This window comes from Muscardinus avellanarius (assembly GCF_963383645.1).
Source record: "Muscardinus avellanarius genome assembly, chromosome: 12".
Classification (NCBI taxonomy): Eukaryota; Metazoa; Chordata; class Mammalia; order Rodentia; family Gliridae; genus Muscardinus; species Muscardinus avellanarius.
Genome location: NC_137798.1, coordinates 20,177,641 through 20,249,729, shown reverse-complemented (window position 1 = coordinate 20,249,729; position 72,089 = coordinate 20,177,641). Strand labels below are relative to the sequence as shown.

The window sequence follows — 72,089 nt, the reverse complement described above, 5'->3', positions numbered from 1 at the left end:
TAGCGGGAACCCTTCAGCCACAACATTCATAACAGGAAAGAAAGAGATTAGGAGGACCTTAACAGCTATCACTACCAAAGACCCAGCTGCCACCACACTGATGGCCACTGAAGAGCCCAGGACTCTTTCTCAACACCTACTTCAATGGATAGAATAATGTGGAAGCTATACTACCATGCTCCCATAGCTATACTACTCTGTCTCCAGTTTTATACCACCAGACAGTGCACTATCATCTCCAGAAAGCAAGTATTTCCCCCACTGAAACCAGTATATATATATATATATATATATATATATATATATATATATATATATTTTTTTTTTTTTTTTTTTTTTTTGGTGGCACTGGGGGTGGAACCCAGAGGCTTTCTACCTCTGGGCTAAACTCCCAGACCTTTTGTATATTTTATTTGGAAACAGGGTCTCACTAAGTTGCTGAAAGCCTCACTAAGTAGCTGAGGCTGGCTTAGAACCCGTGTTATCCTCCTGTCTCAGCCTCCCAAGCGTGGGGATTACAAGCGTGCGCCACCACGCCCGGCCCCAGCATGTATTCTGGAAGTGGTAACTGCTCCAATAAAAGCACAGAAATTGACTTAAGAAATAAAAAACCAATAAAGCAGGCCCCCACCAAAACAACACAAAAATTTCCCAGTGATTGACCCCTAAGAAATGAAGATCTATGAGTATCAGGCAAAAGATTCACAATAAATTTTCTTTGAAGCTCAGATAACTTCAGTATACAGATCAATAATTCAAAAAAATAGAAAAGCAATAGCTAGCACAATGAGAAATTTCATTGCATGGTTATATCTATCATTTAAAATTCCCCCAAAGTATATTAAGGGACTAACAACATGAAAAGGATATAAATTACAATATCAAAAACAAAATGTGAGCCGGGCGTGGTGGTGCACACTTGTAATCCCAGCATTTGGGAGGCTGAGACAGGAGGATGTGGTTTGTGGACAGCCTCAGCTACTTAGTGAGGCCCTTTGCAACTCAGTGAGACCCTGTTTCAAAATAAAGAATAAAAAATAGGGCTAGGGGTGTAGCTCGGAGGTAGAATGCCTCTGGATTCTATCCCCAGTACCACACACACACACACACACACACACACACACACACACACACACAATGTGAGAAGTGGTGAAGCAAAGCACAATTTTAAAGAAAATCACAGTTAAGAATTTATCCACTAAAGGTGGGGTTAAAACTGTAAAAATGTTTTGAAATAGAAACCAAAATAAAAAACGAGAGGTGGCTATTTTTTATTATATAAAATAAACTAAAGCCAGGCAGAATGACACATGTCTATAAATCCAAGTACTCGGGAGTCTGAGGCATGATACTCACAGATTCAAGGCCAGTCTGAAAAACTTAATGAGACATTGATTAAAATACAATAACAAGAAATGGAAATACAGCTCATTGGTAAAGTACTTGCCAAGCTGGGTTTAATCCCCAATACCATAAAGTAAAACAAATACTTTAATTCAAAAATCATTCAAAGCTGAGCATGATGGCACACTCTTGTAATCTCAGTACTTGGAGGCTGAGACAAGAGGATCACAGACTTGCAGCTGACCTCGGCTCTTTAGTAAGGCCCTCCACAACTTAATAAGACTCTGTTTCAAAATAAAGAATAAAAATATATAGAGAGAGCTGGGGGTATAGCTCAAAGGTAGACTGTTTCCGGGTTCAATCCCCAGTATTGGGGGAGAACCCTATTCAAAGAGACTAAGAGGTTATTATGTAATGATAAAGGGTCAACTCATCATGATAACTGTGAATGTATATGCATACAGCACTGAAGAAAATACTTTGAAAGAATAAAAAGTAAGTTTATAACAATAAATACCAACATTGAAAAAAAGAAAGTTCTCAAACAACCTAATGTAACACATAAAAGGAACTAGAAAAGCAAGAACTGTGTTAAACTAAAAAAAAGAAGAAATAAAATTAAAAATCATAGCAGAGATAAATGAAACACAGGCCAGATAGATAATAGAAATAGCCACGCTGGGCATGGTGGCACACTCTTGTAATCCCTGCACTTGGGAGGCGGAGACAGGAGCAATGAAGCATGACTAAGTTCAAAATCACATGTGAATTTAGGAACTAAAATAGAAACTTTTAGAAAGCATAGAGTTTGCTGGGCGTGGTGGTGCACACTTGTAATCCCAGCATTCAGGAGGCTGAGACTGGAGGATGACAGTTCACAGGCAGCCTCAGTTACTTAGGGCCTCTGCAACTTTCTGAGACCCTGTTTCAAAATTAAAAATAAAAAATAGGGCAAGGGTTGTAGATCAAAGGTCAAATGCCCCTGGGTTCCATCCCCAAACCCAGGAAGAGAAAGAAAGAAAGAAAGAAAGAAAGAAAGAAAGAAAGAAAGAAAGAAAGAAAGAAAGAAAGAAAGAAAGAAAGAAAGAAGAAGAAAGGAAGGAAGGAAGGAAGGAAGGAAGGAAGGAAGGAAGGAAGGAAGGAAGGAGCTAACATGAATTATGAAAGACATGGCTATCATAGAGACTTAAATAAGGCAGGAGCAGAGAAGAAATAGGTATTAGAAAAGAACTCCCTAGATATTTTTATCATCATTATTTATTTATTTACTTATTTATTTTTATACAAGGGATTCAACACAGGGGTATTATACTTCTAAGCTATACCTCCAGCCCTATTTTATTTATTTTTGAAACAGGATTTTACTAAGTTTCTGAGTCTTATTAAGTTTCTGAATGGTGAGAGACCACATACAGAAAGAGGTCCTGATGAGTAAAAGAGCACCAAGGAAGCCCAAAGCCAAGCCACATCACAGCTGATGTGCAAGATATGCGAGTCAGGCCATGTTAAGGGACTTATGGCAGGCCAGCTACAGTTTTAGGGGGTAGTTTCAGTGGTGATATTCCCAGGGAAAATAACATTCATGGAGTTGCCATCTGGAGAAGAACAAACAACAGCTTTAGTCACAGAGGTTCCTTATATAGGGTTCTGGGCAAAACGAGGCACATCCACCCTGGCAAAATGTGTACATGTGTATTACAGTTTGATTAGTCATACTTACATAATTGTGTACACATCCGCAACTGCATTAGTGTGCCCACATTCTCAACTGCATGAGATGTGCATGCGCATTTGTGGCTATAAGAGACATATGCACATTTGCAGCTGTCTGGGATCACATCTTCACTGCTGGCCTGCACTTCCTTTGGGTCCCATACTCTATCCTCTACAGTGTAGAAGTTCACTATGTGATCCAGAAAGCATTACATTATTCCCAATAAAGGATGCTACAAGTGGCTAATAGTCCTCTACCCACATAGGTGAGGATAGTCAACACCCAGCTCCAGAAGAAGATCAGTGACTTTCACCAGGTTGTACATGAGTTTTCCTGTAAGACAAATGACCTGTATCTCCTCATCCATCTCCTCCAAGGCTTTCTATACCTGCTGCTTATAATCTTCTACATGAAGAAGAGCACGTGTCCACCTTGGGCAGTAGTGAGCATACCTAATGTCATTCTATTCTGCAAAACCACATTCTGTGTTAGGGTGGTATTGTCTATTTAAACAAAAAGAACTTAATGGGACATATTTAAATCTTTGATAACATGTAAGGCTAAAGCTTCTACCTATAGTTCATATATCATACCACCCCCTGAAACAAACATTCCAACATAATTCTTGGGGCAGTCATCCTGAGTTTTGACTGATCATGATTGGTTCACCTGTTATATACAAAAAGGTGCTATGCTTATAAGCACTACATGTTTCCCCATTAACCAGCCCCACTCATCCTCTATAGCATATCCAAATGAGGGGGGATTATTATAGTTTTGGTGCAACAAATCCTCTATTACACAGTGTCATTCATTTCATTCTGAGATGCTATGGTTCCAGGTTCATAAGATAGTTCATTTGCCTGCAATAAAGAGTGATGATTAGCCATTAGCTGTGGCTGCCTCCACGGGTAACTCAGTGCAAACTCAGCAACGAGAGATTTTTTGCAGCCTTGAAAAGGTATTTACCAAGAAAGCAGGTTATTTCCTGCCATTATCCTGGATAATAGGACAGTTTAGAAAGAGAGACCATCCAAGGTAAGTTCTTCTCTTCCAGAACATTACAGGTGACATGCTCTTGTGAGAGAATGATGGCTGGAATAGTGGCCGCTCCAGGATAATGTTACCACACCAAAGCTTCCTAGGTAGGGGGCAAGGGTTAGGAACATCCTCCACAGTATACAGTGGAGCAGTCATGTACAGGTTTATGACCTGCATACCTTTCAAGATTACACCTTCAGCCACTGGGGAAAATGTGACCTGTACCAGGCAATGTCAAGCAGATCTTCAAAGGTCCAGTTTTAACTGAGTGTTTTGTCCCAGCCTCCATGGCTCCAGGAGTGCAACCCAGAGCTATCGAGACACCTGCGCACTCCAAGGCCACTCCTAGACATCTTGACACACCAGGGCTAAAAGCTTAGGTGCAGAGTGAGAGGGCTCCTTCTCCCACCTCTGGTTGCAACTGGCGTCCCTTAGAGCTTCTTGTTGCCTTCAGTGTGTGGTGTCCTGCCAATACCTTACCTAAGAGAGAGCCTGCACACTGTGGCTAGGTATCTTATTTAAAATCATTACTGCCGAGGACTTCCGGGAAGATGGCGACCGAGAAAAGCGGGGCTTAAGAGCCCCGCTAACAACCAATCTCCATGACCACAAAATCAGCGCCTTTCATAGCCAGAAAACACCATCACCAGAGGGGAAAAAAAAATCACCAGGCTCCAGAGAGAGAGCTGACTGAGAACAGAGCTCAGAGCCACAGAGGAGATACACAAGCCTCACGCCCGAGGACGTGGCAGCAGCGCCATACTGCTGGCAGCAGCGGCAAATTCACCGGACAGCTACAGCAAGCCGTGGTGAGCCGCTGCAGAACATCCAGGCAGGTTTCTCACCGCAAGTAAAATCTAAAGCTCCCAGTGGCTGAGCTCAGCACACGCTGCAGGGATTCAGAGTGGAAATCAAAACCAAGAAGAAATACGCCAGCCTCACGGCCGAGGGCGTAGCAGCGGTGCCATATATACACCGGCAGCAGCAGCACCGAATTCACCGAATCCAGTACAGCTACATCTGCGTACTCAAGAACAGTGAGTCAAATTGCGGGCCACAGAGGAGAAATCCCAGTACTGTACTCCCTGGGACTTGACCCAGTGGGGGAGTGGCAGTGGCAGAGATATCACACCGTAGGAGAACGTGCAACCGGGCACCCCCCACAGTCTAAAGCAGCCTCTATTGACTCTCTGGGTCGGAGACTCTGTGATACAACCCAGTAAAGGAGTAGTGGGGTCTGAGATACTACTGACTCGAGATCCAGAACACCTTAAGTGAAGTCATAGTGACCCAAGGGAAGAACCCAGAGAAGGCACAAACTTCCGAAATCATGGGAAAGAGGAATAATACTGGAGAAATGAATGCCCACAACCCCACAACATCAGAACCCGATAAAACAGAAAATCAGAGATTTCTAGAAGATCAAATCAGGAAAATAACTATAGAAATAATAGAGGTACTTCGAAAAGAACTCAGAGAGAGCCAAAAAGAGATAAAGGATGCAATTAATGAAGTAAAGGCCTCAATTCAAAGCACAAACAACCGATTAAACCACATGGAGAACAGAATCTTGCTCTTAGAAGATGATCATTCCAAAAATGAACACATAGTTTCTAATCTAGAAAAAAATATCCGACAGCAGGAATCTGACATTGAAGAAATATGGGCCCATTTTAAGAGAGCTAACCTAAGAATAATTGGAATAGAGGAGGGAAAAGAAGGTGAAACCAAAGGGATCAACAATCTCTTCAAGGAAGTAATAGCAGAAAATTTTCCAAACATAGAGCAAGAGGTCGATACACAGGTCCAGGAAACTTATGGAACTCCCTTTAGACAGGATCGGAGAAGAGGATCCCCACGCCACATTATTGTTAAAATGACCAATGTGGAAGCCAAGCAGAGAATCTTAAAGGCAACAAAAACAAAGGGCTAAGTGACATTCAGAGGCAAACCAATTAGAATCACTCCAGACTTCCCAAACCAAGTCATGAGAGCCAGAAGGGCTTGGAGTAACATATTCCAAACTCTGAAAGAAAACAACTTCCAGCCAAAAATTTCCTACCCAGCAAAACTTTCTATCAAATTAGATGGAGAAATAAGAAGCTTCCATGACAAACAGAAACTGAAGGAATTTATGTCTTCAAAACCAGCGCTAGAGAAAATACTCAAAGAGATTAACTACAAAGAAGAAATAGGTAACACACACCAGAACCAGAGAAACAAGATTTTCCATCCAACAGTCAACTAAGATTGGTTATCTGTGGAGATTCATTACTTATGTTAGTCTTTTACCTATCTCTAAAGGGTATTGTTTGCCTTTATTGTTGTTAATTTTTAGGATTTCTTTTTTTTTTTTAATTAATTTATTTTTTTAAATTGGTGCATTGTAGTCATATATCAATCACATTGGAGTACAAGACTTGAGAGGATATACAAGCACACATCATCCAATTAGCCCTCCTCCAGCCACCGTCCCATTCCCTCCCCCTCCCTCCATCCCACACTTCTTTGGTGATTTACTTTGATATATTTGTTTATGTACCTCCTGCATTTTAAAGAGGCTCCGTCCTCCAGTATTACATACCCTCTGATTGATCACATTAGTTGCTTCACTATAGGGCCCTTTCTATAGCTCAACCTCTTCCTGTTTCCCTTTTCCTCCTAGTTATTGCTGATTAAGAGAAGCGTCTGATTTATATTTTCTGCGATATTTCTCTGTGCATGCTGCGTTGCAAGTACCAATCCCACTCTTGATGGTCCCAGTAGTGGCCTGGCTACTCAGTGGACTGATCCAGACCTCGCTGGCTCACGCAGCGGCCTTGCCTCATGGGAGGACCCAGTTCTGGTCTCGCTGGCCCCTGAACCGGTCAAACCCCTAAGCTAGCTTTGGTCCCAACCTTGGAGGCCGCAGGAGTGAACTTGCCTCACGCCAGGCTCCGATGCTGGCCATTGGCCCCTGCACCGGTCTAACCCCTTGGCAGGATTCCAATCCCGGCCTCGGAGGCCCCAACACTGGTAATGCCTCACGGCAGGCTCCGATGCCGGCCTCACTGGCCCCAGCACCGGCCTAACCCCTTGACAGGCTCTTAAACTGGCCTCAGAGGCCCCAGTACCGGCCTTGCCTCACGGCAGGCTCCGATGCCGGCCTCGCTGGCCCCAGCAGCGGCCTAACCCCTCGGCAGGCTCCGATCCCAGCCTCGGAGGCCCCAGCACTGGTCATGCCTCAAGGCAGGCTCCGATGCCGGCCTCGCTGGCCCCAGCACCGGCCTAACCCCTTGGCAGGCTCTTATCCTGGCCTCGGAGGCCCCAGTACTGGCCTTGCCTCATGGCAGGCTCCGATGCCGGCCTCGCTGGCCCCAGCACCGGCGTAACCCCTCGGCATGCTCCGATCCCGGCCTCGGAGGCCCCAGCACTGGTCATGCCTCACGGCAGGCTCCGATGCCGGCCTCGTTGGCCCCAGCACCGGCCTAACTCCTCGGCAAGCTCTTATCCTGGCCTCGGAGGCCCCAGTACCGGCCTTGCCTCAAGGCAGGCTCCGATGCCGGCCTCGCTGGCCCCAGCAGCGGCCTAACCCCTCGGCAGGCTCCGATCCCGGCCTCGGAGGCCCCTACACTGGTCATGCCTCAAGGAAGGCTCCGATGCCGGCCTCGCTGGCCCCAGCACCGGCCTAACCCCTCGGCAGGCTCTTATCCTGGCCTCGGAGGCCCCAGTACTGGCCTTGCCTCACGGCAGGCTCCGATGCCGGCCTCGCTGGCCCCAGCACCGGCCTAACCCCTCGGCAGGCTCTTGTCCTGGCCTCGGAGGCCCCAGTACCGGCCTTGCCTCAAGGCAGGCTCCGATGCCGGCCTCGCTGGCCCCAGCAGCGGCCTAACCCCTCGGCAGGCTCCGATCCCGGCCTCGGAGGCCCCAGCACTGGTCATGCCTCAAGGAAGGCTCCGATGCCGGCCTCGCTGGCCCCAGCACCGGCCTAACCCCTTGGCAGGCTCTTATCCTGGCCTCGGAGGCCCCAGTACTGGCCTTGCCTCACGGCAGGCTCCGATGCCGGCCTCGCTGGCCCCAGCACCGGCCTAGCCCCTTGGCAGGCTCTTATCCTGGCCTCGGAGGCCCCAGTACCGGCCTTGCCTCACGGCAGGCTCCGATGCCGGCCTCGCTGGCCCCAGCACCGGCCTAACCCCTCGGCATGCTCCGATCCCGGCCTCGGAGGCCCCAGCACTGGTCATGCCTCACGGCAGGCTCCGCTGCCGGCCTCGTTGGCCCCAGCACCGGCCTAACCCCTCGGCAAGCTCTTATCCTGGCCTCGGAGGCCCCAGTACCGGCCTTGCCTCACGGCAGGCTCCGATGCCGGCCTCGCTGGCCCCAGCACCGACCTAACCCCTCGGCAGGCTCTTATCCTGGCCTCGAGGCCCCAGTACCGGCCTTGCCTCAAGGCAGGCTCCGATGCCGGCCTCGCTGGCCCCAGCACCGGCCTAACCCCTTGGCAGGCTCTTATCCTGGCCTCGGAGGCCCCAGTACTGACCTTGCCTCACGGCAGGCTCCGATGCCGGCCTCGCTGGACCCAGCACCAGCCTAACCCCTCGGCATGCTCCGATCCCGGCCTCGGAGGCCCCAGCACTGGTCATGCCTCACGGCAGGCTCCGATGCCGGCCTCGTTGGCCCCAGCACCGGCCTAACCCCTCGGCAAGCTCTTATCCTGGCCTCGGAGGCCCCAGTACTGGCCTTGCCTCACGGCAGGCTCCGATGCCGGCCTCGCTGGCCCCAGCACCAGCCTAACCCCTCGGCAGGCTCTTGTCCTGGCCTCGGAGGCCCCAGTACCGGCCTTGCCTCACAGCAGGCTCCGATGCCGGCCTCGCTGGCCCCAGCAGCGGCCTAACCCCTCGGCAGGCTCCGATCCCGGCCTCGGAGGCCCCAGCACTGGTCATGCCTCAAGGCAGGCTCCGATGCCGGCCTCGCTGGCCCCAGCACCGGCCTAACCCCTTGGCAGGCTCTTATCCTGGCCTCGGAGGCCCCAGTACTAGCCTTGCCTCACGGCAGGCTCCGATGCCGGCCTCGCTGGCCCCAGCACCGGCCTAACCCCTCGGCATGCTCCGATCCTGGCCTCGGAGGCCCCAGCACTGGTCATGCCTCACGGCAGGCTCCGCTGCCGGCCTCGTTGGCCCCAGCACCGGCCTAACCCCTCGGCAAGCTCTTATCCTGGCCTCGGAGGCCCCAGTACCGGCCTTGCCTCACGGCAGGCTCCGATGCCGGCCTCGCTGGCCCCAGCACCGGCCTAACCCCTCAGCAGGCTCTTATCCTGGCCTAGAGGCCCCAGTACCGGCCTTGCCTCAAGGCAGGCTCCGATGCCGGCCTCACTGGCCCCAGCACTGGCCTAACCCCTCGGCAGGCTCTTATCCAGGCCTCGGAGGCCCCAGTACCGGCCTTGCCTCACGGCAGGCTCCGATGCCGGCCTCGCTGGCTCCAGCACCGGCCTAACCCCTCGGCAGGCTCTTATCCTGGCCTAGAGGCCCCAGTACCGGCCTTGCCTCAAGGCAGGCTCCGATGCCGGCCTCACTGGCCCCAGCACTGGCCTAACCCCTCGGCAGGCTCTTATCCAGGCCTCGGAGGCCCCAGTACCGGCCTTGCCTCACGGCAGGCTCCGATGCCGGCCTCGCTGGCCCCAGCAGCGGCCTAACCCCTCGGCAGGCTCCGATCCCAGCCTCGGAGGCCCCAGCACTGGTCATGCCTCAAGGCAGGCTCCGATGCCGGCCTCGCTGGCCCCAGCACCGGCCTAGCCCCTTGGCAGGCTCTTATCCTGGCCTCGGAGGCCCCAGTACCGGCCTTGCCTCACGGCAGGCTCCGATGCCGGCCTCGCTGGCCCCAGCACCGGCCTAACCCCTCGGCATGCTCCGATCCCGGCCTCGGAGGCCCCAGCACTGGTCATGCCTCACGGCAGGCTCTGCTGCCGGCCTCGTTGGCCCCAGCACCGGCCTAACCCCTCGGCAAGCTCTTATCCTGGCCTCGGAGGCCCCAGTACCGGCCGTGCCTCACGGCAGGCTCCGATGCCGGCCTCGCTGGCCCCAGCACCGGCCTAACCCCTCGGCAGGCTCTTATCCTGGCCTCGAGGCCCCAGTACCGGCCTTGCCTCAAGGCAGGCTCCGATGCCGGCCTCGCTGGCCCCAGCACCGGCCTAACCCCTCAGCAGGCTCTTATCCTGGCCTCGGAGGCCCCAGTACCGGCCTTGCCTCACGGCAGGCTCCGATGCCGGCCTCACTGGCCCCAGCAGCGGCCTAACCCCTCGGCAGGCTCCGATCCCGGCCTCAGAGGCCCCAGTACCGGCCTTGCCTCAAGGCAGGCTCCGATGCCGGCCTCGCTGGCCCCAGCAGCGGCCTAACCCCTCGGCAGGCTCCGATCCCGGCCTCGGAGGCCCCAGCACTGGTCATGCCTCAAGGCAGGCTCCGATGCCGGCCTCGCTGGCCCCAGCACCGGCCTAACCCCTCAGCAGGCTCTTATCCTGGCCTCGGAGGCCCCAGCACCGGCCTAACCCCTCGGCAGGCTCTTATCCTGGCCTCGGAGGCCCAAGTACCGGCCTTGCCTCATGGCAGGCTCTGATGCCAGCCTCGCTGGCCCCAGCACCGGCCTAACCCCTCAGCAGGCTCCGGTCCCATCCTCGGGGGCCCCAACACTGGCCTTGCCTCACGGCAGGCTCCGATGCCGGCCTCGCTGACCCCAGCATCGGCCTAACCCCTCAGCATGTTCCGGACCCGACCTCGGAGGCCCTAGCACAAGCCTTGCATCATGGCAGGCTCCAATGCCGGCCTCGCTGGCCCCAGCATCGGTCTAACCCCTCTGCAGGTTACAATCCCGCCACGGAGGCCTCAGTAGTGGCCCTGCCTCACAGCAAGCTCCGATGTCGGCCACTGGCCCCGGCGCCCGCCTAACCCCTCAGCAGGTTCCGATCACTGTCTCTGTGGTTAGTATTTCAAAGGTTCCAGTTGTAATGTATCAGATCTCTGCCTCCCCCGAATATTGGCCACTGGCATTGCCACTGCCTCCACCGTTTCAAATCCTTCCCAGGCTCTTTTTCCACTCTGAATGTTGTCCAGTGTTCCTAAGCATGCGTGATGGTAGCATTCGACATTTGGTGTAATTTCTCCAAAAAAATAAAGTTGGTAAGATCCGGTTTCTGCTTCTCCTGAATACAAGTCTCTACCACCATTGCGAAGAACTCTTTCAACACCGCATTTCTCCTTGGTCTCCGCTAAACTCTCTCCTTATATGTGATGTCTGAGATTCTTAACAATATAGAGAAATAGCAGTCCTCTTTCACGGCGAATTTTTCCATAAGTTCCAGTGCATTTAGATAAGTTTTGTCTGCATCTCCAGTGTCCTGGCATCCATAACGGCTTTCTTACCACCTCTCCGATATTTTTCTTTATCTTTTTCTGTTCTGGGCCCGGTTTCTCCAGGGGTCTGGCGTGCTACTCGCAGTTCGGCCGGGACCCAGAGTCCCGCGATCCGGGCCCCAGCTGGCGTGCCCTGTGCTAGACCCCCGCCCAGAACCCAGCGTCTTACTGGGCCTTGTTTCTCCAGGGGTCTGGCGTGCTACTCGCAGTTCGGCCTGGGGCCCAGAGTCCCGTGACCCGGGCCCCATCTGGCGTGCCCAGCCCGCGACCCCTGCCCAGAACCCAGCGTCTTACTGGGTCTGGTTTCTCCAGGGGTCTGGCGTGCTACGCGCAGTTCGGCAGGGGCCCAGAGTCCCGCGACCCGGGCCCCATCTGGCGTGCCCAGCCCGCGACCCCCGCCCAGAACCCAGCGTCTTACTGGGTCCGGTTTCTCCAGGGGTCTGGCGTGCTACGCGCAGTTCGGCAGGGGCCCAGAGTCCCGCGACCCGGGCCCCATTAGGCGTGCCCCGCCCGCGACCCCCGCCCAGAACCCAGCGTCTTACTGGGCCTGGTTTCTCCAGGGGTCTGGCGTGCTACGCGCAGTTCGGCCCGGGGCCCAGGGTCCCGCAACCCAGGCCCCGGCTTTTGTGCGCCGCGCGCGACCCCTGCCCAGAACCCAGCGTCTTACTGGGCCTGGTTTCTCCAGGGATCTGGTGTGCTACGCGCAGTTCGGCAGGGGCCCAGAGTCCCGCGACCCGGGCCCCATTAGGCGTGCCCAGCCCGCGACCCCAGCCCAGAACCCAGTGTCTTACTTGGCCTGGTTTCTCCAGGGGTCTGGCGTGCTATGCGCAGTTCGGTCTGGGGCCCAGAGTCCCGCGACCCGGGCCCCATCTGGCGTGCCCAGCCCGCGACCCCTGCCCAGAACCCAGCGTCTTACTGGGTCTGGTTTCTCCAGGGGTCTGGCGTGCTACGCGCAGTTCGGCAGGGGCCCAGAGTCCCGCGACCCGGGCCCCATCTGGCGTGCCCAGCCCGCGACCCCCGCCCAGAACCCAGCGTCTTACTGGGTCCGGTTTCTCCAGGGGTCTGGCGTGCTACGCGCAGTTCGGCAGGGGCCCAGAGTCCCGCGACCCGGGCCCCATTAGGCGTGCCCCGCCCCAATTTTTAGGATTTCTAGTTGGAATATTAATATACCTTCAGATATAGCATTTGGAAATATTTTATCCCATTCTATTAGTAACTGTTAACTCTGTTTACATTGTCTTTGGATATACAATATTTTTTTAAGGAGTTTGTATTCTCTTCTTTTGCCTGTGCCATTGAAATCATATCCAAGAAATCACTGCCAATTTCAATGTTGTGAGGTTTTATGACCCAGATTTTCTACTAAAAGTTTATAGTCTTAAGATTTATATTTAGGTCTTTTATCTATTTTGAGTTAATATTTGTATATGGGATTAGGTAAGGGTCCAACTTTATTCTTTTCCATGTAATTATTATGTTTCAGCAATATTTAGTTAAAAGATTATTATTTCCACCACCAAATGTTCGTGGAAACCTTGTCAAAAATAACTTGACAATATAGGGAAGAATTTAGCTCTAGGCTTTTATTTAACTCCAATGGTTTATATATCTGCCTTTAGAACAGTACTACACTGTTTCAATTATTGTAGCTTTATATGGTTTGAAATCAGAAAATATATATCTTCTAGCTTTGTTCTTTTTCAAGATCCATATTCCATATTAGGATAGATTTTTTTCTGAAAAATAAATATATAAATATATGATAGTTTCACCTAAAAACAATAGAAAAAAATATTCTCTGGTAAGAAAGAAAGTAAAAGGAAATATTGAAATGTTATCTTTAAGTCATCAAAAGCTTGGTATCAGACAAATGAAACTGTTATGTAAGATTATCATTTTTAATTTTGGATAAATTGCTATAATACTAGATGTCAACCACTAAGCCAAGCATGGGAGGGAGGGATGGGGAGAGGAAGGGGTGGGGATTGGGTGGGGCTGACTGGGTGATGTGTGCATGTATGTCTACAAAAGTTTGTATTCCACTATGATTTATGAATACAGTGCACCAATAAAAAGAATTCTGTTGGGAAATAAGTAAATAAATAAATAAATAAATAAATAAATAAATAAATAAAAATAAAAAATAAAAAAAAACAAAATCATTACTGCTACTGGCACTTGTGCCTGCCACCTCTTCCAATGGCAGGGGGTAGGGGGAGGCCTTTAGTTTCACTTTTAGGAGTCCATTAAAAGCACTCTATCATTCTGGCTGCTTGGGGCTGGTAGGGAACATGCAAGTGCCAATGTAAATCATTGTCCTTAGCCCAGTTTTGTACCTCTTGGCCTGTAAAATGAGGACCTTTGTCACTTACCACTACCAAGGGCTGACCTGGACTGCTGGTAATTGTTCAAGGGTGGGTGACTACAGTATGTCCCCTGATCAGCCTGTGCTACAAAGTAGGCAAAACCCAAACCAGTGGCCACAATAGTCAGAATATACCAGAGTCTCTTATTCATCTGTATTATACCAGTATAGTCAACCTGCCATTCCTGGAAGCATTGAGTACCTCCATGACCATGTCCCATGGTTGAAGCAATGCTGTGTTTCTATGAATGGTGTTCTGTACACCAAGGATACTGCCATACATAACCTTGTGTTGAGCCCAGGTAATAGCCAATTCGCATTCCTGGGCTGCAAGCCCCATGGTATGGGTGCCTACTTGTTTTAACTTCTTGTGCAATCATGGTTCTACAAACAAGGACTCTAGGAATAGTTGGAAAGCCTGAACTTTCACTAAAGCAGCAGCAGTAACAATACCAGAGACCTGCCAAGCCCTATGCCCCAGAACATAACAATATATAGTAGCTCCTTCCTGGAAGCCCCATTTCCACAGTTCCTCCCATATTTTGGCCCAACAAATTGATAGTGCCCAAGCAACCAATCATGTGTTTTTAATCAGGGAAGCCACAAAGTTATTCCATGATAGACTGCCCAGGTTGTTTTTTTTTTTTTTTTTGTACAAAAATGCAAGGGCTTAGTCTCCTTAATAAGAACTAACCAGATTGCTTGGAGCTCAACCCACTGGCTAAAGTGTCTGGCACTGGCCTCATAATAAAATATTTCTGTGGCATGCTGTAAGGTCACAGCTGCTCATGTGAGAAGTTGCTCATGGCAAGAGTCATCAGTATACCAGAATTCAGGGAGTTGATGAGACAACTCCCAAGAATTTGACAGAATACCCAGTTGCCTTCACTTTGTCATCATTGATAGCCTACCCCTATATCTGGAGAGTGGCTTGGAGACCGTATCCCCCTGCTTTTAACTCTATAAGAGAATCAGAGGTTAGTATAACATCATCAATACAGTGATACAACCATACAGCCTCAGACTTCCACTAAGAGACTAAATCCTCTCTCACAGTGTGGAGGTATGTACCTCATTCTGTCAACTATGCCAATTGTCAAGGGCCCTATCAGGGCCAGCTGTGGTTGTAGGGGAGGTATAGGTGACAAGATCCAGTGAAAAGAATGGGTGAAGAGTGGCCATCTGGAGGAGAACAAACAGCAGCTTTATTCACAGACCCATCCTATATAGAGAGTTTTAGGCAAAATGGGACATGTACACACCAGCATGACATGTGCATGTGTGTTACAGTTTGCTTAATCATATTTACATAACTATGTACACATCTGCAGCCGACAATATACTCCCGCATCTTTGGCTCACAGGGTCATATCTTCACCACTAGTCTGTACTTCCTCTGGGTCCCTACAAGCCATTTTAGATAATTTGTGCCAGGTTTATTTCTGCCCAGTCATAAACAACAATCATAAGCAACAATGGTATCAAAATATTATTGTTTTTTGCCTCTTAGTTATAGGGTGATCTTCTTGGAGTTATAAATAATTGAAATATAAATAGGCTGCAATATTAGGATTCTACTGTAGCAAAACCCCCAAATATGTCATTGACTTGGGACAGACAAAAGCTGGAAGGCAAGTGAAAGCATGGTTGGCAGGGCCTGAGGAGCAGTGAGGTCATTACTATTGAAAAGTGGAAAGGAGTAGGCTATCTTATATTGCAATTAAATATTAGGCAATGTTGTCAACTCATTAACAGCATAGACTCTAATAGAAAAGTAGCTGTGACAAAGCCCATCTTCCTCCCTTCACCTCTATCATTCATCTTCCGTCATCTTCTGGTGTACCTCTAAATTAACTGGACATAAATTTGAATGAAAGTTTACCTGATTGTGTATTATTTCACAAGATTAAAGATAATTCTTTTCACCTTTATGTTACATAGAGTAATGCCATAATTTATATTTAATTTAATTTAATTTTTGTACTGGGGGTTGATCCTAGAGGGCATTCTACCTCCAAGCTATATTCCAACCACCACTCTTTTTGTTTTGAAAACAGGATCTCCAAGTTGCTGAGGATTTTGCTGAGACTGACTTCAAACCTGCAATTCTCCTTTCTTAACTCTCAAGTACAGGGATTACAGGTGTGCATCACCATGTCCAGCTCCATGTTTCATTTTAATGAACAGGGTAAACCAAATAAGTAGTTTTTATAATTAAATAATTTATTTGTTATAATATTCTTTAATTGTCAAGCAGAAAAGAACACATGAACCACATATTCAATATCCCTCTTACACTACTAGATCAGTCTTTCAGACAAAAGATCAATAAAGATGCTTCAGACCTAAAGAACACCATAAACCAAATGGATCTACTAGACATATACAGAATATTCCACCCAACTACAATCATGGTGCTACAAACAAGGACTCTAGGAATAGTTGAAAAGCCTGAACTTTCACTAAAGCACTGGCCTTGCCTCATGGCAGGCTCTGATCCCGGCCTCTCTGGCTCCGGCTCTGGCCTTACTGCTCAGCATGCTCCAATCCCGGCCTGAAGTAGGAACTCTTATACATTGTTGGTGGGATTGCAAATTAGTGTAGCCACTTTGGATATCAATGTGGAAGGTCCTTAAAACAATAGAAATGAACTATCGTATAGCCCAACTCTACCACTCCTGGGTATCTACCCAAAGGAATTGATTACAGATCACCATCATAATACATACATATCTATGTTTATAGTAGCACAATTCATAATAGCCAAATTATGGAATCAATATAGGTATCCATTAACAGATGAATGAATTATAAATTTGTAGAGTCGGGCATGGTGGTGCACACTTGTAATCCCCATGCTTGGGAAGTGGAGACAGGAGGATCACACAGGTTCGAAGCCAGCCTTGCTGGCTTAAGAGACCCTGATTCCAAATAAAAATATAAAAATATGTCTAGGAATGTAGCCTGGAGGTAGAAGGACTTCCAGGAAACCCAGCACCATCAAATAAATAAATAAATAAATTTGTAAAATATAAACACAATAGAATTCTCCTCAGCCATAAAGAACAAAATTGAGAGGAGCCAGGCATGGTGGTGCACGCTTATAATCCCAGCATTTGGGAGGCTGAGACCAGAGGATGGCGGTTTGCAGACAGTCTCAGCTACTTAGTGAGGCCCTCTACAATTCAGTGAGACCCTGTTTCAAAATAAAGAATAAAAAAATTGTGCAGGGGGTGTGTAGCTCGGAGGTCAAATGCCTCTGAGTTCCATTCCCAGACCCGCAAAAAAAAAAAAATTGCATAATTTGCAGGGAAATAGATGAAACGAAAGAACTTTATGCTAAGTGAGATTATTAAGTCACAAAAAATGAAAGGTCAGATGTTTTCCCTTATATGTGAAGCTAGGGAGAAATTGAGATACAGGGGATATTCTAGACAAAGGAGGAGAAACCCTATTTGACTGATTGAGGGGGCCTATGGGAGGGAGATAGGAAGGAGGGAGACTCTGGAGAAAACACTTCAATGTACATGATGGCAATACAGAAATTTATCAGTGTCAATCAAAATGTCATGCACAGGGAGAGTGAGGGAGCAAGGCTGGAGTTGGGGGGCTCACCAAGTGTTATGTGCATGCATGTCTCTATCACTCTGAACTTCATCATGATGTATGATTGCAATACACCAATAAAAATAAATAACTATCAATACAAAGTTCACAATAGATGACTTATTTTATTTGAGAAGACAAACTCATAGAGGTACTGGTCTGAAAGACATCATGAGGGTTTTTTAAAGAAAATTATTTCTGAAAAATCTATATTAAGTATAATATATTCACTCTATCTTTTTCTTTTCTACCAAAAATATGCAGAAAATAACATTATTACTGTCTTAGTCTCACTATTTAACTTCTTATATAAGACTAATGACTTCTCATCACATGTGTAAATTATACTCTTCCTAGTTTACTACTCTATGCGTAATTTACATGTACCATTCCATTATCACTCTCATAAAATACTAAATACTAGTGTGATACTTGCATGCCTATGTTTATAGAAGTACAATTCACAGTAGCCAAATTATGAAATCAGTTTAGGTATCTATCAACAAATGAATGGATAAAGAAAATGTGGAATATATACACAATGAAATTTTTAATCAACCATAAAGAAGAGCAAAATTATGTCATTGGTAGAAAAAGGGGAGGAACTGGAGAGTGTCATGTTAAATGAACAAGACTCAGGAAGTTATATGTAAAATGTAGAGAGAAAAAGTAAAAACAAAAAAGGATTTTATGAATAATATAAAGGAGACCAGTATAGTAGAGGAAGGTAATCAGGGGGAGGGAAAAGGGGAAGTGAGGAGGAGTCAGTTGGGAATGAGATTGATCAGTGTGTTATATGCATGTGAAAATATGCCATTAATGAAACTTATTGTTTTGTATAATTATTATGCACCAAAAATTAAAAATATTAACAGGACCAACTCTTTTCTCTGATTGCTTCTAGTTTACATTCCACTAATTCCCACTTGGTAGTATGCTACAGGATTAAAGTAGTTATGAATACCCAAAGCGCATTCTCTATTGCATCATAAATTAGAAGTGCATACTTCATTTGCATGTTTTAATGTGAGATCACATATGTAAGGAAAACTGTTCAAAAGATCCATTAATTTTCATCCTATAGAAGGAGGAGAATAGACACTTATTGAAGAATAGCACTGAATTTCTAGTAAGATTTTTTTTTATTTTAAAGAAATAGAAGAGGAGACTTCCGGGAAGATGGCGACCGAGAAAAGCGGGGCTTAAGAGTCCCGCTAACAACCAATCTCCATTACCACAAAAAGAGCGCCTTTCATAGCCAGAAAACACCATCACCAGAAAAACAAAAAAACCACCAGGCTCCAGAGAGAAAGCGGACTGAGAACAGAGCTCAGGGCCACAGAGGAGACACACGCGCCCAAGGACGCGGCAGCAGCGCCATACTGCCGGCGGCAGCGGCGAACTCAGCGGCCGGCTACAGCAAGCCGAGGTGAGCCGATGCGGAACAGCCAGGCGGGATCTTTCGGCGCAGACAGCATTTAAAGCTCCCAGTGGCTGAGCTCAGCACACGCTGCAGGGATTCAGAGTAGAAATCAAAACCAGAGAAGAAAAAATACGCCAGCCTCATGGCCGAGGGCGTGGCAGAGGCGCCATATTGCCACCGGCGGCGGCAGCAGCAGTGAATTCACCGAGTCCAGTACAGCTACATCTGCGTACTCAAGAACAGTGAGTCAAATTGCGGGCCACAGAGGAGAAATCGCAGTATTGTGCCTCCTGGGACTTGACCCAGTGAGGGAGTGGTGGTGGCAGAGATATCACACCATAGGAGAGCGTGCAACCTGGCACCCCCCGTAGTTTAAAGCAGCCTCTATCGACTCCCTGGGTCGGAGACTCTGTGATACAACCCAGTAAAGGAGTAGTAGGGTCTGAGATAATACAGACTCGAGATCCAGAGCACCTTAAGTGAAGCCATAGTGACCCAAGGGAAGAACCCAGAGAAGGCACAAACCTCCGAAATCATGGGAAAGAGGAATAACACTGAAGTAATGAATGTGCACAACCCCACAACATCAGAACCTGATAAAACAGAAAATCAGAGATTTCTAGAAGATCAAATCAGGAAAATAACTGTAGAAATAATAGAGGTGCTTCGAAAAGAACTCAGAGAGAGCCAAAAAGAGATAAAGGATGCAATTAATGAAGTAAAGGCCTCAATTCAAAGCACAAACAACCGATTAGACCACATGGAGAACAGAATCTCGCTCTTAGAAGATGAGCAATCCAAAAATGAATGCATAGTTTCTAATCTAGAAAAAGATATCCAACAGCAGGAATCTGACATTGAAGAAATATGGGCCCATCTTAAGAGAGCTAACCTAAGAATAATTGGAATAGAGGAGGGAAAAGAAAGTGATACCAAAGGGATCAACAATCTCTTCAAGGAAGTAATAGCAGAAAATTTTCCAAATATAGAGCAAGAGGTTGATACACAGATCCAGGAAACTTATAGAACTCCCTTTAGACAGGATCCGAGAAGAGGATCCCCACGCCATATAATTGTCAAAATGACCAATGTGGAAGCCAAGCAGAGAATCTTAAAGGCAACAAAAACAAAGGGCCAAGTGACATTCAGAGGCAAACCAATTAGAATCACTCCAGACTTCCCAAACCAAGTCATGAGAGCCAGAAGGGCTTGGAGTAACATATTCCAAACTCTGAAAGAAAACAACTTCCAGCCAAAAATTTCCTATCCAGCAAAACTTTCTATCAAATTAGATGGAGAAATAAGAAGCTTCCATGACAAACAGAAACTAAAGGAATTTATGTCTTCAAAACCAGCGCTAGAGAAAATACTCAAAGAGATTAACTACAAAGAAGAAATAGGTAACACTCACCAGAACCAGAGAAACAAGAGTTTCCATCCAGCAGACAACTAAGATTGGTTATCTGTGGAGATTCATTATTTATGTTAGTCTTTTACCTATCTCTAAATTGTATTGTTTGCCTTTATTGTTGTTAATTTTTAGGATTTCTAGTTGGAATATTAATATATCTTCAGATATAGCATTTGGAAATATTTTATCCAATTCTATTAGTAACTTTTAACTCTGTTTACATTGTCTTTGGATATACAATATTTTCTTTTATTTTTTAGGGAGTTTGTATCCCCTTTTGTTGCCTGTGCCATTGAAATCATATCCAAGAAATCACTGCCAATTTCAGTGTTGTGAGGTTTTATGACCCAGATTTTCTCCTAAAAGTTTATAGTCTTAAGATTTATATTTAGGTCTTTTATCTATTTTGAGTTAATACTTGTATATGGGATTAGGTAAGGGTCCAATTTTATTCTTTTCCATGTAATTATTATTTTTCAACAATATTTAGTTAAAAGAGTATTATTTCTACCACCAAATCTTCGTGGAAACCTTGTCAAAAATAACTTGACAATATAGGGAAGAATTTAGCTCTAGGCTTGTATTTAACTCCAATGGTCTATATATCTGCCTTTAGAACAGTACTACACTGTTTCAATTATTGTAGCTTTATATGGTTTGAAATCAGAAAATATACATCTTCTAGCTTTGTTTTTGCTTCGAGATTGTTTTGGGTATCTAGAGTCCATATTCCATATCAGGATAGATTTTTTTCTGAAAAATAAATATATGATAGTTTCACCTAAAAAAAAGAAAAAAATATTCTCTGGTAAGAAAGAAAGCAAAAAGAAATATTGAAATGTTATCTTTAAGTCATCAAAAGCTTGGTATCAGACAAATGAAACTGTTATGTGAGATTATCATTTTTAATTTTGGATAAATTGCTATAATACTAGATGTCAACCACTAAGCCAAGCATGGGAGGGAGGGATGGGGAGAGAATGGGGTGGGGATCGGGTGGGGGCTGACTGGGCGATGTGTGCATGTATGTCTACAAAAGTTTGTATCCCACTATGATGTATGAATACAGTGCACCAATAAAATAAAATTAAAAAAAAAAACTTTATATGATAAAAAAAAAAAAAAAAAAAAAATAAAGAAATAGAAGAAATGGAAATATATATTCATCTGGGATAACTGCTGTCTTGAGATTCATGAGCACAGAATAATGCTTAGAAAAGAGTAAAGGTGAGCTCTAGATTCAGTTCTTTAGCACTTTCTACCTTGCCCTTCCCTCAGATAAATCTTCTGTTGACTCTAATGCCCAGCATTATTTGAAAATCTAAAACTTTTAATTCCAATATTATAAAACAGTGAAAATACCAATAGTTTTAGGATATTCGTCATCTGAATTTTAATTTGGATATAACAAAAATTACTAAACCTTCCCATTGTCCAACATAATCCAAAGGTAAAGTAGATGCAAAGATCAGACAACACAATAAGTCAGAAATTTTAGGCTAAAATTTTATTGATCTTACAGTTTTGGAAGCCACCTGATACCACACTCAGCTGACAGAAGCCCTTGCCCATATATGAGATATGGCAATATAAGGCTTCTACTTACAGATCATAAAATAAAAATTACTTTATTTTCAAATTCTAAATAATTAGCTAAAAAAAACCATTGCAAAGGTCCTGAAATTAATCCCAGGGAAATGACAGACTGTGTAATAATGAAAAAACATTTATTTATCATGTTTTACTATAATTTATCTAATCACTGAATTATTTCACTATTAGTTCATTTAATCAGACATGATTACCTACTAATCATATTATTTAACTTTGATATTCTCTCTACTCTGTGGAGAGAAAAATGAATATATTCTCTTTAAATAGAAAAAATACAAATTATAAAAGACTAAATGATTTGCCTACATTATATGGTGACAACTACAGATATAAGATAGTAATTTATCAAGGTAGAATAATTCTCAAAGATACACATTAGAACAAAAATCAAGTCAGATTGTTTGTTTTAAGGTAACGTAGGCAAAATGTGATACAGAATGTGAAGCAGCTACTGAGTGTGGTTCAGAAAGTAAATCTGAAAGAGTATATTATTTGGGAGAAAAGGCTCCACCCTGAAGAGCAAGGTAAGCATATCCAGTCTGTAAAGTCCATGGAATATAATACTTAACACCTCTGTGTTCAGTTATCTTAGAATAGATAAACAATCTGTCACTTTGGACTCAATGAGGATGGGCATTGAATTTAATGAGTGACATGTAGAGAACAGAGTGAAAGTTCTAAAAACTGAAAAAATGTGGGCAAATGAGAAAAAGGAGAAAGAATAATAAAGGAAGCAAAAGGGGAAGAAACAAGGGCTTGGGGAGATAAATTGTAAAAAAAAATTAAAAGCAAATGTTAAATAGTATAAAAAAAAAGGAAGGCAGAATTGGACGTGGTAGCACATGCTTGTAATCCCAGTACTTGGGAAGCTGAGACAGGAAGATCAAAGGTTCTAGATGGCCTCAGATACTTAGTGAGATCCTCATTAATGTAACAATATTTCTTTTTCAAAATAAAAAATGCCCCTGAGTTCAATCCCCAGTAACACACACACACACACACACACACACACACACACACACACACACGCACGTGAGGGGGGGAAGAGAGAGAGAGAGAGAAAGAGAAAGAGAAGTAGCAAGAAGAGAATGGAGAAAGATGAGAAATAAGAAAGAAGCAGAAGGAAATGAATAGGTTATGATGAGGGAGGGAACTGTTGGAGAAGATCATGTTCCCAGCCCCAGCGACAGTAGTCAATCTGACAGCTTCCTGAAATGTATATCTTTCTCTGAATAGAAGGTGTAGAAATTAGACAGAAGAGGGCGGGAAGCAGAGCAAAGATATTAAGTGGTATGGAATCCAATCTGCTTGGTGACAGGGAATAGAGAGGGATGCAAGACTAATTCTCAGGTGCATCCAGTGTCTTGGAATGATGCAAATGATGAAGCATGAGATGATTAACCATAGGTGGCTACTGGATGCACAAAATGTAATAATAGGAGGAGTAGCGTCAGATTTACATTGCTGAGAACACATTTGCAGGCAGAATGATGTATGAATGTGGAGGCCAATTGTGTGTAAGTGAGTAAAGAGGAGGGAACTTCTAAGCTAATTTAAATGATACCAAAACATTTTTTCCTATTTCAATTTGCTTAGACTCATTATGTGTGTGCAAATGCATATGTTTATAGTCATTTGTATATAAAAATATGTATTTCTGTGTTTTATGTGCTTGCTCTATAACATTTGGGAATTAGTTAAAATACTACTAATTGCAGAAGATAAATGTTGGTATATTTCATACTAGGTGTGCTATAAAGTGCAACATATTGTCTAAATTTCCCATGAGTTCCTTATGGACTTTAAGTTTGATTTTTTTTTATTCTTTCCCTCTTTTTCTCTTCCTAGCTCCTTTTCATAGGTATGCCATTTATAATCTCTGTCAAATTTCAATTAATACTCCTTTCCCACAATAGCACTGTCTAAAATATTGACATAGTCAATATATCATAATATATATTTTATTGGTTCATCATAATTATGCTAAGTATAACTTTTATTTAGACTAAAATGAGGAAATACTAGACAAGTAATATTATGTTACTTAAATGCCTAAGTAGAATAGCATCAATCGATAAAACATTAATTAATAATTTTCTAATCAGTTTAAAGAGAGAAATACAAATCCATTCTTTTCTTGCTCATTTGCTAATAAAACCAAAGAAGTAAATTTACTGTAAATTAAAATTCTAACTACAATTACTTTACTTTTCTCATTTCTTAAATGAGTATATTGGAATATATGTTCTCTATGGCTAATTTCAGCTCTACTATGATTTAATTTTATTAGTTGGGTAATCAAAATCATATATATATATATATATATATATATGTGTGTGTGTGTGTGTGTGTGTGTGTGTGTGTGTTCTGATAATTTTAATATAAAAGTATCTATGAGAAATATATCATTTGGCTAACACTCTGAGATTTTGGGAAGAAGCAGATTATTTCAAATGGTAAATAAATGAAGCTGAGTAAGTACTGATTGGGATTGAAAAGATGTAGGACAAGCATCCAGCCAGGGATATAACTAGGTTAATATGTCAAAGTTGGGTCAAACGTACAGATCTTGCTTGAGATCCTGATGACCATAGAGTGAAAACACCCAAGGGCAGCAAAGCAGAGCACGTCCACAGGAGCCATCAACACACAAACTCAAAGAACAAACAAAAAGCAACTACCAGAACTTCAGGATTCCATAGGAACTAAGGGAGAGGAGCAACTGCAAAAGTACTTGGTTCTGTGTGGATAAAACGAAGGGATAAAAACCCAGTTATCTAAGAGTAAGACATGGTGAATGACCCCTAAGAATAAGAACAATATCGCTAATGGTTATGTTTTGCTTTAGTCAGGGTATTTCTAATACACTGCAAGAAAAATAGTCTATAATACTACAGAAGTGGAGTTATAAAGAAGGGGGTTAATGAAAATGGAATTGGAGCTAGAAAAATAATTTCTTAGTAAAGAATTAGAATTAAATAATGGTTAACTCAGAATATAGAGGAGTTATGTGGCATGATTTGCTTTGGGCAATGGTAATTTTGGAATATCACAAAAATAATTTGTTTAGGAGTGGAGCTATTGAACACAGAAAAGGGTGGTTTTAATAGATAGCATTTTGCTTTTAGTTATCTTGTGGATTGAGAAGTGATGGAGCTAGAGAACAGCACAGTGGTGACTGAATTCATCCTCCTTGGTCTGACCCAGTCTCAAGAAGCTCAAATTCTGGTCTTTGTGCTAGTCTTAATTTTCTACCTCATCATCCTCCCTGGAAATGTTCTTATTATTTTCACCATAAGATCAGATCCTGGACTCAGTGCCCCACTTTACTTCTTCCTGGGCAACTTGGCCTTCCTGGATGCATCCTATTCCTTTATTGTGGCTCCCAGGATGCTGGTAGACTTCTTCTCTGAGAAGAAACTCATTTCCTACAGAGGCTGCATCACTCAGTTATTCTTCTTGCACTTCCTTGGGGTAGGAGAGATGTTCCTTCTTGTGGTCATGGCCTTTGACCGCTATATAGCCATCTGCCGGCCTTTGCACTACTCAACTGTCATGAGCCCCAGAGTCTGCTATGCATTGTTGCTGGCTCTGTGGCTTGGGGGCTTCACCCATTCCATTGTGCAGGTGGCCCTCATCCTACATTTGCCCTTCTGTGGCCCAAACCAGCTGGACAACTTCTTCTGTGATGTACCACAGGTCATCAAGCTTGCCTGCACAGACACCTTTGTGGTGGAGCTCCTGATGGTCTCCAACAGTGGCCTGCTCACTCTCCTGTGCTTCCTGGGACTGTTGTCTTCCTACGCCGTCATCCTCTGCCGTGTGAGAGGACACAGCGCAGAAGGGAAGAACAAGGCTGTGTCCACATGCACCACCCACATCATCATCGTGTTCCTCATGTTCGGACCTGCCATTTTCATCTACACTCGCCCTTTCCGGGCTTTCCCAGCTGACAAGGTGGTTTCTCTCTTCCACACAGTGATCTTCCCTTTGCTGAACCCGGTGATTTATACGCTTCGCAACCAGGAAGTGAAAGCTTCCATGAGAAAGCTGTTAAGTCACCACAGAGTTTGCTAAAAAGAAGAAAAGAATGAGTACTGCAAGAAAGATGAATGTCCAATCAGATTAAAGCATAATATTTCTTCATTCATGCATTGAGTCATTTGGTCATTTACCAAACATTGTATATATTAAGCATGTCCAGTTTTCAGGCCCAGCTCTAGTCCTATGAATGATATTGGCAGCATTTTAAGTCTACAAGAATTATATTCAGTGCCTAAAGCAGTCGAAACTACGTATTTTTAAAATGTAATACCAGAAAAAAGTAGTATTCTAAAGTAAGTCAAAAGTAATGTTATGTTAGAGAGTGACTGGAGAGGTGGTAAGTAACTTACTTTTGGTTGTCAAGTAAGGCCTTCTAGATAAAACCTGCTGGTCTTGTGGCATTTGGCTGATTTTGAGATGATATGAAAGAAGTAATATTGTCAACACTTAGGAAAAAAATGAGCAGAAGAGTAACAAATGCAGGGACCTAATAATTTATGAGTTTAGTATATTTGAAGACTACAACTCTTAGAGAAGGAAAGTATCAGTAAGTAAAAACAATCATGTTTTAAGTACTTTCAATGGATATTTTTAAAACTACTTGTTTTTCAATGATTTGAAGAATTTAGTAATCATTCTTAATATTTTTTAACCTTAAAGATAAATTTTTGTTCCCTCTAAATGATTACATTCTAAATGTAATTATGTTGGCTAATTGTCATGTTACTCATTGACTGTTTAAAGATAACTAATTTACTTAGCTTACTTTTTTAAGGTGGGTAATATAAGGTAATTTCCCTCACATTTGAGACTCCCTAGATTAAGGGGATTAAGATCAACTATATAAATCTTAAAGTGATACAGTGAATCTTATTTTGCAGTAGCATGACCTAAAGCCTATGCAGCTTACAATTTTTCACAAATGTTTATATTTTAATAAAAAGTAAACAGTTCAAATAATGTTAGGTACTTATGTAACATGTATAGGGAAGGTGAGGGAATGCATTAGACCCAGAGGGAAAAAGACCAATTGCTGTGTGCATGTGTGTTTCTATCACTATGAACCTCATTATGATGTATAATCACTGCACCAATAAAATCATATTAGATTAAAAACAAAAGACAAAAAATCCACTGAATAAAATAAATGGAAACACCAGAACATATAAGCATATTATGTAACTATAAGTCATTTATGTCCACTCCAGATATAAAAGTAAATAACTACATTAGGAAAAAAGAATTACTATGTTAAAAATAGCAGAAAAAATTATAGTAAATAAATAAAGGAATTTCAACAGGAATTTGGAATTCATAAAATAATCAGATGAAAATTCTATGAATTAAAAATTCATAGATGGGTGTGGTAGCACACACTTGTAATCCCAGCATTTGGGAGGCTGAGACAGGAGGATCATAGTTCACAGACAGTCTCGGCTACTTAGTGAGGAGGCCCTTTGCAACCCAATGAGACCCTGTTTCAAAATAAAGAATAAAAAATAAGGTTGAGGGTATAGCTCAGGGTTAGAACGCCCCTGGGTTCCATCCCCAGTACTGCAAAACAATAAAAAAATAAAAAGTAAATAATTAATTATATGAGCCAGCTGTGATGGTTCAAACCTGTATTCTCAGTACTTGGGAAGCTGATTCGGCAGGATAACAAGTCTAAGGACAGCATCAGCAATGTAGGAAGACTCTCAGCAACCCAGTGAGACAAAGTAAAAAACAAAAAGAACTGTAAGTGTAACTCAGAGGAGAATACTCCTGAGTTCAATACACATAAAAACTCATTATAGGAGTTTAAAATTAGCTGAGGCACACAGGGAAAGACAAAAAAGTGAATTAAAAATCAAAAAATAAAAAACAATGAATTGAAATGCAAAGTGGAAAAGAAAAAAATAATATTAGAGATGGAACAATAATAATGTGTTGTGTATTTGTCATTGAAATCCAAGCAGTGTGGACAAAAGAGAGAATGGGAAAGATGCAATATTCGAAGAGAATTTTACAAACTGATAATGGACACCAACCCACACAAGCCAACACTCTGTAACACATAAGAAGAATAAAGGTTTTGAGGGAAAAAAAGGAAACACATTCATTTAGATGCAAAAACATTAATGATAGTGTTTTTCATAACAAATGTGGAAATTTAAGTGCAATGACTGCCTTCCTTCTCTTCTCCTATCCTGCCATCCATCCATCTTTCCTTCATTTTTGTGGTTCTAGGGATTGAATCCAGGGGTTTTCTTTCTCCAAGCTACATGGCCAGACCATTTTAAATTTTTTTTTATTTGGAAATGGAGTCTCACTAAATTGCTGAAAGTCCCCCTAAATTGCTAAAGCTGGCCAGAACCTGCAATCCTCCTGTCTCAGCCTCCCAAGTACCGGGATTACAGGCATGTGCCACATGGCCTGGCTACAGGAACATCTTTAAATTGCTGAAACATTTGTATAAGAAACATTTGTATAAGAAATCCCTTAAATAAAGATGAGATAATTTTCAGACAAAAATTAGAAATTCTATTGTCTGAGAATTTGTACTAAATAAGTATTAGTAGTAGTTCTTTAGGCAAAAAGCACGAATCATGAAGAGAAATACTAAAATTGAAAGAGAGAATAAAGAATAACTAAATTGTTAAGTTGATATATGTAAATATGTATACACAAAATATTGAATATACAAACAATAGCATGCTTATCATATGAGGTTTGTAATACATACACATGTATGTATATGAAGCTGACTGTATATATGTGAATATATATGGATATATACATTTATGCATGGCAACAGTCTTGAACAATAAAAAATTATATAAAAGATATAGTGCCTTATGATTCTAAGATAGCAAGATATTTAGTAAACTTATAATGTGATTTTAATCTAATGAATCAAGGATCCATGTTGTGACCTTAAAAAATTCTCTAATATAATAATAAAAGAATTGTAACAAAGTCAGGTGTGTTGGCAACCCCCTGTAATCTCAGTACTTGAGCGGCTGAGACAGGAAGATCACAGGTTCAAGGCCAGCCTCAGCAATGATGCAACACTCACAGCAACCTAGTGAAACTCTGTTTCAAAACAAATACAAAGGGATGAGGGTGTAGCTTGGAGGTAGAATGCCTCTGGGTTCAATCCCCATGCCCCCCCCAAAAAAAAAAACTTGTAGCTATAATTTTCAGAAGAATTTTAAAAAATCATTTACATGAATTCAAGTATTTAATAAATTAATATAAAAGTTGAAAATAAGAGAAAAGTTCGTAGAAATGCAGTAATCTTCATTGCTCATAGATTCTATATTACTTTATTTGCCTACGCACAAAATTTAGTTATAACCCTCATGTCAACACCTGTGATGCTTTTAGTAATTTGAGATTGTGCATTGACCAGTAAAAAAAATTGAATCATCCTGTGTGCAAATTTTCCAGCTGGGATGATACAACATAGCACTCTGTTCTTGTATGGGCTCTCATATTGTAAAAAATATCCTTTCTGTAGTCTATTTACCTCCAAGATTGGTGTTTGTGTGTGTGGAGGAGTTATTGGGGATTGAACTCAGAGACATTCTACTTCTGAGCTACAGCCTCAGACTTCTTTCATTTTTTTTTAAATTCTGAAACTGTCTTGCTAAGTTACTGTGAACTGATCTCAAACTTGAGATCCTCCTGTCTCAGCCTCTCAAGATCTAGGATTATTGGCATGTAGCATCATGCTCAGCCACTTCTCATATTTTTGTGCTCATTGTTGGTGATTCTCCTGTTGAAAGTGGTCCCCAGTCATAATGCTGAAGTGCTGAGTAATGTTTTTAAGTTCAAGGAATCTGTGATGTTGCCTTAAAGAAAAAATGTTTGTGCTAGTTGAGCTTTACTCAAGAATGACTTATGGTGCTGAGAGCAACCAGTTCAATGTTAAATAAAATGTATTTTAAAAGATGTGCAGATGAAATAAAATAATGTATAGATTGATGAAAATTTTGAGGTGTGCTGAAATGTATGCTATACTATTTGAATTATTAATAATTATGAATAATAATTGTGTATTATAATTTTTATTATTATGCAATATATAGAGTCACTTGCTTTTAGGGATGCAATTCTTTTTTAAAGAGGGATAAATAAGATTGCAAGGATAAAATGCCTGACACATAGCTTAGAAAGTCACAGAATGTTACTTCTTATAAAATATTGACACTACCATTGTAGTTATTATAACTTAAACAGAACTTAAACAACAGAAAAAAATAAATAATCCTATGAAAACAGTCTAAAATGTGTACATATTTAAATACTCATTTACCTAGAAATAAATTAGTAGTTTAGTACTCTGTCTTTGTAGTTCTATATGTTATTTATTTATATACTTTGTAGAAACAGAAGATCCACAGACAAGAACTAAAATTGTACCTACTAAAAAACATAAGGGTAAACCCCCATGTTATCTTCTGGCAGGGATTTCTTGTATATAGTCCTCAAAACACAGAAAACAGAAATTATAACTAGACAAATTGGGCTGTAACTAACTAAGGGTTTTCTGGGCAGCAAACAATTTACTAAGAGAAAATTCCCATGTAATTGAAGGAAATATTTGCAAGGCATATATATGATAAGGGATTGATATCTAAAATACATAAATATCTCAAATAATTCAATAATAAGGAAATAGATAACTCATTTAAAAATTGGTAAAATACTGGAGTAAACATTTCTTTGTTTTTTGTTTTCTTTTGTGTTACTGGGGATTGAACCCAAGGACATTCTACCTCTGAGCTACATCCCCAGTGCTTTTTATTTTTTGTTTTGAAATAGGGTCTTTTTAGGTTGTTGAGAATCTCATTTTACATTGCTGATGTTGTCCTCAAACCTGCGATCCTCCTACCTCAGCCTCCCAAGTACTGGGATTACAGAAATGCACCAACACATCCAGTTTATATATTGTGTTCTCCAAAAAAATTTAAATGATATTTTAAGTGTCCTCAACACCAAAACATGATAATTATTTGAAGGAATGCACATGTTAACTAGCTTGATTTAGCCATTTCATAATGTGGGCCACATTAAAATATCATGTTGTACAACATAAATCCATAATAAATTCATATACTTTTTGCAAAAATAAAAATAAAGCTTAGGGAAAATAGTTGTATTTACTTGAATAAAATAGTTATCAATATTAACTGTACAAAATAACTGCAGCAAAAGTATGAACATCACGTAAATAGCCCAAAAATTTACCTGTAATTCTATCTTTCCGCACCCTCTTGCATAGTGATTATTGTCTTAAGAATCTCACCCACCAATATGATAGATGAAACTTGATATCTCATTTTCTGTAATGGTGGAAGAAATATTTTAACAATTTCTACTGATTTTTTTTGCTACCAATCTCTGGGGGAATCTAATAACAATCAAATTAGCTTTCTCCTTTATACTCCTTGGTGAGAGATATATTTAAATAGTTTTCTTTTGAATCCAGAGCAGAGAGTAATAACAATGGATGATGAAGATTAAGCATCCAGGATTTCATAATGATTCATTATGATTTCATCTCATTTTATTACTGAACAAGTACAAGTATAAACTGGTAGGTATCATAGCGCTGATGTTATTCTACCTGTATATTTACCACTCTAGTCACACGTACAATTGACAATAAAGACAAATGAAAAAATAACTGGCAAATAGTAAACTAAAGTGGGATAAGTTGTATTTTGCTATAATTTGAAAAATTACAAATACGTATTTTATATTGAGATTTGAGGAAATAATCCAGAAATCCTGGCTGAATAATTTATTCTTACAGAAAAGGTATATAAGTAGGGCTAAGTTGTTTGGCTATACCTATAAGATTGAATGATTTCATTCTTTGAATCACTGCATAGTATAAAGTTACTTGCTTTTAGGCATATAATTATTTTTGAAGATGGATAAATAATAAGATTGCAAGGATTAAATATCTGGCCCATAGCTTACAAAGACATGCAATTCTGCTACTCATAAAATATTGATCATTAAATGTGCTAGAATTTAAAATAAACAACATATGAGAAAAATTGACGTTCCTATGAAAGCAGTCTAAAAATAATAAATATTTAAATGCTGGTTCAGCTAGAAAGAAATTAGTAGTTTGGAACTTTGTATTTGCGGGTACATGTGATCCTGCAATTCCACTATTTATGTGCTTTCTAGAAGCAGAGAGGCAATAGTGAGCATGATGGTGTTACTGCAAGAGTACAAACAATAAACAAGGAGTCACAATTGTGAATGAGAATAATCAAACCTCTCCACTTTCAAATTGTACAACTTTGTCAAAATTAGTTTTCACATTACTCTGAAAGATGGAGTCATACATACTGGTTATTATATGAGCCACTTGTGAAAAAATATTTGCTTTAGTGTTAGCTACAAATAAAAAATGCCATATAATTACCTGCTTGTGGCGGTGAGATAGAGATATTATATTTTTACATTCAAATTGTGTGAATAACAAATTGAAATGTACAAAGAATAATCATATATGGCTAATTTTCTTCCTTAAATATCAACATGAGGGATGAAATTCTGATAAAGACAAGAAAAGGTTTAGAGATAAACAGTGAGCCTCTATTAAGAACTGGATAACAGACTCACATCAAGCCAAAGGAGGAGCTTTTGGGCTAAATGGTTTACTGTAGATCATTTCCTGACCTCATTAAATGTATTTATATTTTATTTGAACACTAGTCTTTTCTCTGGAAATTTATTTGAAGTTTTTAGTGCATACTAAAGATGTGACAAAAATCTATCAGTCTACACACTTCCTGAAAGCTACAAAAGATGAAAATTTACTTTGTTATTTATTTTAAAAAATATTCACTATCATTCTAATAAAGTAAATGTTATTCCATAGTCTGATCTGAAGCTGAACATGGAGAGAGGCCAATTTTATTAACGTTATATGGTTTTGTTTTATATTAACAAGAGATAAATTTAATCAAATTAGCTTCATACAGACCACCATTTCTACTGGTTTTGTGTCCCATGGAGTATTATTAGCTGAAAAACATCAAGGAATATAAAAAAAGCAGCCATATCACCAAACGTGTTGATGCCTGAATTAATGCTAAAATGCTAAGAAATAATTAGTCTCACTGTCTCATTACTCTCTGTGATTTCCTGTTTTCCTCTTTTTTAGACAACTTCTGACAGACACATGCAAATAGATAAATGGATTTCCTAAATAAAAACACAAGTATTTCTCAGTTTATCCTGCTGGGACTTTCCAGTTCTCAAAAGATTCAAGTACTGTTTTTTATTATCTTCCTTCTTGTCTATGTCTCCATAGTAGCGGGAAACCTCCTCATTGTGATTTCTGTGATATTTGATAACCATCTTCACTCCCCCATGTATTTCCTTTTGGCAAATTTATCATTTTTTGACTTATGTCTTTCCTCTGTGGCAACTCCCAAAGTGATTGCAGACTTTCTTAGAAAACACAAGACCATCTCATTCTGGGGCTGCATGGTCCAAATGTTTTTGATGCATTTCTTTGGGGGTGGTGAGATGTCTCTTCTGATAGCTATGGCCATTGATAGGTATGTTGCTATATGTAAGCCTCTGCACTACAAGAGCATCATGAACCACAAGACACTCATCGTGTTTCTACTGCTGTCATGGGTGATTGGGTTCGTACACACCACAAGCCAAATGGTTTTCACAGTGGGTTTACCATTCTGTGGTCCCAATGTCATAGACAGCATTTTCTGCGACCTCCCCCTGGTCATCAAGCTTGCCTGCACTGAGACCTACATCCTGGAGCTCTTGGTGATTGCAGACAGTGGGCTCCTCTCCCTGGTCTGCTTCATCCTATTGGTGATATCCTACATGATCATGTTCATTACCCTTGTCCAGCACTCCTCCAGAGCATCTTCCAAGGCTGTGTCCACACTCTCTGCTCACATCACTGTGGTAACACTCTTCTTTGGCCCAGCTATATTCATCTATGCTTTTCCATTTAACAGTTATTCTGTAGATAAGTTTCTTTCTATATTTTACTCTGTGATCACACCCCTCCTGAATCCAATTATTTATACTTTGAGGAATCAGGAAATGAAGGCAGCCATTAAGAGACTGAGCAGCCAAATTACTGGTTTTTTTCTAGCCCCTTAAATATTGTTTGTAAGTGGAAGATAGCAAATTCAAGGCCAGCCTCAGCAACCTAGTGAGGCTTTTAGCAATTTAAAGGAATACCATTTCAATATAAAAACCAAAAAGGACTAGGGAGATAGCTTGAAAATAGAATTCCCTTGGATATAATGTATATATATACATATGTATGTGTGTATATAGATTTCCAAATAATATAATTTTTTCTTCCATATTTGTGGAATTTCAAGCTAGTTTAAGTTTACTGATAGTTAATAATTAATATATAATTCCTGGAAAAACATATATATCTTCCATCTTAAAATATTTAGAATATATAAAAATGTTTTCTCACAAAAATTTTATGTTTCAATGAGTGAAACATTATAAATTTATAACATAAAACCAAAGATAGAGTTTTAAATAAATTTTTATTTCTACAGTTATTATTTGTAACCTAATACAAGTTTAAAATGTCTACCACCATATGTGTAATTTATGAAGCCTCTTTTTTCTTTCTTTTATGGTGCATTGTAATCATACATCTTGCTCAAGTCCAAGGTGATAGAGGTATATATGCATAGAGTTTTATGCATGGTGAGGCCTCCCTTTTTCCCCAGCCCACTCCCTTTTTCTCCTGTGCTCACACTGATTTGCACTGATGTTTGTGTATGCAAATCATGTCCATTAAAGTATTTCCCTCTCCAAGTCTTCCTCCTCCTCTCATCTCCCTTAGTTCAGTGCCCTCCTTCTCTCCACTAAGGTTTCTTCTTCTTTGTCTGAAGTCCTTCCTGTGTCCCAATTTCCCCCTAGCTTCCACATATGAGGGAAAACATTCAACTTTCCACTTTTTGTGATTGAATAATCTCACTTAGCATATTTTCCAGTTTCATCCATCTCCCTGCAAATGACATAATTTTGTTCTACTTTATGACTAAGTAGAATTCCATTATGTGGATATCCAATAATTTTGTAATTCATTCGTCTATTGATGAATACTCAGGCTGGTTTCATAGTTTGACAATTATAAACTGTGCAGATATATGCATTTATTACTATGAGAGTCTGGTTTCAATTTTTTTGGTATATAACCAAAAGTATACCCAGGAGTGATATTGCTGGGTCATATAAGTAGGTTCATTCCCATTCTTCTGAAGATCCTCCATACTCTTTTCCAAAGTGATTACACTAATTTGCAATCCCACCAATAATGTATCTGACTTTCTCCATTACAACCTTGTCGGCATGGTGTTATTAGAAATTATAGATTTTGTTTTGTTTTGCTTTACTCTGTGGTCTTAATAGGCCAAGAATACTTAATAAAACAAAAACTTTTTTAGAAACAAGCATTTCAAATATTTCTTTGTATTCAAACCATTTTCTAGAATTCAAGATCAATTTGAATACCAAAAAGTAAGCTTATCTGTATTACTCTGAATTCCCATGACAAGTGACAGAGTTTGGTCAATCTTCCTTTAATTGAATTTAGTTGGTCTCGAAACAACCTCTTTTATATTTACCAACTACCAGACTTTCAAACAGTATGGTACATTGTTAATGATACATATATGGTCCTTGTCCCAAAAAGAATAAGGTTAGGGTAGGGGAGTATCTATATTAGCCACAATGCTCCCAGAAAACCACTCTAAGAAGACATGTAAACCCAGGATTTAACACTAGGAGAGTTACAGAAATAGACATCAGTCAGGAGAAGAGAATTAAAGACAGAACAACCAGTGTATAGAGATTAAATTAATTCATTGATTTTAATTAAATTTAAAAATCTCATAGCTACTAAGGATGGTTTTACAAATCATATCAATGAATTAAAGTTAGTAAGTTAATGCTGAGGTGTAATTAAAGAGAAGACACCAGAATATGTAAATCTAGTGAATTCTTATTTGAGAATGGGAGGGATTAGAGACAGTAATCTTTAAAGTTTGATATATCTCTCTCCTCTTAAATGGGGAATAAACTATACCAAATGTGAAAAGAGAGAACTGATAGTTGTTTATTTCACCTAACCTGAATTTATTAAGATTCTAAGAGTGAGTTTGTGAAACTTTATAATGAACTTTTGTAAAGGGAAATAAAAGTTAAAATTATGCAAGAATCTACCAATCTGTTGGGAGTGTTGTCATTACTTTAAAAATTAACCATACCTATCTTCCCTTCTTATATCCCCTCTTCCTCTTTTCTTTTTCAGTATTTCCCCTAATTAAATTTTACCCTAGACCATGTATTTTTTAAATATTACCTTCATTATGAAAAATTATGTATGTTATATTTACCAACTGGCTTGGATACTCAAATGAGGGCACATAAATTGTGCACACACTATTTTTCTAATTTCTATATTCATGCATCCTCCTTTCTTATAAACACTGTCTCAAGAAGTAATGTAACATTACACTGTAGTATATGTATCTTCATCAGAAAAATAATTCTTGTATTTTAAGTGTTTTGCTTGTCATTTATTGAATGAAAATAAATATAATTATTCATTTTAAACATGTAGATACATTCTAGACATCTAAATAAAATAAAATTAAATATTTTTATTGGATCCTAAGTATCTCATGGAAAAATAACAATGTATATGTAACACTCTTTAAATATTTAAAAACACCATGTAAAATATGCATTTAATGCACAGATAACACAACTGCAACCCATAAAAAGTACCATTTAAACATTTAAAGCCGGGTATATAAAGTATAAAGTACCATTTAAACATTTAAAGCCACATGGCTATAATCCCAGTACTTGAGAGGCTGAGAAAGGATATCATAGTTTTGAGGCCAACCTCATATACTTACTAGGGCTCTCAACAACTTAATGAGACCCTATTTCAAAATAAAATATAAACACCCTGGTTTCAATCTACAGCGACACATACATGCACATACATGCACACACACAGAGATTTATATCTGTAGTGTCCTAAGTTTAAGTAAGTGAATCACAAGACATGTTATCATTTCACATACACTGTTAGAAGAGGTGATCTGTACTTCTTACTTAACTGGCAATTTATGTTTTATATACAAAATCCTTCTAATCTATTTAAACAGGCTTTTAAAACAAAGACACACAGTGGTAGAGAGTGGATAACCATTTAATCCACAGATGTTGGCCTATTTATTAGGTTGTTTTAACTTCTATTTTTTAATTGGTGCATTGTAATTATACATCACAGTGAGGCTCAGAATGATGGAAACATCTACACACACCATTTCTTTTGGGTTTCCTTCCCTATTTTCTCCTCCTCCCAACAGGTATGATTTCCATTGATATAAATAACTTCATGCAGGAACAAAAGATTATTTTAAGAACAAAATTTCTGACCATCACACATGCCTATAATCCCAGTACTTGGGAGTCTGAGACAAAGGGATTGCAGGCTCAAGGTCAGCTTTAGCAACTTAGCCAGACTCTCAACAATTTAGTGATATCCTTTTTTATGAATGAATGAACAAACAAATGAATGAGACCAAAAGTGTAGTACAGAGGTGAAAATGCCCTTGGTGTCCATCTCCAGCACCAAGAAAAAATAATTTTTAAAGAATATAATTTCATTTTTTGTATTTGTTTCTAATTTTTCCAAAATAGTGCAAAGACTTTTTCATTGCAATTTACATCACAGTGAGATTCAATGTGATAAAAACACATCCACACAGCTCTTTTTTTTTTTTTTTTTTTTTTGCGGGTCTGGGGATGGAACCCAGGGGCATTATACCTCTGAGCTACACCCCCTGCCCTATTTTTTATTCTTTATTTTGAAACCGAGTCTCACTGAGTTGCAGAGGGCCTCATTAAGTACCTGAGGCTTTCCGTGAACCGTGATCCTCTGGTCTCAGCCTCCCAAATGCTGGGATTACAAGCGTGTGCCTGCTCCCTGATTCTCCCTTCCCACTGAAGTCAGTGAGATTAATAGTAATACTTTCATACATTGCCACAGTATTATTATTTGAACAGTTTTAGCAGACAAAAATTTTAAAACGTTTTATTTTTCAGGGCACTACATTAAAAAAGAACTCTGAGGTCGTTCAGAGAGTCATAAATCTGCTGACATCTGTCCTGAATTTTGGAAGTTAATGTGTCACCAGCTTTATGAAATATTTATGAATCTAAGTTCTTTGTTATTCAAGAAAGCTATGATATTTTAATAAACGTGAAACTGTTAAATATAAAAAGAAAAATAATAAATCCTCTAACAAATATATTCATCTCTGATTACTACTGTTACTCAGCCTTTAGAATTTGCTTATGTAGTTACATTGCTTTATCATAACATTATACTAGAGTTGCTCACCTTCTTTGATCGTCCTTTAATACTTTTGAGTCTTCCTAAAGTTTTATGTACTCTCAAAGGGCTTTGTGAATTTCTAAATATGCTTAATGGTTGTTTGCTGATTTCTTAGTAAATTAGGTCATTCAGAATGGTGAAAGCTCCACCACAACCCCTCTTTCTCAAGCTCCATACATGAGAAAAAAATTTTATTATCTAAGTTGTTAACTGGTCAATGGCTTATGAATGTGCTTATATAATATATTGTTTATTTTCATTTTACTTTAAAAATTAAGTTACTAATTATATATTATTTTATAATCAAGGTAAGAGGATTATAATTTCTTCAAGTTTCATTTAGGGTTAGTTAACTTTTCTACAAATGTGTTCCACCCATCACCAACCAAACCAGATGAGTTTGGTTTACTTTCCAGAGCAAACACTCTTTAGAGAAAGTTCACAAGGATGATACACTTGTTGGATTCATAATCCAGTTGAACAATTAGGAGAAAGTCCTTGTCCCGAACCCTAGAGGAAACCAACATGTTTCTCTTAATTATTCCCTTGAGGAGTGCATCATAGGTACTTTGGTCAACTCCTTTTTTTAACCTGAAAATAATTGTACTAGGTTTTGCTAAAGGTAAAAAAAATAGATGGAATATATAGAGAGACTTTACTGTGTCTACATGTCTTTGAAGAAGGTCAATGCTCAGCAGAAACTGGCAGGTTTAAAGAACAGTGATGATTACATATTGCATGTGTATAAAGGATGTGTCATTTTATATAAAAGTAGTACTTTAACTGAAGCCACACTACTCTGATCATGAGGAAAACCTCAACAGATCATTGTGGTCAACTTGCAGATGGACAAATGTCTTTAGTTGCAGTGCAGAGAAGAGTCACTCTTACAGAGGAGAGATCACTTATATCCTTGATGAAAAGCCTTAGTTTGATAGTTTGAGCCTGAATTTTTGAAACATAAATTTGAGTTAGCTAGTCCATAGAAGAAAATAGCACAAAATAATTTAGAGTAAGTAAAATAATAAAATATTAGGTTCTACCTTGGCTAAATTAGCATTAGTGATAAATTGAAATATAATGTAATAAAAATTAAGATATAAAAAATGAGACAAGTTATTTTATTATTTTTAAATTTTTAATATCTACCTATATTTTGATTTTTATACACTGAGCCTCTATGCTAATTCAGAAACCATTTATGGAATAACAAGATGAATGATTAGTTTAATTCAAATTTTTCTTCCTCAACACTACACTTCTTTTCTTGATTGGAATTTTATGATCTCTTAGTCAATAAAGTTATCTAATTGTGCTACTAATATATTCATTTTTGGTAATTTTGAAAGGCAAGGACTATCTTCTATTTTTTTAAACCCAATGATACTTTAATACCTACTTCTAAAATAGTTCTTTCCTACTTTATTATTTGAACAATATATAAGAACAAAAGCCCTTTGTGCCAATTCTTTGTGTTCATTCTTTGTCTGTTAAATTACAACTACTAGACACCGTTATATATATTCATATGTGCTAGGATTTGTTTTCTGGAAACCCCATAAAATTGAGAAATACTGTAAGCATGAACTATAGGACTATTAAATAAATTAATTAATTTGAAAAATATTTATAGTGGCTAATTTGTCAGCAAATATAATTTTTCTTCTTTTCAAACATTTCTTTCTCCTTAGTCAACATCACCTTCATAAATAGCTTAACTCTTTGGTAAAAAGGAAACATATTAAAGCTAAGGGCACCATTTATTTCTATTAAAAATTTGCCAGTTACATGTTTCCACATAAATTGTATCATTTGAGTGATTGTGTGGAAATGTATTCATGACCAATATAAGCCACAGTATGAAAATTGCATGTTTTTATCCCTAACCCAGAACCCTAAGTTTAAAGGAGAGTAGTAATTTTTCATCTTTTAGCCAAATCAAAGACATTGACGGAGCAAGGTGCCCCCAGCCACATGCCGTTCATCTCATTTTCAGACAACTTTTGCTAGAAAAGCCAAATATTGTCTGGTCCAATATTACTCAATTATTTTTCATTCCATTTTAGGCCACTGTTATTTGTGTAATATATGCTACTCAAAATTTAAATTTTCCATTTGAGATTTAGCTGTGATGTTAGGAATAGTGACCTCTTTAATTTTCCAATTTTACCTTTTTTAAATTTTTTATTGGTGCATTATATTCATACATCATATTGGGGTAAAAAAAAAACTTGTTTGTACATACATGTACACATCACTGATTAAACCCCTACCCAATTTCCACCCCATTCCCTCCCCATCCCTCCTTCCCTTGCTTGGCTTAGTGGTTGACTTCGATATCACAGTTTTACCTTTTGAATCTTGTCCAGATTTTCTCCTGTTAGCATTTTAAGATTGAGGATTGCATAGTTTGAAGATTATTTGCAATAATGAGAATATCAACGACAATAACTACAATCTTCATGAAGAGAGACACCTATATAGTAGGGGAAAGAAATTGGTGAAGGGTGGTAGGACAGAAAACAGAGAGGGTTGAAGAAGAAAACAGCCCATTCAAATACTATGCTAATAGGTGAAGTTATTATTAGCAATTTCAGTAACTCATATAGGGAGGGAAGTGGGGAACAAGGTGGGGTGTGAGGGAAATATATCAAGAGTTGTGGGGATGTATTTTTTCATGTTATTTTTTAAATTTTTATATATATTTTTATTGGTGCACTATAGTCTCACATCATAATGTAGATCATGTTGACAGTGGCATATATTCCCACAGTACTTGGTACCTCACCACCTCCCCATTTCCCTCCCTCCCGATACTGAGTGTCCAGGATAACAATGTTATATTCACATGTATACACATAGTCACATGTAGCTTTTCCATTAATGAATCTACTAAGCCTTCTTCCCCTACCCTTCCTTCCTGGCTTTGCTGAAGTTTCCGCTCCATTATCTGGAGTCTCTGTGATATTCCCAAAACTCCCTAGCTTGAGCATATTAGAGAAGACATATGCTTCTTCTCTTTCTGTGCTTGGCTAATCTCATTTTACATAATGTTCTCTAGTTCTTTCCATCTTGTTATGAATGACTTGATTTTGTTCTTCTGTATTGATAAGTAAAATTCCATTGTGTGTATTACCCATAACTTTGTAATCTATTCATCTGTTGATGGACACCTTGGTTGGTTCTATATTGTGGCAACTTGAATTGTGCTGCTATGAACATGGGTATGCATATATTACTGTAGTTCTCTGATTTTGATTTTTTGGGAAAAATACCCAGTAGTGATATAGCCAGCTAGTGTAGTAGATCCATTCCCAGTTTTCTAATGAATCTCCACATTGATCTCCAGAGTGGTTGAACTAGTTTGCACTCCCACCAACAGTGTAGAAGAGTTCCTGTTTCCACACATCCTTCCCAACATTTTTTGTTATTTGACAACAAATTATTGCCACTTTGATTGGGGTTAGATGGAATCTCAGTGTAGTTTTGATTTCATCTCCCTGATTGTTAATGATGTTGAACATTTATATATATATATCTATTGGCCATTTGTATCTCTTCTTTTGTGAAGTTTTCTTTTCAATTCATTTTCCCATTTCTTGAATGGGTTATTATTATTTCATTTTTTTGCTGGTGTAAAGTCTTTAAAGCTCTTTATATATTCTGGATATTAGCCCTCTATTAGAGGTGTAGCTGGTAAAGATCTCTTCCCATTTTGTAGGTTTTCTCTTTAGATACTTGATCATTTTCTTTTACAAGCAGAAACTTTTTATTTTGATGTCAACCCACTTTTTCATTCTTGTTTTAATTTGCTGCACTGTGGAGGTCTTGTTGAGAAAGTTACTACCTGTGTCTATATTTTGCGATGTTGAACCTGTGCCCTTCTCTAGTAGGTTCACAGGCTCTGGTCTGATTTCAAAATATCTAATCCATTTTGAGTTGATTCTTGTGCAGGGTGAGAGATAACAATTTAGTTGCATTTTTCTACAAATAGATAGCCATTTCACCCAGCACAATTTGTTGAAAAGGCTGTTTTTCTCCAGAATATGCAAATGGCCTTATAGAATACCAATTGACTACAGTGTGTGTGGATTCATTTTTGTATCTTCTATTCTGTTCCATTGGTCTGTATGCTTGTTGTTGGGCCAATACCATGCTGTTTCAATTACTATCTCCCTGTAGTATAATTTAAAGTCAGGAATTGTGATTACTCCTGCATGGTTCTTATTGCTGAAAAGTGCTTTGGCTATTCTCGGTCTTTTGTTTCTCCATATGAAATCCATGTTTGATTTTTCTAGGTCTATGAAGAATGTAGATGGTATTTTGATAAGAATTGCATTGAATCTGTAGATCTCTTTTAGCAGAATGGCCATTTTGATGATATTTATTCTTCCCATCCCTGAGCAAGAGAGACCTTTCCATATTCCAAGGTCTTCTTTAATTTTTTTTCTTTAATGTTTTATAATTTTCTTTGTAGAGGTCTTTTACATATTTGGTTAGGTTTATTCCTAGTTATTTTATTGGTTTTGAGTTATTGAATGGAATTGTTTTCTTTTTTCTTTCATTGTGGATTCACTGTTGGCATATAGAGAGCTACTAATTACTTTAGGTTGATTTCGTATCTGCCACTGCTTTGAAAGTGCCCTGCTTTGTCTCTTCTGATGTGTTTTAGCTTAAAGTATGTTTTATTGGATAACAGCTTGTTACCCCTGTTCATTTTCAGTCTCCATTGCCATGATATATCTTTTCCATCTTTTAACTTTTAACCTATGAATATCTTTGGCTATACAGTGAGTTTCTTGCAAGCAGCATATATCTGAATTATATTTTTTAATCCACATTGCCAGTCTGTCTTTAAATTGGTGAGTTGAGTCCTTTGATATTCAGTGTTATTATAGAGATATGATTTTTGTTTCCTGTCGATTTTGTGTTCAATATTATGTTTAATATAGTATTATTTAATTTTTGCTTAGTGCCCCTCTGATCAAATTTATCTCTTCTCTGGTTCTGAAATTTGCTTTATTCTTTTTAATGACTTATTTCTTTAAGTAGTTTATTGCTGATAATATTCATGAATTTATTCAAGACAAGAATTGTCTTGAAGAATTTTCATTCCTGATCAATTTTATATAATTTCCTTGCTGGATATCACAGTTTTGGTTGAAAGTTCTTTTCTTCCAGGGTCTGGATAACATCATGCCAGTCTTTCCTGGCATCCTTGACTTTGGTTGTAAAGTCTGGAAAGATTTTTATTGTTTTTCCCATGAATGTCACCCATTCTTTTGTTCTCACTGCTTTTAAGATCCTTTTCTTAGCCTCTATGTGGGTCATTTTGATTATTACATGGTGTGGGGAAGTCCTTCTTTGATCTTGTCTTAACAGTGTTCTATATGTATCCTGTATGTGGATGTCCAAGTCTCTTTCCAAGTTTGAAATATTCTCTGAAATTATTTCTCGGACTTCCAGGAAGATGGCGACTAAGAAAAGCAGCGTTTACGAGTCCTGCTAAAACTTGATCTCTGTTGCCACAAAATCAGTGCTTTTCATAGCCAGAAAACACCATCAGCAGAGAAATAAAAAATGTAAACACAAAGGACAGAGAAAAAAAAGACTAGAAGAACAACCAGACACCAGAAATCAAACTTGCAATGTGGCAGAGGAGCAAGCCGGCACCATCTTCCTTCACAGCACCAGGCTCCAGAGAGGAAAGGTAAACAAGGAGCTGAAATGAGCAGCTGCGGATCATTTGGGTATAATTCAGCAGTTCTTTCAGCGCAATGAATGTCTAAAACCGACAGTGGCCAAGCTCATCACACCTTCCAGGGACTCAGAATGGAGCTCAAAACCAGAAAAGAAATACACCAGCCTCAAGGCCAAGGGCATGGCAGCATCACCATATTGCTAGCAGTGACAGTCTCACTGTCAAGGGCATGGAAGCAGTGCCATATTGTGAGCAGCATCAGCCTCACTGCCGAGGGCATGGCAGTGGTTCCATATTGCCAGCAGCAACAGCGAGTTCACCTCGCCCCGCCACAGCTCCAGATCTGCGTGCACAATTACCATAAGTGTAAGTGCAGCTGCTAAAGGAGAAATCCCTGTATTGCACTCCCAGGGACTTGGGTAGCTTTGATAATCTCATTGGGTCAGATATTTTGCAATCCAACCAAGTGAAGGAGTAGCAGTGGCAGAAATACCACACCCTAGTCGCAGCTCCCTGTGGTAAAATACCCAGCCTGGCACCCCCATGGTCTCCCACCAACTCAATTAACTTTCTGGGTATGAGACTCTGAAATATAACCCAGTAAAGGAGTAGTGGTGGCTGAGATTACAACAGACTCAAGATACAGAGCACTCTAAGTGAAGTCATAGTGACTCAGGGAAGGTACAAACTTCTGAAATCATGGGGAAGAGGAACAACAATAGAGAAATGAATGTCTGCAACCCCACAACATCAGAACCTGGTAACCCAGAAATTCAGAGATCTCCAGAAGATCAAATCAGGGATATAACTGTTGAAATAATACAGGACTTTTGAAAAGAATTTAAAGAGTCTAAAAGAAATAAAGGAAGCAATCATTGAGGTAAAGGCCTCAATTCAAAGTATAAACAATCAATTAGACCACAAGGAGAATAGAATCTTGCTCCTAGAAGATGATCACTCCAAAAATGAAGGCATAATTTCTAACATGAAAAAAAATCAGACAGCAGGAATCTGACATTGAAGAAATATGGGCCCGTTTTAAGAGAGCTAACCTAAGAATAATTGGAATAGAGGAGGAAAAGAAGGTGAAACCAAAGGGATTAATAATCTCTTCAAAAAAATAATAGCAAAAAATTTTCCAAACATAGAGCAAGAGGTCAATACACAGGTCCAGGAAACTTATAGAACTCCCTTTAGAGAGGATCAGAGAAGAGGTTCTCTATGCCACATACTTGTCAAAATGACCAATGTGGAAGCCAAGCAGAGATTTTAAAAGCAACAAAAACAAAGGGCCAAGTGACATTCAGAGGCAAACCAATTCGAATCACTCCAGACTTCCCAATCCAAGTCATGAGAGCCAGAAGGGCTTGGAGTAACATATTCCAAACTCTGAAAGAAAACAACTTCCAGCTAAAAAATTTCCTACCCAGCACAACTATCTATCAAATTAGATGGAGAAATAAGAAGCTTCCATGACAAACAGAAACTGAAGGAATTTATGTCTTCAAAACCAGTGCTAGAGAAAATACTCAAAGAGATTAACTACAAAGAAGAAATAGGTAACACACACCAGAACCAGAGAAACAAGATTTTCCATCCAATAGACAACTAAGACTGGTTATCTGTGGAGATTCATTATTTATGTTAGTCTTTTACCTATCTCTAAAGGGTATTGTTTGCTTTTATTGTTGCTAATTTTCAGGATTTCTAGTTGGAATATTAATATACTTTCAGATATAGCATTTGGAAATATTTTATCCCATTCTATCAGTAACTTTTAACTCTGTTTACATTGTCTTTGGATATACAATATTTTTTTATTTTTTAGGGATTTTTTTTTACCCTTTTGTTGTCTGTGCCATTGAAATAACATCCAAGAAATCACTGCCAATTTCAATGTTGTGAGGTTTTATGACCCAGATTTTCTTCTAAAATTTTATAGTATTAAGATTTATATTTAGGTCTTTTATCTATTTTGAGTTAATATTTGTATATGTGTTAGGTAAGTGTCCAATTTTATTCTTTTCCATGTAATTATTATTTTTCAACAATATTTAGTTAAAAGATTATTATTTCCTCCACCAAATGTTCATGGAAATCTTGTCAAAAATAACTTGACAATATATGGAAGAATTTATCTCTAGGCTTTTATTTAGCTCCAATGGTTTATATATCTGCCTTTAGAACAGTACTACACTGTTTCAATTATTGTAGCTTTATATGGTTTGAAATCAGAAAATATACATCTTCTAGCTTTGTTCTTCTTCGAGATTGTTTTGGGTATCTAAAGTCCATATTCCATATCAGGATAGATTTTTTCTGAAAAATAAATAAATAAATAAATAAATGTATGATAGTTTCACGTAAAAAAATATTCTCTGGTAAGAAAGAAAGCAAAAAGAAATATTGAAATGTTATCTTTAAGTCATCAAAAGCTTGTTATCAGACAAATTAAACTGTTATGTGAGATTATCATCGTTAATATTGGATAAATTGCTATAAAAATAGATGTCAACCACTAAGCCAAGCATGGGAAAGAGGGATGGGGAGGGAATGGGGTGGGGATTGGGTAGGTGCTAACTGGGCGATGTGTGCATGTATGTCTACAAAAGTATTTTCTTTATACCATTATGATGTATGAATACATTGCGCCAATAAAAAATAAATTAAAAAAAGAAGAGACCTGGAATGAAAGCTGGAAGTGGAGGAACATGCTCATAATCCCAGCGCATGAGAGTCTGAGACAGGAGGATCTCGCAAGTGTGACTCCAACCTCAACTACTTAGTGAGGCTCTCAGCAAGTTAAGTGAGACCCTGTTTCCAAATAAAATATAAAAAAGTAGGTCTGGGGGTATAGCCTGGAGGTAGAAAGCCCCTGGGTTCCATCACCAGTACCAAAATAAATAAATAAATAAATAAATAAATAAATAAATAAAGCCTGGAATGAAATGAAAGAGTCAATAAATAAAAGGAAGATAGTAATAGAAATTCTAGAAAATTAGATAAACTGGAAGACAGAATATTACTGTTTGAAGACAGTTCATTCAAAAAAAAAAATTAGTTGCTCCCTGTGCCAAGAAATCTGCCGAATCCCACCCGGCTGATCTGCAGCGGCTCACCTCGGCTTGCTGTCCACCGCGCCTCTCTGGAGCCTGGTGGACTGTTGATTGCATTGGTCTGATGCCGTCTGGTGAGCTCGCCGCTGCTGCCGGCAGTAAGGCACTGCAGCTGCGTCCTTGGGCTTGAGGCCGGCATATCTCCTCTCTGGTTATGAGCTCCATTATGAGTTCCCTTCCTCTCTGGAGCCTGGTGCTGCAAGGGAAAATGGCGCCTACCGCTCCGCGCCGTGGCTCCAGCTGCAGCACTGCGGTCTGGTTTCTGGTGTCTCGTTTTTTCAGCTCTCTTTTTCTCTGTCTCTTGAAATTACATTTTTTGTTTCTCTGCTGATGGTGTTTTCTGGCTATGAAAGGCGCTGATTTTGTGGTAATAGAGATTGGTTGTTAGCGGGGCTCGTAAGCCCCGTTTTTCTCCGTCCCATCTTCCTGGAAGTCCCATCCCAGGTCTCTTCTTATTCTTCTTAAAATCTCAATTTCTTTGTTCTTTTCCTGTACATTTACTGTGAAGCCTTTCATCATATTGAAGATTAGGATTCAGAATTCTTCTTGCATTTCTTGTTGGTAAGTATTCATGATTTTCCTTATTTTCTAACTTTTTCTCATTCTCATATTTTCAGGATTCTCAGCTTTGTGTTTCTGCTGTGTTGGCATCTTCTTTCCTTTATTTGTGAGTCATTGTTGATAGGTGATGTTCCAGATCTCATTAACCTAGTTATTCCTTGGCTCCAAATGAAAATAAATATAGGTCAAGACTTGGGGATAGAAGGCCCCTGGGCTCAATCTCCATTGCCACACGAAAAAAAAAAAAAATAGGGCTAGAGGTATAGCTCAGAGGTAGAATGCCCCTGGGGTCAATCCCCAGTACTAAAAAAAATGAATGAATAAATAAATAAATAACATAGATTTTTTAAAAAGCTGATATCAAAAGATCCAAAGCAAAATTTTAAAGGTAGAATAGATCTGAGCCCACAGTGTCAGCACAGGTATAAACATTAAAAGAAACCCTGGGTATAGAAAAGAGAAGATTAGCATTTAGGACCCAGAGAAACACACATCACTTGAAAAAGCATTGGTGGTTGACCAGAGACAGTCTATAGGGAGAATGCAGAAACAAAAGAGAATGAGCTTCAGCCAGGACCTAGGCAAGAACAGGTTCAGAAAATAAGCAAGTCATGTGAACAGGAGAGGTCAAGAGTTTTGCCCAAAACTGAAAGTCTGAATTAGATTACTGCTCCAAAGAGAAACAAATATTTTAACACTAAGAAATAATTATTTTATTCTCCAGAAACTTCATATGAAAGTAATTTATTTAATAATATGGAGAGCAGAAAGTAAAATTACATGATATATCATCACCAATTTAAAGCTTCAGAAATAAGTAAAATTATGCATCTATATTTTTATTATAAATGGGGAGTCTGAGAATATATTATAACTTGTAGGAGAAAGTACATTATTTAGCTATATTCAGTATATATATATATATATATGTATATATATATATATACATATATATATATATATGCAATACTTGCCTACACAACACACATACACACACACACACACACACATATACACACACACAAACATTGTGATTTACATTGAAATTACATTATAATTTACAAAGGATGGAGGAAGAAAGAATACTAGCCACTAAAATGTGAAGTGACTTTTTTTAGTTAAACTAACTTATTTGATTAATAGTAATTGACAAAATTTTAACTAGTAACTAAAGTGAATTCATGGGTCATGAACTCATGATAGAAAGAACATAAGTATTTAGAGATGCAATCTAGGCTTATAAGCCTGATGTATAGAATATTATAATGAACTCCTCCTTTGTGCCTATCTGGAATAAAAAAAAATTGAATAATGTCAAAATCATATGAGTTAATTAACTAAAAATGTTTCTCTGACTTCTGAGAAGATGGAAACTAAGAGAGGCAGCAACATATTAGTCCTTCTGACATTCGGTCTTTATTGCCAGAAGAATAGCAATTGGACAAAAGAAAGAAAACAGCATAAATTTAAAAAGAGGATGACAAGTGAAAGGAGGGAGAAAAAAAGCTAGAAGGCTGATCAGAGAGTAGAAAAGTACCCTACCTGCTTCAATGGCTGTGACCATGGACACCACAGTGGCATCATCTTGCCACAGCACCAGACTTCCAGAGACCCACAGGGAAAAAACCAACTACTTAAAACAAGGTAAATGGCTACAGTTCATCATAATTGTAATCCATCAGTTCCTCCTGTGAAAACACCAGCTATGACCTGTAGCAATGATGGCCCAGCTCACCACACACACCAGAGATCCAGAGCAGTGCTCAACAACACCATAAGTGAACCTATTGTCCCTGTGGGAGACTGCCCTGTGAGGCCATAGACACATGAGCAACCAGTGATAAATTCTCAGAGTCTGAGACTTTTAAGTAAAACGTGGCAAAGGTGGGGGTGGAGTCTGCTGTTGGACATAGTGGGGACTCAGATTAGCAGGCAGAGCCTAGGGATAATCAGGCAAAAAGGCCCAAAGTTTCCAGGGCTCAGAACCCTAGTAGGAACTATCATGATGAGTGAAAAATCAGACCAACCCAGCTCTAGCTGTAGAGAACAGGGTCTCTTATTTATACACTGGGTTTGGTCTTAGAGGCACCTATCAACTATGCAGGCAGGGAGAGACTTAGGCTTTCTATCAGGGGAAAGTGTGGAGGGAGATCTACACTTAACACTAGATCCAGCCCCATTTATACTGGCAATATGCATAGACTCAGAGGGAATGAGAGAACCAGTCTTGCAGTGGGAAAGGCGCTGGTGGCACTTGGTGTCTGCACAGAGAGAGACTGCAGAGGCAAGATCTGCTAAAAATTTATGTATTTGTAGGGTTTTTTTTTTTGGTATTGGGAATGGAACCCAGGGACTTTCTTTTACTCCCAGGCTATACTACCAGACTTATAAGCCTCACTGAGTAGCTGAGGCTGGCTCTGAATCTGTCTGATCATCCTGACTCAGCCTCCCAAGCACTGGGATTACAAGCATGTACCACCACGCCCAGCCGGTTGTTGTTGCTTTTATTTTCGTGTGTGTGTGTGTGTGTGTGTGTGTGTGTGTGTGTGTGTGTGTGCTGGTTTATTTGCTCTCTTTCTCATCCCTTTCACAAGCCTCTTTTCTTGTTCATACCTACTCTCTTCTTGTAATCCAATTTCTTTTTTTCTATTCTTTTTTCTCTTCTTTGTCTTGTATTAAATCCATGTCATATCACCATACTAAATACTCTACATTGATTCCTAATATCCTACTACATATTCACTATCTCTAATCTCTACTATATACTACCTTACCAAACTCATACTTTTATTTGATCATATCTGTGACTTTACCCTATCCATGCACTTACAACTTCACTTTCCTCCTTACTCAACTTTCACCATTGAATACAACACAAATTTCCCTTGTATATACCAGATGACACCTACAGATTGAGATAAATATGTCAAGATTAGGATAAAAATACATCTAAAAGCATGAGAAGGAAGAATAACAAGGGAGCAATGAGATCCCACAACTCCACAGTAACAGAACCTGACAAAAAAGAATTGAAGAGGTCAGCAGAAGAACAAATTTATTTTTTATTATTTTTATTTTGTGTGTGTGGTACTGAGTGTGGGACCCAGAGGCTTTTCTACCTCCAGGCCTATTTTTATACTTTATTTGGAAACAGGGTCTCACTAAGTTGCTGAGAGCTTCACTAAGTAGCTGAGGCTGGCTTCAAACCTATGCAATCCTCCTGTCTCAGCCTCCCAAACATTGGGATTACAAGTGTGTACAACCATGCCTGGCCTGGCTAGAAGAACAAATTTAAATTTTTTTTCAAGTTCCATTCACTTTATTTTTGTGGTATGAAAATCCTATGTCATAGCCACAGCTGGAGCTTGGGTCCTCTGCACAGAGACTCTGGTATGGGTTTTTACAAGATGGTCCCTGAACTCCTGATAGGGAGATTTGGTAAACACTGTCTCTTTCCAGAGGTCTGGGGTCAGGTAGCTATAGGTCTTTGAGATGGCATCAAAGGTGGCCTTGGCAAAGTTGCCCAAAGTGGCAGTACAGCCCCTGGCAGAGGTATAGCAATCGTCAATCCCAGTCATCATCAGCAGCTTCTTGGGCACAGGGGTTGACACAATGCCAGTGCCTCTGGGGGCAGGGATGAGGCACACCAGCACAGAGCCCCAGCGTCCAGTCACCTTGCAATGGACAGTGTGGGGCTTGCCGATCTTGTTCCCCCAGTAGCCTCTCCGCACAGGGATGATGGAGAGCTTGGCCAAGATGATGGCCCCTCGGATGGCTGTGGCTACCTCCTTAGAGCACTTGACACCCAGGTCAACGTGACCGTTGTAGTCCCCAATAGCGACAAACACCTTGAACCTGGTCTGCTGGCCAGCACGGGTCTGCTTCGGCACAGGCATGATCTTCAAGACTTCATCCTTGAGTGATGCACCCAGGAAGAAGTCGATGATCTCAGATTCCTTGATGGGCAGCGAGAAGAGATAGATCTCCTCCAGCGACTTGATCTTATCTTCATGTCCTTAACCAGGCGACCAAGCTTGGTGACGGGAATCCACTCCTTGTCCTCAGCTTTGCCCCCACGAGCTCCACGGCCGTGACCCCGGGCCACGGCCAGACCCCGACCGCGACCCCAGAGGCCGCTGCCGAAACCTCCCCGGAAGCCGCCACGGCCTGCCATGCCTGGGCCTCCGGGCCCTCTGGGCCCTCCCGCAGCACCGGCGTCATCCGCCACTTGGTGTTTTCCAGGAGAAGAAGCACAAATTTAAAATTTAACAGTAGAAATGACACGTGATTTCCAAAAAGAATTTGGAGAGAGGTTGAAAGAAATAAAGGATGCAATCATTGATGTGAAAGCATCAATACAAACTATAAACAATAGATTAGACCACATGGAAAACAGAAACTTGCTCTTAGAAAATAATCACTCCAAAAATAAATGCATAATATATAATTTAGAAAAAATCAATTCAACAGCAAGAATTCAACATTAAAGAGATATGGACCCATTTTTAAAAAGCTAACCAAAAAGTAGTAGGCATATAAGAGGGAATAGAAGTTGAAGCCAATGGATCAACAATCTTTTCAAAGAAGTAATATAAGAAAAAATTTCAAACATAGAACGAGAGGTTGATACACAGGTACAGGAAACTTAGGTAACTCTCTTTAGACAAAATGAGAGAAAAGGTTCACCATGCCACATAATAGTCAAACTGACCAATGTAGAAGCCGAGGAGAGAATACTAAAGGCAATAAAAACAAAAGACCAAGTGACATTTAGAGGCAAACCAATTAGAATAACTCCAGACTTCCTAAACCAAGTCTTGAATGCTAGAATAGCTTGGAGTAAAATTACAAACTCTGAAAGCAACTTGCAACCCAAAATTTTCTACCCAGCACAACTATCTCTCAAATTAGATGGGGAAATAAAAATCTTCCATGACAAACAGAAGCTAAAGAATTTATGTCTTCTAAACCAGCACTAGAAAACTGCAAAGAAGAAATAAGTAAGACATGGCAGAACCAATGAAACAAGATTTCCATCCAGCAAACAACTAAGCAAATAAGAACAAAAACTACCTCAAAAAGAAGTTAAATCTCAATATGTTAGGAATTAAAAATCATCTCTCAATAATCATGCTGAACATAAATGGCCTCAACTCCCCAATAAAAAGACATAAGGTGGCAAAATGGATTAAAAATCAAAATCTATCTGCTGCCTGCAAAAAATGCACATTACAAGTAAAGATGGTAACAAGCTTAAGGTAAAGGGCTGGAGCAAGGTAATCAATGCCAACAGAACTTGAAGACAATCAGGATAGCAACTATGATATCAAACAAGTTAGACTTCAAGCCCAAGTTTATTAGAAGAGACAAAGCAGGTCATTTTTTAGTGGTAAGAGGAACAATCCAGCAGGATGAAATAACAATAATCAACATTTATGCCACAAATATAGGTGAAGCTAATTTCATAAGACAAACTCTTTGTGACATTAAATTACACATAACTCTAATGCAATAATACTGGGAGACTTGTACACCTCTTTTACACCACTAGACTGATATTTTAGACCAAAGGTCAGTAAAGATGCCTCAGACCTAAAGAACACCACCAACCAATGGACCTATTAGATACATATAGATATTTCACCCAACTACAGTAGAGTTCACATTTTTATTTAGCTGCTCACAGAACCTTCTCCAGAAAGAGATCACATCCTGGGCACCAAAGTGAGCACTATCAAATTTAAAAATTGTGACATACTTCTCTGTATCTTTGCAGACCACAATGGAATGAAACTATAAATCAAATATAAAAAGACACAGAGAGCTGGGCTTGGTGGTGCACGCTTGTATTCCCCATGCTTGGGAGGCAGAGACAGGAGGATAATGCTGATTTGAAGTCAGCCTTGCTGGCTTAAGAGACCCTATTTCCAAATAAAAAATATAAAATAGGTCTAGGAGTGTAGCCCGGAGGTAGAAGGGTTTCCAGGAACCCCAGAACCACCAAAAAAAAAGAAGACACAGAGAAACCACATAAGCATGTGGAGACTGAACACAATAATGTTGAACGAAGGATGAGACATTGAAGAAGTATAAGGTGAAATCAAGAAATTTCTAGAAACAAACTAAAAAAGAGATACAAAATATCAAAACCTCTGGGACACCTCAAAGGCAGTATTAAGCAGAAAATTTATAGATACTACTCAATCTATTTTATGAAATAAAAAGGGAATCTCCCAAATACATTCTATGAAGCCAACATCATATTAATATCAAAACCACAAGGAAGGAAAACTACAGGCTTATATCTTTGATGAACTTATATGCAGAACTACTAAACAAAATACTAGCAACACACATTCAAAACCACAGCAAGAAAATCATACACCATAATCAGGTAGGATTCATCCCAGGAATGCAAGGCTGGTTCAAAATATGAAAATCAATGCATGTCATTCATCACATAAACAGATCCAAAGACAAAATCATATGATCATTTCAATAGATACTGAAAAAGCACTTGACAAAATTCAACATCCATTCATGCTACAAGTACTGTAGAGAATCAAAATAGAAGGAATATACCTCAACATCAAAAAGGCAATCTACCATAAGACCTCAGCCAAAATCATATTAAATAGTGAAAAACTACAAGAATTTACCCTACAAATAGGAACAAGACAAGGATGTCCATTATCACTTCTTTTCAATATAGTACTTGACACTCTAGCCAGAGCAATAAGGTAAGAAAAAAATCAAAGGAGTACAAATAGGAAAAGAAGAAATCAAACTTTCACTATTTGTAAATATGATACTCTACTTAAAAGACCCAATAAACTTGGTCTGGGAAGTAGCTCAGTGGCAAAGCACTTGCCTGGCAAGTACACCACCCTGGGTTTGATCCCCATTCAAAAAAAACAAATAAAAAGACCCCCTTTTAAAAGGACCCAACAAAGCCAGGAATGGTGGCACACGCTTGTAATCCCCGCGCTTGGGAGGCAGAGACAGGAGGATCGCTCAGGTTCAAAGCCAGCCCCGTGCACTGGCTTAGGAGACCCTGTTTCCAAACAAAAATGTAAAAATAGGTTGGGAGTGTAGCCCGGAGGTAGAAGGGCTTCGAGTAACCCCAGTTCCACAAAAAAAAAAAAAAAAACCAACAAATTCAACCAAAAGGGTTATAAAACTGACCAACAAATTCAACAAAGTGTCTGAATACAAAATTAATCTTAATAAATAAGGAGCTTTTCTGTATATCAACCATAAATCTATGAGGAAGAAACCCAGAAAAAACTTCCACTCACTATATCCCACACAAAAAAATAAACTACTTAGGAATAAACTTAACTCAGGAGGTAAAAGACCTCTACAATGAAAATTATAAAACACTGAAAAAAGAAATCAAAGAAGACCTTAGAAGATGAAAAGATCTTCCCTGCTCATGGATAGGCAGAATAAATGTCATCAAAATGGCAATTATTCAAAAAGTGATCTATATATTCAATGCAATATGCACAAATTACCAAGGTAATTCCTCACAGACATAGAAAAATCAGTCATTAAATTTATTTGGAAGAAAAAAAATACAGAAAAGCCAAAGTAGTTCTCAACACCAAAAGCCATGCAAAAAGAATCACAATACCTGACTCTAAACTATACTAAAAAGTCATAGGCATAATAAAAAAAACAGCATGTTACTGGCACAAAAACAAATACATAGATCAATGGTGCAGAAAAGAAGGCTCATAAACAAATCCACATATTATATAGCCTATTGATTTTTTACAAAGAGGGCCAAAAACATACACTGGAAAAATGATATTCTGTTCAACAAATGGTGTTGGAAAAATTGGTTAACCCTATGCAGAAAAATGGAAATAAATTCCACTTTCTCACTCTGCACAAGAGTCCATTCAAGATAGATCAAAGACTTGGAAATTAGACCAGAGACCTTGAGGCTCCTTAAAGTGAGCATAGGTTCAACACTGAAACAAATAGGCACAGACTAAAACTTTCTCAACAAGACCCCAAAGGCACAAGAGAGTAAAAGGCAAATCAATACAAGGGATTGCATGAAAATTAAGAGCTCTTGTACAGCAAAGAAAACTATCAAGAACTTCAACTGAGAGCCAACAGAATGGGAGAAGACTTTTGCCAACTACTCCTCCGATAGAGGACTAATATCTAGCATATTCAGAGAACTCAAAAAACTCAGCACTAAGAAAACAAATAACCCAATCAAACATGGGCAAGTGAACTAAATAGACATTTCACGAAGGAAAAAATTCAAATATCCAATAAATGAAATGAAAAAATGTTCAATATTATTAGTAATCAGAGAGATGGAAATCAAAACTACCCTGAGATTGCACCTTACTCCTACTAGAATGACAATCATTCAAAACACAAACAATGCTGGACATGGTGGTGCATGCTTATAATCCCAGCATTTGGGAGGCTGAGACGGGAGGATCAGGAGGATCAGCCTCAGCTACTTAGTGAGGACTTCTGTAACTCAGTGAGACCCTGTTTAAAAATAAAGAATTAAAAAATAGGGCGGAGGGTATAACTCGGAGGTAGAATGCCTCTAGGTTCCATCTCCAATACCACAAATAAATAAATAACACACAAACAACAACAAATGCTGGTGAGGATATGGAGAAGTGGGGACTCTAATGCATTGTGGTGGAAATCCAAATCAGTACAACAACTTTGGTTGTAAAACAGTATGGAGGATCATCAGAAGAATGGGAAGTAATTTAGCATATGATTCAGCAATACCACTTCTGGGTATCTATGCAAAAGAAAGGAAACCAAACTACCAAACTAATGCATGCATATCTATTTTCATAGCCACACAATTCACCATTACCAAAACTATAGAACCAGCCAAGATGTTCATCAACAGATAAATGGATTACAAAACTATGGGATATGTACACAATGAAATTTTACTTCACCATAAAGAAAAACACAATTACACTCATTTACAGGGAAATGGATGGAGCCGAAGGATATTATGCTAAGTGAGATTAGTCAGTCACAAAAAATAAAAAAATTGGATGCTCTTCATAATTTGCAGAAGCTAGAAAGAAAATGGGTCATAGGAGAACCTCTAGACAAAGGAGATACTATAGAAAAGCAAATAAGGCAACCTAATTGAGGGGATGAGAGGGAGAAGAGAGAAATTCTCTAATCCACCTGATGCACTTTAACAAACATATCAATGTCAATCACTAAGTCAAACATGAGAAGGATGGAGGGGGAAAGAATGGGGTGGGAATTGGATAAGGTCTAATTGGATATTAAGTGAGTGTATGTGTCCACCATTAAGATATATGACTACAAGGCACCAATAAAAAATAAAAAAGAAAATCTATAGCAGGAAATTTCAAGTAAATAAACTAATGACACATTTCATTCCCTTGAAAATCAAGAATATTCTAACCCCAAAGCCAGTAGAATACAGGAAATTATTAAAATCAGAGCATAAATTAATGAAATAGAAAACAAAATAATAATATAGAAAAATAAACAAAACTTAAAGCTGGTTTCTCAAAAAAAATTAACAAATATAAAGCACTAGCTAATTTAACAAAAATGAGAATTGGTAAAAATTATGAAGATAAGAGATGAAAAAGGAGATATTACTACTGGCAATGTATAAATCCAGAGAATTATCAGAAAATACTTTGCCAAACTATACTCCAACAAAATGTAAAATCTGGAAGAAATTTACAATTTTCAAGATAAATGCAGCCTTCCTAGAATGAGTAAAAAAGATATAGAAAATTTAAACAAACCAAGAGCAAAGAGACAGAAGCAGCAATAAAGAACCTATCATCAAACAAAAGTCCAAAACCAGATGGCTTCCCAAATGAGTTTTATAAAAGGTTTATAGTAGAGCTAATGCTGATACTCCTTAATCTAGTTCATGAAATAGAAACTGTACTCCCCCAAATACATTCTATAAAGCCAACATCACATTAATACCAAAACCAAATAAAGACAGCTCAAGGAAAGAAAACTTCAGGCCTACATGTTGATGAACTTGGATGCAAAACTGCTAAGCAAAATACTAACCACACACGTTCAAAAGCACATCAAAAATATCATACACCATGACCAAGTAAGGTTCACACCAGGGATGCAAGGCTGGTTCAACACAGAAAATCAATTCATGTAATTCCTCATATAAACAACCAAAGACAAAAATTACGAGTTTATTTCAGTAGATGGTGAAAAATATTTTGACAAAATTCAATATTAATTTATGCTAAAACACTGCAGAGAATCTAAATAGAAAAAACATAACCTAACATCATAAAAGCAATGTATAATAGCCCCACAGACAACATCATATCAACTGGGGAAGAGCTGGGAGAATTCCCCCTAAAAACAAGAAAAAGACAAAGATGTTCATTATCACCACTTATCTTCAATATAGGACTTGAGACTTTAGCCAGAGCAATAAGGATAGAAAAAGAAACCAAAGGAGTACAAATAAAGAAAGCAGCACTAAAACTATCTCTATTTGCACATGACATGATAACATACTTAGAATACCCAACAAACTGAACCAAAAGGCATACACAACTGATCAGCAAATTCAGCAAAGTGTCTGGATACAAAAACAATCTTTAAAAATCAGATTTCCTATATAGCAATCATAAATACACTGAAAAAGAAATCCAGAAAACACTTCCACTCAGCATATCTCACAAAAAATAAACTGCTTAAAAATAAACCTAACCAAGGAGGTAAAAGACCTCTACAATGAAAATTATAAAACATTTAAAAAAGTAAACAAAGAAGACTTTAGAAGATGAAAAGATTGTCCATGTTCTTGGATAGGCAGAAACATATCAAAATGGCCATTCTTCCAAAAGTGATCTACAGATTCAATGCAATATCCATTAAATCACCAAGGTCATTTTCACAGACAGAAAAATCAGTTCTTAAATTCATTTGGAAAACAAAAAACAAAAAATCCAAAGTAGTTTTCAACAACAGGAACCTTGCAGAAAGCATCACAATGCATGACTTCAAACTATATTACAAAACCATAGTAACAAGAACATCATGTTACTGGCACAAAAACAGATACATAGACCAATAGAGCAGAAAAGAAGACTCATAAACAAATCTACACACAGCCAATTCATTTTTTATGAAGGGGCTAAAAATATACACTTGGGAGAAAAAGCTAGCCTATTCAACAAATGGTGTTGGCAAAACTGGTTAACCATACACAGAAAAATAAAAATAAACTCCACTTTTTTACCCTGCACAAGAGGTAAATCAAGATGGATCAAAGACTTGGAAATTGGACCAAAGACCTAGAGGCTCCTTGAAGAGGGCATAGGTTCAACACTACAACACATTGCCACAGGACAACCTTTCTCAACAAGAGCCCAAAGGCACAAGAAACTAAAAGGTGTTATCAATACGTGGCATTGCATTAAACTGAAGAGCTTCTGTAAAGCAAAGAAAACTATCAAGAACCTCAACAGAGAGCAAGAGAAGATTTTGCCAACTATTCCTCCGATAGAGGACTAATATCTAGAATATACAGGGAACTCAAGAAACTCAGCACTAAGAAAACAAATAACCCAATCAAAAAATGGGCAAGTGAACTAAATAGATACTTCACAAAAGAAGAAATTCAAATGGACAATAAATGCATTAAGAAATGCTCAACATCATTAGCAATCAGAGAGATGCAAATCAAAAGTACCCTGAGATTTCATCTAACTCCAACTAGAATGGCAATCATTCAAAACACAAACAACAAATGCTGGTGAGGATGTAGAGAAGTGAAAACTCTAATACATTGTTGGTGGGATTGCAAATTAATGCAACCATTTTGGAAAACAGTATGAAGGATCCTCAGAAGAATGGGAATGTACCTACCATATGGTCCAGCAATACCACTTATGGCTATTTACCCAAAAGAATGGAAACCAAACTACTAAACTAATCTATGTGTATCTATGTTCATAGCCACACAATTTACAATTGCCTAATTATGGAAGCAGATGGTCTTCACTGTTGTCTTGCCCTTCTGTGGCCCCAACGTAGTGGATGGCATATTTTGTGACCTTCCTCTCATCATAAAGCTGGCCTGCACTGAAACCTACGTCCTGGAGTTGCTGGTGATCGCCGACAGTGGACTGCTGTCTCTCATCTGCTTCATCCTCTTGCTCCTGTCCTACGCTGTCATTCTGGTAACCGAGAGACGTCGATCCTCGGCTGGACTCTCCAAGGCCCTGTCCACACTGTCTGCTCATGTCACTCTGTTCTTTTGATCATACATCTTCATTTATACGTGGCCATTTAGTAAGTTTTCTGTGGATTAATTTTTTTCTGTGTTTCATTCATTTATTACACCCTTAATGAACCCTGTTGTTTACACTCTAAGGAATCAGGAGATGAAATTAGCCATGAGCCGACTATAAACCTGACATATCTACTCCAGACAGACCTTCTTGGCAGCAATCATGATGAAGGGTTTTAGTGGAAAATTCATATAAATTATATATCAGAATAAATTGACATTATTTGAGGGATTTTGTGAATTTTTAAAGGCAACATTATATACTAAAATTTTCAAATAATATATTCTATCATATTACTATGATGTTTAGCTTAATTCAAAGAATATTTAATTGCAATTCAATTGAGATTTGAGTTAATTTTTTTGAAATATAATAAAATAAGTAAAAAAACTAGCTCACTAAAAATAAAATAAGAACTTGTCTACTTTTAACCAATTAAGTATTTTTAAATTCTCTAAATAATTCAGAAAAAATGACACATGCATTAAAATAAGTTTAAAATTATAATCAGGAGATGAAATAAGCCATGATCTCACTGAGGACCCCATATATCATCTCCAGACAGACCTTCTAGGCAGCAACCATGACAATGAAGAGTTTTAGTGGAAAATTCATGTAACTTACATGTCAGAATAAGTTTACATTAATTTGGAGCTTTGGGTATATTTTTAAAATAATCATATTATACATTTAATTTATTAAATGTTCCATCATATTTTGTAGTTATTGGGTTTATTTTATTTATTTTTATTTATTATTATTATTATTATTATTATTATTATTATTATTATTATTATGGTGGTACTGGGGTTCCTGGAAGCCCTTCTACCTCCAGGCTACACTCCCAGACCTATTTTTTTATATTTTTATTTGGAAATAGGGTCTCTTAAGCCAGCACGGCTGGCTTCGAACCTGCGTGATCCTCCTGTCTCTGCCTCCCAAGTGCTGGGATTACAAGAGTGCACCACCACGCCTGGCTAGTTATTGGGTTTAACTGAAGAATAATTGTTTTTATTGTAATTCAGTTCTGATTGAGGTTAGTAAGTCAGTTTTAAAGTGTAATAAAGAATTTAGTGAAAAAATGGATTATTAACTGAATTTCAAAATCCAGACCTGACTTTATTATTATTATTATTATTATTATTATTATTATTATTAAGAGCAAAGCTGGGCATGGTGGTGCACACTTGTAATCCTAGCATTTGGGTTGCTGAGACTTGAGGATTGCAGTTCACAAACATGTCAAACGTTTTAAACAACATCTACAGGCTAGTTTTTTTTGTTTTGTTTTTTTGGTTTTTGTTTTTTTTGGTGGTACTGGGGTTCCTGGAAACCCTTCTACTTCTGGGCTACACTACCAGACCCACTTTTATACTTTTTTATTTGGAAACAGGGTCTCTTAAGCTTGCTCAGCAGGCTTCGAACCTGCGTGACCCTCCTATCTCCACCTCCCAAGTGCGGGGATTACAAGCGTGCACTACCATACAGGCTAGTTTTTAATGTATGAATAGATGCATATAATATTTGATACAAAGTGTTATTAGAAATGTTTTTTTCTTAAGAAATTAGAAATCACACCTGAAAAAACTGCTTTGCACTATTGTTCTTATACTTTCATTTATATTTGTGTTCATATTTCTTTGTACACCTCTCCAGAAACAAGTATGCTCATTACTACTGCACTAATCCCCTGGAAAATGAGTAAATAAAGTAGCCTCTACATATTCCTGGTGTTCACACCAAAACAAAACATGAATTATGTACATTGGTTAATCTAGAAAAGTAAACCATAAATTGTACTAAGCCATGAATTTAAATATGTGGCCCATAAGCATTAGAATAAATACACATTCTATGTCCACTTTACCATCAAATTAAAAATGTTCTGCTTTTATCAAAAACTCTAAAGAATATCCAGGTGTGGTGGCGCACACTTGTAATCCCAGCATTCAGGAGGCTAAGACTGTAGGATCGCAGTTCTTGGACAGCCTCAGCTGCTTAGTGAGGCCCTCCACAAAAAAGTGAGACCCTATTTCAAAATAAAGTATAAAAAATAGGGCAGGGGGTGTAGCTCAGAGGTAGAATGCCTCTAGTTTCAATCCTCAGACCCACAAAAAAAAAGAAAAAAAATCTAAAGGTAGTAACCCTTTAGTTTTCTATCAACTATTTGTCCATTATTATCTCTAAAGCAATATATATGTTATAGTAACTAGAACTAATTCTATATGTGCATACACACACACACATAAAATTATATATATATATATGTGTGTGTGTGTGTGTGTGTGTGTGTGTGTGTGTGTGTGTGTACTTTTATTCATGAATTGCTCTCTCACATCATGTGTAGTTCCGAGTGATATGACACCAATGGCAATCTCAATACATGCATGGGGAAAGAGAGAGAGTGGGGAGAGAGCCAGGAAGAGAGAATCATCAAGAGCCAAATTCTTCCTTAAGTATGCATGCCTAACAATATGTGCATGTCATATTTTAGTGTATGTGTAGCATAGGTCAGGGAGTGTAGCCCAGAGGTAGAAGGCCCCTGGGTTCCATTTCCAGTACCACCCCAAAAATTAAAAGAAAAATCTTATTCCACCAATCTCTCTGTAGCATATGTGGAAGAGTGGGTAGCAGGGTGGGACCTGAAGAGAATCACAAGTACTGTATGAATGTTTGTATGACTTTGAACCTCACTACAATGTATAATTACAATGCACTAATAAAACTATAACATAAATAAAGAACAGGACTGCAGATGCAGCTCAGTGCCTAATAGTAGAGCAATTCCCTAACATTTGTGAGGCCCTTGCTTCAATCCTCAGTTCCAGAATAAAAAAACAAAAATAAAAAAGTGGATTCTTAGATATCCAGAAGAGCCTAAGTAACCATCTACATCTAATTATTTTATCTAAGAAAACATCATCATTATTTTCAGCTCCATTAGCATTATTCTTTGTATGTTTCTTAAATTATTTTCTTCACTATATATTGGGCATGAAACACATCATTTTGTATATTTTTAAAATTTTATATAAATGGAATATATATAAATGTCAGTATTCTAAAATTTGTTCTTCACTCAATTTTATGTTTTAAGACTCATCTGTTTAGGTTTGTGTAACTCTATTTCATTCATTTTAAAGGCTATAATGACTTCTATTTATGGATACTCTGAAAAATATTTAAATCCACTCTCCTTTGGAGATATTTGCAGTCTTATCAATTAACATTATAAAACTCCAACTGTTTAATGTTCAGACGAATATATTTACATATATATTGTGCACAAGTGTGGTAATTCCTCCAAGGTAGGTACCTTATTCTCATAAAAATTGGCTCAGATATAAACATTACAACTTTATTAGAAATTGCTAAAATTCTGTCTAATGTTGTAAACGTTTATACCCTTTGAGGGATTTGTAATTTTTTTATTTAGAATGTCCCGCTAGCCTTCATGGAAACAAACTAGCAATGCTGAAAGTGGGAGTTAGTTTCTAAGAAGGAAACCATGGGGGTATAGCCTTGTGGACAATATATGGTCCTTCCCCTGCTGCCAGCCTCCCTGATGTTACAGAAGAACTTTGGGATCTATCTCTCTCTCTCTCTCTCTCTCTCTCTCTCTCTCTCTCTCTCTCTCTCTCTGTTTCTCACCATCATCCTCTGAGCTTCAGTCCCCATCTTCACAAGAAACCCCAAAAGTCTATAACCAAATAAATCTTTCCTCCAAGTCCTGTGGTCACTTTTTTTTTGTTTTTTGTTTTTTATTTTTTGTTTTTTTTTTTAATTAGAGCAGTGAGGAAGTTTACCAGGACAGAAATTGGTGCCAGGATTGTGGTCACTGCTATATCTAAGTATGACTTTTTAAGTCTTTGAAACTTTTTTTTGAGATGAAGTTGAAAGGGCCAGAATGTGACTAGAAAAGGGGACAGTAGAGACTGTACTCTGGAGATTTGGGAGAGCAAACGGGACTCTATAGAAAAATGGAGTTGAGACCATATGAGTTATGTTAGTAAATAATTAATTGGCATTTTACCTGTGTCATGAAACTGTGTGAGGCCAATTTTTAAAATGATGAACTGATTAAGCTGGTGGAATAAATCTCAAAACAACAAAGTATCCAAACTGCATTATGGATATTAATACCCAATTTCAGAGAATTATATACCGAATTTCAAAAGTAGAAAGTAAAGAAGGGAGACTATAAATTTGCAGTTTGTCTAGAAAGGCATGGGTAAAAGTGGGAAGAAAGTAAGATGGATAAAATGAAGGAGAAATCAGTAGCCATGAAGGAAGCAGGTCCATCATCGGCCTGGACGGAGGTGGGTCCAGGTGCTTAAGTGAAAATAGCCCACCAGCAATTATTAAAGAGAGTGTGACTGCCTTTCCTGCTGGTGATTAATCTTGGTGCTCACATAATGCTGGCTTTGCTGAAAGAAAAAAAAAAGGAGTCATGGAGTCTTCCACACAAATTTCAAGAAAAGGGATAGGAAGCCAGGTAACATGGTAGAGTCATAATCCCTGCAAACAGATCAAAATGGAGCAATTTGTGAAGCTGTGAGGGTGAAGATAAGGTTGTAAGAAAAAATCCTGAGATTTTGAGATGCCAGAAATGTGGAATGACTGTAAGGAAAGGCTGCAAGTTGTAAGCCATAAAGCCAATGAATATGATATCAGTACACTGCCTGATGCAATCAACCAGGCCACAGGGGCAGGGCTAAGGCCCCTTTGAGATCACATCTCACCATCATGTGCCCCAAATGCCAGAAGTGAATATCCAGGATCAAATACTTACCCTGCTGGATTTCAATATTCTTTGGGGTCTCATTCCTACTTTCTGTGGCCCTATTTCTCCCGTTTAAAATAAAAATGTTTATTTTGTGCCATTGATTTGCACATTGGGTATAACTTGTTTTTTGTTTTTATAAGGTTCACAGCTAAGAGTTACTTTTACTCTCAAAGGAGACTTTGGACTTTAAACTTTTCAGGGATGCTGAAACTGTTAAAACTATGAAAACTCTTGGAGATGGACTAAATATATTTTGCATTGTAGGGTCACCCCAAGGTCTAGGGTGCCAGTGGCAGAGTGTAATGGTTTGTATTTAGAATGTCCTATCTCCATCATGGAAGCAAGGTAGCAATGTTGAAAGTGGGGCTTCATTGCTTAGAAGGAGTCCCTGGGGGCATGACCTTGGGAATTATACATTTTTCTCTCCTTCCCCTATCACTCTGTGCTTCAGCCTTCATAATATAATAGCGGAGCATTTATCTTTCTCTCTTTCTCTACTTCCTGTTGATGTACCTTGAGTTTCGGACCTCAGCCTCACATGAACTGAATCCAAAATTTCCACAAAACCTTTAAGTAAATCTTCCTTCCTCTAAATTATGTGATTGGTCATTTTAGATTATAGCAGTGAGAATATTGAATAAGACGGGATTCTTTTTTTTTTCTTTTCTTTTCTTTTCTTTTCTTTTTTTTTGCGGTACTAGGGATAGAACCCAGGGCCATTCTACCTCCGAGCTACACCCCCAGCCCTAATTTTTAGTCTTTATTTTGAAACAGGGTCTCACTAAGTTGTGAAGGGCCTCACTAAGTAGCTGAGGCTGACTGTGAACTGCAATCCTCCTGTCTCAGTCTCTAGCATTCTGGTATTATAAGCATGTGCCATCATGCCCAGCTAGAGTTCTATTTTTTTGTTCTTATCTTTGCAGGATTTATTTCTAGATTTATATGAATTTACTTATAGGTTAAAAAGTCTAACTAGCTTTAAATGTTGACAATTCACCTGAAATGTAGAGTATATTATTTCATTTGTTAAAACATGTATATTTTTAATACTTAAGTTGTTGCATTATAGTCTCACATAATGCAGTTCACAGTAATAGTGGCACACAGCCAACACTTGGTGGGCTTTCCCCCAGCTCCCTCTGTACTCCTTCATGTACCCATACAAGATATTGAGACTGGTATTGATATTATTACATATATGTACATGGTCAGTGGAAGTGCTTTCTTCATTAATTCTCCCTCTCCCTACCTTCTCCCCCCAAAAACCACCTCCCTCCCTCCACTGGAATTTCTTCTCTATTATCTTAAGTCCGTATTATATTCCAAATACCCTTTAGCTTCCACATATGAGAGAAGACATATTAACCTTCACTTTCTGTGACTGACTAATCTCACTTAACATAATGTTCTCCAAATCCATTCATTTTTCTGCAAGTGAAATTATTATGTTCTTCTTTATTGCTGAGTAGAATTCCATTGTGTGTATATCCCATATTTTATAATCCATTCATCTGTTGCTAGACACCTAGGTTGGTTCCATAATTTGCCAATTATGAACTGTGCTGCTATAAACATGAATATGTGTGTATTATAATAATATTCTAATTTTTATTCATTTGCAAAGAAACTAGGAGTGGTATAGCAGGATATGTTGGATCCGTTCCTAGTTTTCAGAGGAATCTTCATAGCAGCTTTGCTAATTTGCATTCCAAGCAACAGTACAGAAGATTTTCTAAAAACACACATCTTTGCCAACATTTAATGTTGTTTGAGTTCTTGATGACTGTTATTTTAATTGGGGTTAGATGGTGTTATTAGCAATGTGATCACAATGTCTTAAGATCAATGAGTCACATTACATACAACTTGTATTTTCCTACAGTGCTAGAGGCTTATTCAACACTCAAAGATGATAGCAAACAGGAATTTATCAGAAAATTGTCTAAGTAAAGTTAAGTTGAGTTCTAAATTTGGATGAGTGGCCTCTTTGCCAAAGCCAATTAGCAATGAATGAGCATCAAACAATCAATATACTTCACACTAGCAAACCTGACAATTTAGGTTGAACTAATGTATTAATACAAGTTCTAAAACTGAAGAGCACTTCAAATAATCAGTGAATAATACAATTCAAATAAGCAGGGAGTTAGGGAATAGCAAACCAAGTCCAGGAATGGACGAGAAATTCAGCAGTTGACCTGCATGCTGAGCTGTCAGAAGTCTCTGTCCCACTGATTCTCAGTCAGCAAGAAGAGCATAATTGGACCAAGCTGCTGGATCATCTGAGTCATGCACACAGGAAGAATGTTGTGGCATAAGCAAAGCTCAGAGCACTGTTCATAGGAAGGCCAGGGTTTTTATAGGACTTTCTTGGTTTTTTTCTCCCACTGTCTTCGGCAAGTTCATTCAGGCTTATTGAAACTGCCAGACTCCTATCATCAAATCAAACTTATTGATGACATAAATCCATCAGAGGCAAGAAAGCATTTTATGTTCCAAGTGTCTGTTATCAATTGAAGCACAGATTGCTGCTCTGAGCCCCATGCTGAAGAGGTGAGAAAGCATGTATGCTGTTCAGCACAGAAGTGCTAATATGAGCCCCATCCTGACATGACCAAACAAGTTTCTGAAGCTATATGCTGGCACGTTAGATTGCTTATAAGTTTCTAAAAAATGTTTTATATCCCATGCTTTATATAGATGGCATCTCAGTGTAGTTTTAATTTGTATCTCCCTAATTACTAATGACATTGAACATTTTTTTCATATATATATACTATATATATTCACCATATATATTGGTAATTTGTATTTCTTCTTTTGTGAAATATCCATTTAATTAAATGCCCATTTATTAATTGGGTTATTTTTTCTTTTTAGTACTAAGTCTTTTAAGTTCTTTGTATATTATAGATATTGATGGGGAATGTGCTGGTTGGAAAATTGCTTTGGTCTTAATTTCAAAATGTAAAAAGTAGTCAGGGCCTGGGTGCTGCGCAGGCACTCAGGCAGCGAGGGGAGGTAGTTGTTACAGAATTCCCTTACCAAAAGTGATTACCAAGTACACAAAAGAGTTGTGGCCCAGGGCTTTCATATTTTAAAGACAATTTTACATAATAAATAACTTTTAGCAAATAGGCTAAAACTCCCTAAGGACGCAAGAGGATGGTACAGGCCTTCATCAAAGAGGGCATATACCATGTGACCCCTGACTTTGTTAAACAAGTAACACATCTTGGTCATAACAAAGGCTTATACTGGAGATAATGGACAGGCCCACACCTACATCAGGTGCAGATAGAAAGACTATCTATTGGTCAAGCAGGATGGGAGAGAGTATATAATAATAATGATTCTGCATATCATTTCAAATTATAGGATTATTTCAAATTTATAGGATGTTCTCTTTCCCCTTTGGTACTTTTTCTTATGTGCTTTTTCTTACTTTTCTGATGTTATCTTTTAAAACAGATTTTAATAATAGATATGAAAATATAGAATTAGTAAGATGCTTCACTCAAATGTACACTCAGATCTAATCATTTAAATTTTTTATTCCTAAATTAATTCTAGTACTTTTCTTCTCACTCATTTAATCGTGTTTAATATTATCCTTTAAATAATGCCAAATTGTTTCTATCAATGTGGTGATTTAATTAGCATAAATGGCATTTTTTCTTCTCAGTGTAAGTAATATTGTCTTTATAGATATAATTAATTACTTCAAATTTACTATTTTTCCAGAGTGTGAATCACTCATTACCCATATATTTATTAAGTTTTAAACAGCTTCAATTTTCCAATTAACATAACAATTTGTTGATTAACATATAACCCATACCTTAAACCTTTGAAAAATTCTCTAGAATAAACACAGGGGAGTAAATAACTAGATCATAAGCCACATATCCACTTCATTTGATCAAAGCCCAACTTCATGGAAGACATCACCAGTTTGTTTTTAACTGCAGACCAAGAGCTCCACCATTCTGTATTATTTAGCATCATTCCCCTTTCTAACATTTGTTTTCCACATAATCTAATACCTTTTTTATAATTGCTTTTTCAGATTCCCAGTGTGTTTGGAGACTGCCTCTCATGTCATTAGCTATTCAGTATTCAATTTCTGTGTCATGCTGTTATAATCTGTCTGAACTTTATGATATATAATTGTAATGCACCAATAAGTAGAGATTAAAATAAAATAAACTGGTGGCACATGCTTGTAATCCAAGCATTTGGAAGGCTGAGACAGGAGGATTGTGGTTCATGGACATCCCCAGCTACTTAGTGAGGCCCTTTGCAACTCAGTGAAATCAGGTTTCAAAATAAAGAAAAAAAATAGGGGGTGTAGTTCAGAGGTAGAATGCCCCTGGGTTCCATCCCAAGTACCATAAGTAAATATATATATATATATTTTTTTAATGCTTGAAATATATAAATTGGGTTAGAAATATAATATCAACTAATGAAGAAAACTGATCAAATTAGTACAGATATTTGTAAAATAAAAATGTGGCATTAAAAATTTTTAAGTTATTTAATGCCCAGTTATTTGAAATGGAGTAACAGAATAATTAAGGATCTAATATGTTGTTTCTTATTTGCTTTGAGTCTGGTAAAATTACTTGAAGTTTTTATGCTTTGTATCCTAATCTAAAAATTATTTCAAAAGCAATTATAACCAATTATTGATCAATTAATAATAATTCAACAATATCAGTGATTATTATATTAATATATAAACTAATATTCACTATGTGGGACAAATGAATTATAATAAAAATATAACCCCATATCTAGTAAATTAAATGCTTTCTATGAAGTAGCTATTTATAATCACTATAAGCTGTCAGAGAACTAGAAACATGTTTATGAACTTAAATCTTTTATGATTAGTCTAGTGACTAACATAAAATAAGAACGCAACCACTAGATTATTCATTAGTAAACAAGTAAATGGAGCTAATAAATGCTTGCAGCATAAGAGAAAATGATATAGCTTATAGATGCAATGCCATGATTAAACACAAGTCCATACATGCCTTTCTTCAAAATATCTACCTACTTGCCCATGTCCCTCACTTACTCTTCTATATTTCTATAGGATTGTACATGTATTCCCATCTTCTCACTATGATCCACCAAAACAATTATGTTTGTATCATCTTGTGATAATGGTGACATTTGTCACAGCATAGGACAGTTCTAAGAACCCAACACACACGAATTTAATCTCATTATTTTATATTAAAGAATAAAAACCTAAGCTGTCCCACAATCTGGACAAGCAAAGATAAAAAGAAACAATTAGTTTTCAAAACCTCTCTAGTCTCCCTAGTAGGGCTAACTTTATCTGCATTATTCAAACTATCCTAAATGCTAAAAGACCATAACAATACTTTGTAGCCCTAAAACATTATTCCCTCAACAAACTTAATTCCCATTAGAATCATCTATGAGTTCTAAGTTTTCCAGCAATTACTGGCAACTCCTCAATTCTAAAAGAGGGTATATTAGGGAGTCCACAGGTTGTTTTTATGTTTTAGTGAACTGTACCTTTTATGGACCTATGAATTCAGAAGACTAATACCCAGCCAGATATTTTTACCACCAGAACTCATTGTGTTTGCTTCATCTGAACTGGTAAGAAGACATTGCTAACATTTTAAAGCCAACATATTTGCTGGACAGATCTCACACATGGCAATTATTTAATAAATGTGTTGTAACCAGCCATGGGTTAAAGGTAGTCCTGGGTTTCAGAAAATGTTGCAGAGATTCTAGAAATATTGCTAAAAAGAGAATTAAACTCAGAGTTATGAAAATTAAGAAGATAATTTATATAAAGTTCCAAGTACAGAGTCTATGAAATACAGTCTCAATGAATGATTAAATTTATTATCATTGATGAGAGAATGTTATATGTCAGGCAGTGTGCTAAGATGAATGCTAAGGTGGCAATAATAATAAATTAAAGAAACTGATCTAGGAAGAAGAAAAACTACATGCAAATAACAAGAGTACAGATTATAAGAGCAGTGCTATCAGAGCACAGAGAAGACAATTATAATTCTGATTCCATCTTTTTTTATTAGGAAAAGTATCAGTGAGAATGTATCAATTTAGGTAACTGAGGTGAACAGAACGAGTTATTAAAGCAAAGAATCATTCAATGATTGGTATGTGTGTGTTTCTCCTTAATAGGTTATACATTTCCCAAATCCTTTCTTTCTAGAGGCTTTGCTGGGAAAGCCAGGATCCTGCTATATAAAGCTATTGAAATAGCCAACTTTAAGTGATGCTTGTTAATTAATACAATCTAAATATTTTTATGTTCACACATCTCTGTTTGGATTTTGTTTAATATTACTGTTGCTGATCAACCTCCAACCAGTCACAGGAGAGAAATTATTCTAAATAGAGTTGTTGATTTTAGAGCTTTGGCTCAAAGGCTAGAAAGAAGCAACAACATAAAAAATAAATGTATATGCTGAACAAAAGTGTAGGCCTGACCTGCACACCCTTTAGAGCCTGTAAAACATAAACTTAGAAGATCACAAGGATCAGCTTTCCTCCAATAACCCCACTTCTCTAAGCCAGGGCTTCCTTTTATTGTGTTATGTGCTTAGTGGCCATTCCCAAGTCCTCTCAACAGTGGAAAGAGCCACTGTTTTGTTTTGTTTTGTTGGTGGTACTGGGGTTCCTGGAAGTCCTTCTACCTCTGGGCTACACTCCCAGACCTATTTTTACATTTTTTTATTTGGAAACAGGGTTTCCTAAGCCAGCGTGCGTGGCTGGCTTCGAACCTGCGTGATCCTCCTGTCTAGGCCTCCCAAGCGCGGGGATTACAAGTATGCGCCACCATGCCCGGCTAAAGAGCCACTGTTTAATATCCACTTTCTCTTCATTATGTAGAACCACAGGAAACAATTAATTAAATGTCACTCTGGAAAGGACTGAGTAGGTCAAAGGCAGGGAACGTTTGGACTTGTCAGTTATTCAAAGGAGTGAGCAAAACGGTGGGAGTTAAGTCAGATGAGAAGAAGCAGTTTGTGAGGAGAGCGACTGGGTGAGAAATTCTACTGAGGTCTCTGAAAACTGACAGTGAATTTGAGACATCAAATATTAGTTCCTGACTCCTTTTTAATTCACTCTACACATATGTTACTAGGAGTAAAGTAGCTTCAGAGTCACCTGAACTGGCTGGAATCAGTAC

The 72,089-nt window shown here is 38.7% G+C and overlaps 2 protein-coding genes and 1 pseudogene across 3 annotated transcripts; 2 read left to right on the top strand and 1 right to left on the bottom strand.

The window, feature by feature from the left end:
* Positions 1-25,047: 25,047 nt before the first annotated feature.
* Positions 25,048-25,974, top strand: LOC308271362 (olfactory receptor 4N5-like; the record flags this gene model as incomplete). Its single annotated transcript, XM_080707659.1, has 1 exon — positions 25,048-25,974. The coding sequence occupies one exon, from the start codon at positions 25,048-25,050 to the stop codon at positions 25,972-25,974; it is 927 nt and encodes a 308-aa protein (XP_080563785.1).
* A 7,173-nt stretch (positions 25,975-33,147) lies between these two features.
* On the top strand, positions 33,148-34,089 carry LOC308270900 (olfactory receptor 4K13-like; the record flags this gene model as incomplete). Its single annotated transcript, XM_080707054.1, has 1 exon — positions 33,148-34,089. One exon carries the CDS (start codon positions 33,148-33,150, stop codon positions 34,087-34,089), a length of 942 nt encoding a protein of 313 aa, XP_080563180.1.
* A 17,004-nt stretch (positions 34,090-51,093) lies between these two features.
* Positions 51,094-60,036, bottom strand: LOC308270899 (small ribosomal subunit protein uS5-like; annotated as a pseudogene). The gene is made up of 2 exons: positions 59,796-60,036; positions 51,094-51,979 (listed from the first exon to the last, which is right to left on the bottom strand). The product of its transcript is annotated as a small ribosomal subunit protein uS5-like (transcript).
* Positions 60,037-72,089: the final 12,053 nt, after the last annotated feature.